Here is a 72,089-nt window from a genome sequence, read left to right on the forward strand (position 1 = left end):
ACATTATGTGTATGTATAAAAATCTCAACCTCAGGCCCAACGTAAATGGTCAACACAAATTTAAACTCAAGCACTAGTTTTTCGACTGAGAAAATAAGTAAATTAAAATTCTAATGATACAGAAAAAGATGTACATATTCTGAGGTCCAGTAATTTTACTCTTAGAGAAACAATTGGTCAAGAGCACTTAGATATATGTTAAAAATTAGTTATTGTTGCATTTATTAGAATAATGTCACATTGAAAACAATGCAGGTATCAATAAAGCAGGGGAAGAGTTTAATAATTTAATAATATTAACTCTGTATGAACATATGTTATCAAGCAGAGAACACAAATATTATAAAGATACAGGCATGAACATACATGAATCTCACAAATTATATTAGGCAAAAAGGCAAATTTGGAGAATATATATGGTGCATTTTTATTTATATGAAACTCAAAAACAAGCAAAATCCATATTATTTATGTACATACACATCTTTGGTTTAAAATCTGAAAATGTCTAATATTTAATACAAAACTCAATATTATGGTTTCCTTTAAGTTTGAGACCCCATGATATACTGTTATAAAGGGACAGCTTGAAAAGTACTGATAATATTTTATTTCCAAAGATGAGCAGTGGATGCATGGATTTTCTTTTATTATTAATTTATGTAATGCATATGAACTCCTTTTCTGTAAAAATTATAATTTTAAAATGATAGATTTGTAATAAATATATAAAACACATATAAATATAAATCAATTTACCAGAGATTATTTTTCTTCAGTAATTAATTAAACATATTTTTGAAGTGATTGTAATCTAGTGTATACCAATTATACATTAGAAATATCTGATATTAAGACTATCTAATAAATATGCCTTTATTTCTGTATTATCTTTCATCTTTGCATAACTATCCTTAATGATTTAAAAAATACTTTTATTTATTTGAATGCAAAGTGAAATTTGAATAAATTATTCCTGCAATATCACTTGACCAGAATTTTCAAATGTTCCTAAAGAAGTTTTTATGTGAGAGTCTCATTATCTCACATACTATCCCTTTTATTAATGTCAGAGGTAGAAAATAAAGTTGAAGTATAGTCAGCTTGTATTTCCCTGATCATGTAATACTTTTTATATACATTTTGAACCTTTGTTACCTGCAGTTATCTATTTTTATTCTTTATTATTAAATAATTTCAACTTTTATTATAGATTAAAGGATACACATGTAGTTTTGTTACATTTCTTTATTATCTTTCATCTTTTCATAACTATCCTTAATGATTTAAGAAATGCTTCTGCTTATTTGAATGCTAAGGGAAATTTGAACAAATTATTTATGCAATATCACCTGACCAGAATTTCTAAATGTTCCTAAAATTATCATGTAAAAGTGTCTTTATCTGACATAATATCCCTTTTATTAATGTCAAAGGGAGAAAATAAAGCAGAAGTATAGTCAGTTTGTATTTCCCTGATCATGTGCTACATTTTATATACATCTTTGAACCTTGTGTATTTCATATACATCTTTGAACATTTGAATTGCGTGACACTGAAGCTTGAGGTCCAAATGATTCCATCACTCAGGCAGTAAGCATAGTACCCAACAGGCAGTTTTTCAGCCCACACTCCTCTTTGTTCCTTCCCCATCTAGTGGTCCCCAGTGTCTGTTGTTCCTATCTTTACAATGATGTGTATTTAATGTTTAGGTCTCACTTATAAGTGAGAACATGCAGTATTTGGCTTCCTGTTCTTGAGTTAGCTTTCTGAGGATGATGGTCTCCAGGTTCATCCATGTTGTTATAAAGGGCATGATTTCATTTTTTTCATGTACTTGTAGTATTACAGTGTTTATATGTACCATATTTTATTTATCCCATCCGCTATTGATGGGCGCATAAGTTGATTGATTCCATGTCTTTGCTATTTTGAATAGCACTGCAATGAACATATGGGTGCATGTGTCTTTTGGATAAAATGAATTATTTTTCTTTGGGTATATATCCAGTAGTGGGATTCCTGGTTTAAATGGTAATTCTAATTTTAAGTTCTTTGAGAAATCTCCAAACTGTTTCCCACAGTGGATGAACTAGTTTGCATTCCCACCAATAGTGCAAAAGCATTGTCTGTTCTCCGCAGCCTTGCCAGCATATGTTGTTTTTAAACTATGTTGAGACTAAGAAATGCATTGTTATGCCTTGCTAGGAAAAAAGAAACAAATGTAGGATTTTCCACCTGAACCTACAGTCAAACATATGCTGTTATTGGAAAATTCAATGGTAGGAAATGATGTAATAATCAGCTTAAAGAAAACCCCAGAGGAAGAATAAACATTCAGCTTCTGAGAGGCTGAAGTAAGGTTGTCCCATGCTCAGCAGAGATTTACATGTTTTTGTAATACCCTTGGCATGTCAGGGCTTTGGCAGGGACAGCACATTTGATCATGTGACACCAAGTGGCCATGCACCAAGAACTACTCATTATGATCTGGGTTCCATTGGTCCCACCAAGTCATAATGACACATGTGCCTAGCAACAGGACATCACAAGATGGAACTGGTACATTCAGGATTGAGTCTGAGCAGGATATGCTACAGAGAAATGTTTTGTGAAAGGAAGAATCAATTGATGTGGCAAATTTTGTTTTATTTTAAGAAATTGCCACAGCCTATGCAATCTTCAGCCACCACCACCTTAATCAGTCAGCAGCTATCAACATTGAAGCAAAAACCTCCACCAGGTAAAAGATTATGACTCACTGAAGGCTCTAATGATTGTTAGCTTTTTGTAGCAATAAAGTATTTTTAAACTAACTTATGTAAATGTTTAGGTATAATGCTATTGTACACTTACTAGATGACAGTATAGTATAAATATAACTTTTAAATGCACTGGGAAACAAACATAAAATCTTGAGACTTGTTTTATGACAGTATTGGATTTATTACAGTGGTTTGGAACTGAACCTGCAATTCCATACATATATATATATATATATATATATACACATATACATATACACACACACACACACAGAAACACACACACACATATACGTGAATTATACATGTGTGTATATATAACTTATATATATGAATGTGTATATATAAATATGCATGTGTGTATATACACACACACACACACACACACACACACACATTAGTCAGCAGCTATCAACAATGAAGAAAGTCACTCCAGCAGCTAAAAGATTATGACTCCCTGAAGGCTCAAATGATTGTTAGAATTTTTTTAGCAATAAAGTGTGCATTATATATATATACATACACATAAGAAATATATATACAAATCCAAATATATGTGGTTCTATATATTGTATATGAATGCACAAGTGTACAATATATAAATTTTATATATATGGATGTGTGTGTATATATATACACACATCTATATACATAGATGATATGTATAAAATGTGTATATATACACAGTGTACATATATATGTGTATATATATAAAGTATATATATACACTATCTAATCAGTTGCCAACATGTCTAGGATAAAAGCAGGCAGAGGAACATAGAAGGACTAGACTAGCTAGAGTCTTTCAGCCTTCATCTTTCTTCTGTGCTGGATGCTTCCTGTCCCTGAACATCAGACTAAATTCTTAAGCTTTTGAACTCTTGGACTTACACCAGTGGTTTGCCAGGGGCTCTCAGACCTTCGATCACAGACTGAAGGCTGCGCTGTTGGCTTCCCTACTTTTGGAGTTTTGGGACTCGGATTAGCTTCCTTGCTCCTCAGCTTGCAGATGGCCTATTGTGGGATTTCACCTTGTGATTGCCTGATTAAATACTCCTTAGTAATCTCCCCTCTAACTATACATCTAGCCTATTAGTTCTGCCCCTCTAGAGAACCCTAATTAATACAGTATGCTAAAGGTAAAACAAAGCATAGTATCAAAAGACAAAGCAAGCATCAGAATTATACTAAATTTTGGTACAGATTTTGGAATTACCAGACAGGCGATTCAAAATTACTATGACTAATATGTAAATGCCTCTTATGGAAAAGCTAACAACATGGAAGAACAAAGGAGTTATATAAACAGAAAGGTTGAAATGCTAAGAAAGTATCAAAAGGAAATGCTAGAAATAATAATAAAAAAAGCAACAGAAATGAAAAGTGTCATTAATGCAATCACTGATAGACTAGGCATGGCCAAGGAAACAACCAGTGAGCTGCAAGATCCCTCAATAGAAACTTTCCTAACTAAAACAAAATGATAAACAAAAATGGAAAGTATCACAATATTGAAGAACTGAGAGACAATTTCCAAAGGTGTAAAATATGTGTGATCAAAAAATAAGAGGGAAAAAGAGGAAATGGAGTATATTCTATATTTCATGTCAAAATGTTTCAAAAACAAGAATGTTTTTGGAGAATGTTCCAAAATTAATGAGAAGCACCAAACCACAGACTAGGGAGTTCAGAGAACATCAAGCAGGATAAATATCAACTGGAAAATAATCCTCATTTAGGCTTATCTTATTCAAACTGCAGAAAACCAAATTTAAAAAAAAGAAATATTGAAAGAAACCAAAGGAAAGGAAGATCTTATCTATAAAAGAACAAGGATAAGAATTACACTGGTCTTCTTGTTAGAAGCCATGAAAGCTACAGGAAAGTGACATGAGATATTAATAGTTATGAAATAAAACAGACAAAAAACTTAGAACTTTCTATCCAAAAAAAAATATCTTTCAAAATTACCCACCAGGCAAACAAAGACTGAGAAATTCATTCATTTCCAGGAGATGTAGAAAATGTCAAAATATGTTATTTGGGAAAAATAACTTTTTCTCTTTTTTTTTCTATTTGTGTTACTTGAAGAGTTTATATAATTCCATTTTTTCTCCTATCTTAGCATTTCAATTATGCTTCTTTTTTTAAACTGGAGTTTCTAGAATTTACAAAGTTCAGGATGACCATTGAAAAAATGAAAAGTATGAATGAAGAAAATGTGCAAAGAAGAAAACAATTAAAAACATGGTAGATATTAATGCAACTATATCAATAATTACTTTAATTGGCAACACTCTAAACAGACCAATTAAAGACAGAGATTGTCAGCATAGTTTAAAAAAATTTTCCACTACCTCACTATAGGTTGTGGGGAGTTTACAACCTCACTTTAAATATAAAGACAAAGATGGGTTAAAAACAAAGGGATAAAGACATATCATGCTAACTTTTTTTTTAAAGGCTCTCAATATAGTAAAACAAAAAATTTGCAGGGAAAAATTAAGCAAAACTCAAGCAGTATAAAATAACCACATCTGAACCTTTTCTCACATTACAACTTTCTTACAAGGCCTGTATTAGGGTGTTCTTGTGTTTCTATAAAAGAAATACCTGAGGCTGGAAAATTATACAGAAAGGTGGTTTTATTCATTCATGCTTCTGCATGTTTTACAAGAAGCATGGCGCTGGCATCTGCTCAGCTTCTTGGTAAGCCTTAAAAAGCTTACAGTAGTGATGGAAGATGAAATGGGAGTGAGTGTATCACATGGCAAGAGCAAGAAAGGTGGGGAGGTGTCACACACTTTGAAGCAACCAGATCGTGTGAAAACACATTCACTATCGCAGGGACAGCACGAAGTCACGAGAGATTCACCCCCATGACTCAGTCACTCCCCATCAGGCCCCACATCCAATATTGGGGATTACATTTCAACATGAGATTTGGGAGGGACAACTATCCAAACTATATCAAGGCCTTAATAAATTGTTTATTTTAAATAAGTGGAATACAAAATAATATACAGTTGATCTTTGCACAGCACAGGTTTAAAATGCATGGGTCTATTTATATGCAGATTTTTGCTTAATAAAAACATTGAAATTTTTTTTGAAAATTTGCAACAAATTAAACAAACTCTCATATAAACCATGTTAACCTAGAAATAATTTTTTTTATACTCTCAGTTATTTTTAATGTACAATTAAATTATTATTTTTTATACTGATTTTTTATTTTTATTTATTTTTTTCTTATTATTATTATTATTATTATCATTATACTTTAGGCTCTATGGTACATGTGCGCAACGTGCAGGTAAGTTACATATGTATACATGTGCCATGCTGGTGCGCTGCACCCACCAACTCGTCATCTAGCATTAGGTATATCTCCCAATGCTATCCCTCCCCCCTCCCCCCACCCCACAACAGTCCCCGAAGTGTGATGTTCCCCTTCCTGTGTCCATGTGTTCTCATTGTTCAATTCCCACCTATGAGTGAGAATATGCGGTGTTTGGTTTTTTGTTCTTGTGATAGTTTACTGAGAATGATGATTTCCAATTTCATCCATGTCCCTACAAAGGACGTGAACTCATCATTTTTTATGGCTGCATAGTATTCCATGGTGTATATGTGCCACATTTTCTTAATCCAGTCTATCATTGTTGGACATTTGGGTTGGTTCCAAGTCTTTGCTATTGTGAATAATGCCGCAATAAACATACGTGTGCGTGTGTCTTTATAGCAGCATGATTTATAGTCCTTTGGGTATATACCCAGTAATGGGATGGCTGGGTCAAATGGAATTTCTAGTTCTAGATCCCTGAGGAATCGCCACACTGACTTCCACAAGGGTTGAACTACTTTACAGTCCCACCAACAGTGTAAAAGTGTTCCTATTTCTCCACATCCTCTCCAGCACCTGTTGTTTCCTGACTTTTTAATGATTGCCATTCTAACTGGTGTGAGATGGTATCTCATTGTGGTTTTGATTTGCATTTCTCTGATGGCCAGTGATGGTGAGCATTTTTTCATGTGTTTTTTGGCTGCATAAATGTCTTCTTTTGAGAAGTGTCTGTTCATGTCCTTCACCCACTTTTTGATGGGGTTGTTTGTTTTTTTCTTGTAAATTTGTTTGAGTTCATTGTAGATTCTGGATATTAGCCCTTTGTCAGATGAGTAGGTTGCGAAAATTTTCTCCCATTTTGTAGGTTGCCTGTTCACTCTGATGGTAGTTTCCTTTGCTGTGCAGAAGCTCTTTAGTTTAATGAGATCCCATTTGTCAATTTTGGCTTTTGTTGCCATTGCTTTTGGTGTTTTAGACATGAAGTCCTTGCCCATGCCTATGTCCTGAATGGTATTGCCTAGGTTTTCTTCTAGGGTTTTTATGGTTTTAGGTCTAACATTTAAGTCTTTAATCCATCTTGAATTGATTTTTGTATAAGGTGTAAGGAAGGGATCCAGTTTCAGCTTTCTACATATGGCTAGCCAGTTTTCCCAGCACCATTTATTAAATAGGGAATCCTTTCCCCATTTCTTGTTTTTGTCAGGTTTGTCAAAGATCAGATAGTTGTAGATATGTGGCATTATTTCTGAGGGCTCTGTTCTGTTCCATTGATCTATATCTCTGTTTTGGTACCAGTACCATGCTGTTTTGGTTACTGTAGCCTTGTAGTATAGTTTGAAGTCAGGTAGCGTGATGCCTCCAGCTTTGTTCTTTTGGCTTAGGATTGACTTGGCGATACGGGCTCTTTTTTGGTTCCATATGAACTTTAAAGTAGTTTTTTCCAATTCTGTGAAGAAAGTCATTGGTAACTTGATGGGGATGGCATTGAATCTGTGAAATAATTTTTAAATTAAGAAAAATTTAAGTATGTTATGAATACATAAAACACATGGAAATATTAGTCTCTTTTTATTTCCTACCATAAAAAATATACAAATAAATTATGACAAGCTAAAATTTTTCAAAATTTATACATGCACTTATAAAACATACCACGCCATTCTCAGGCACCTTTCACATTTGAGAAAAATGTAAATAAATGTAACGATGTAGTATTAAGTCATAATTACATAAAACTAATTGTAGCACATATTGTACTGCTGTAATAGTATTATAGCCACCTCTTACTGCTATTGTGGTTCACTCAAGTGTTGCAAGAATCAGCTTAAAATGCCATTATTTTCTCTGTGTGAGCAACCTGTCTAGTAAACTGCATATTTCAATAAAAATGATCTCTTAAAGTTCTTGTTTTTTTTTAATCATGTTTAGTACAATACTGTAAACCTTGAGTAACACTCTGGGACCCATGCAAAGTGCCACAGTGATGCTTGAAGTGACACCAAGAAGCAGAGAAAAGTCATGATATTACAAGAAAAAGTCGAATTGCTTGGTATATACTGTAGATTGAGATCTGCAGCTGTGGTTGCCCACCATTTCAAGATGAATGAATGTAGCACAGGGACCATTGTAAAAAAAATAATTCCTGAAACTGTTGTTTCATCTGTGCCTGCAGGAGTGGAAACTTTGTACTTTTTGCAAAATATATTTGTATCTTACATTGAACATGTGGCTTATATGTGAGTGCAGGATTGCTATAATAAAGACATACCTATAGACTTTAATATAATTTGAGAAAAAGTGAAGTCATTATATGATAACTTAAAGCAAAAGGAAGGTGAGGGATCCAAACCCAGGGGAAATTATTGCCAGCAAAGGATGGCTTGATAACTTTAGAAAGAGATTTGGGAGTTTGGTTCAAGGCCACAGTGACTTATAACTCTGCCACTGTACGCTAGCCTGAATGGCAGAGCAAGATCCCATCTTTAAAACAAATTGGCTTAAAACGTGTCCAAATAATAAGAGAAGCAGCTTCTGCCAACCAGGGGCAGCAGCAGAATTTCCAGACATCATTAAGAAAATCACTGAGGAGACAGAGTATCTGCCTGAGCAAATTTTAATGCCAATGAAAGTGCCCTATTCTGTTACAAAAATGCCACAAAAGACATTTATTTGTTAGAAAATAAGCAAGCACCAGAATTTAAAGCAGAAAAAGATATGCTGCCTCTACTGCTCTATGCAAATGCATTTGGGTTTATACTCAGGACTAGCCTTCTCTATAAACCTGATAACCTGTTGGCCTTAAAGAGAAAAGGTTCCAGGCACGGTGGCTCATACCTGTAATTCCAGCACATTGGGAGGCTAAAGTGGGCGAATCACTTGAGTCCAGGAGTTTGAGACCAGCCTGGGCAACATGACAAAACCCCATCTCTACTAAAAATACAAAAATGAGCCCGACATGGTGGCACACACTTGTAGTCCTAGTTACTCAGGAGACTGATGTGGAAGGATCACCTGAGTCTTGAGAGGTGAAGGAGGCTCCAGTGAGCCACGATTGCCGCACTGCCCTCCAGCCTGGGCAACAGGCAACAGAGTGAGAGCCTGTCTCAAAGAAAGAGACAGAGAAAAAATAAACACCAGCTGCCCAGCTGCCAGTTTTTTTGGTTGCATAACAAGAAGATTTGGACAATAAGAACCTTTTACTGGATTAGTTCCATCAGTGCTTTGTTCCCAAAGTCAGAAAGGACTTGGCCAGTAAAGCACAGTCTTTAAAAGTTATTTTGATATTAGACAACACACTTGGCCACCCAGAATCCTGCAAGTTCAACACTGAAGGTGTCAAAATGGTCTACTTCCTCCCAAGCAAATGTCTCTAAGCCACTATATCAGGGGGTCATGAAGACGAGTAAGGCTCATTATGCACAGTACTCTATGGAAGGAACTGTCAATGCTATGGAAGAGAACTCTAATAGAGAAAAACATCATGAAAATCTGAATGGATTACACAATTGAAGATGCCATCATTTAAAAGGCAATGAAAGCTATCAAGCCTGAAACAGTAAATTTCTGATGGAGAAAACTGGGTTCAGATCAGGATGTATGACAGAGACAATCAAGGGAATCAGAAAGAAATTGCGTATATGGCCACAACGGTGGGGGAAGAAGGGTTTCAAGTTATGAATCTTGGAGAAATTCAGGAGTTAATAGACACCACATCTGAGGAATTAACCAACTGTGACTTGATGGAGATGTTTCCAAGCCAGTGCCAGAAAATGACGAAGAAGACCTAGAAGAAGCAGTGCCAGAAAACAAATTGACATTCGACAATCTGACAGAATTGTTCCAATATTCAAGACTGCTTTTGACTTATTTTACAAGATCGACTCCTCTATAATTTGGTCACTGAAACTAAAGCAAATGGTAGAAGGATTAGTACCATATATGCATATATTCAGAAAAATGAAAAATCAAAAATGTCAGACAGAAATTATGATGTAATTTATGTGAAATTATACCAAATGTGCCTGCCTCTCTTGCTTTTCCTTCCAACTCCTCCACTTCTGCCTTTGCCACCCTTGAGACTAAAAGACCAACCCCTCCTCCTCCTTCTTCTCAGCCTACTCAAAATGAAGACAATGATGATAAAGACATTTATGATGATCCACTTCCATTTAATAAATAGTAAATATATTTTATCTTCCTTACAATTTTCTTTTTTTTTTGAGATGGAGTCTCGCTCTGTCACCCAGGCTGGAGTGCAGTGGCGCAATCTCAGCTCACTGCAAGCTCCGCCTCCCAGGTTCACGCCATTCTCCTGCCTCAGCCTCCTGAGTAGCTGGGACCACAGGCGCCCGCCACCACACCCGGCTAATTTTTTTGTATTTTTAGTAGAGATGGGGTTTCACCGTGTTAGCCAGGGTGGTCTCGATCTCCTGACCTCATGATCCACCCGCCTCGGCCTCCCAAAGTGCTGGGATTACAGGCGTGAGCCACCACGCCCGGCCACAATTTTCTTAATACCATTTTCTTTCTCTAGCTTATTTTATTGTAAGAAAACAGTATATAATATACATATTATACATATAACTTACAAAATATGTTAACCAACATTTTATGTTATTGGTAAGGGTTCTAGTCAATAATAGGATATTAGTAGTTATGTTTTTGGGGAGTCAAAAGTTACACAAGAATTTTCAAATGCATGGGAGGTTGGTGCTTCTAACTCCCAAGTTGCTCAGGGTCAGCTATATTTAAAAACTGCTATGTGACTATGTCCTGTATTTGCTTACCTCATAATTATTTGGCTGTAATGGGTTACTAATTTGTTATAAATTTTTAGAAAGTGTGAATATTTAAAGGTTATAAAGTAAGCATTCAAATTTATAAACTGTGACACAAATTAATGCTTTCCTAATCACCAATATTTAAAATGTATTCAAATGAATGATGTGATGGCAAATTGTGTCACAGCTTAATAATAATATGAAGCATGGTTTATAAAATAATTTATCTTATGTATGTATATAACAGCCAGTAAGACAGTCTACTTATTCCTGTTTTCAGGCACATGGGCTCCTGATTATTACCCTAAAGTCACCAAAAATAATTTTCTATTTTATAATTTGTAATTCATTTATAAAATGCTAATATAGTCTATTGGGTTTGCCACTGTTGCCAAGTTTATTCAGAAGAGTTATCAAATTATAATTAAGTGAATAGAAATCTTCTTGGCCTTTGTAACTATTATATTTGGTTCATAAATACGTAATGCTATTAATTCATGCGGTGTCCTTGGCAATTTTGAAATAAGTATTGCTGTCTCTGATGACCATCTTATACATAAAATATTTAATCTCCCAAGAATGAAGTTTGAAAAGAAACTCGAAGTTTATTTAAATAGAGCTTTCTGTACATGTAAATACTAGAAAAGTACTAGAAATTATGAGGTATCACGTGGATGAAAATTGCCATTTGTTTGATGAGTTACTCATGATAGCGTTTTCTTGTTTACCACCATATTTGGTGAGAAGTGTTTGCCACAGCTGCTGCTTCTATGAAATGACTACAATCCTTTCCCATTAGAAATACCCATATAATAAGGCAAGTTGTACCCAATTCTCTATCAGAGCCATGTCTTTTCATTAATTTATAAAACTTCTCTTCGCAAAGAGAGTTGATTTGTTATAATTTAGCAACACAGAATACACATTTTTCGTCTTTGAAGTAAAAGACTACATAAAATAAGGACTCATATATATCTTCTCTTATCTTGATTTTTATTAAAATTAGGCTAAAATATTACAATTTTTTTGTCTTTTACTTTCTATATTTTACAAAAGGATTTTTTTTAAATTACCAAATTAACTTCAGGAAAAATTTTTAAATAAAGTGTTCTATTTTTTGTTTATTGTCTCTGTTCAGATCATAAAAGCTAGCTACATATTTTCTCCCACAGTGGATCACTGAGGATTTCATTATAAAATTTAATCACTTTAAATATGGTTAAAGCCACTTTCCTTTCAGTAAACCTGATCATTCATTCTTCTTCATCTATTTTTACCCAACCTTCCAATTAACACAACAAAGTAATCCAATGCTTTCAAATATGAAATGTATCCTTCTTAAAATTTGGCTATGACTATAAAGTGAAGAAGGGGTGAACAAATGAATATGTTAAATGAACTCATATAATAGAGGTAAAAGTTATTTGTTAGAGATTAAAAATTAATTTTTCTGTAGGAAACATATTTTGGCATTTCAGATTAAGCAAATCTATCCAGGAATCTTCTGGCATTCAGTACTGTACCTATAAATTATTCATTCGCTTGCAGATTTTATTTATGTCAAATCTTGTTAGAACAGTTAATTTTACATGAAAGTTATTCTCAGAGGAAGCTTTTAACAATTGGACATTAGCATTTTTGAGTAAGTCAGCATTTTTACGGTAACAAGAATTCTGTCTTATTCTGAGTAATAGCATTTGCATAATTTAATCATTGCACACTTTAGCATAGATCTAAAAATGTCATTTCCTTAGATTATATATTAAAATTATGTGCATAGTAGGATAGTCACTTGAGTAAAGAACAGGATATTATCAAACACATATAATCTCTCTCTTATATTAAGGAATTAACAAAAATAAGATGTATCCTTAATTAAGCTACTGCTTTGTAATAAAAAATGTTAGCTTAACCTTAGAAAGTAAAAATTCTGTCTTCTAAACATACAGGTAAATACCATGAATTGTTAAAAAATATAGTCATTTGACTATATTGACATTTTAATAGATAATTATATCTGGATTAGTAAAAGCATTTATCATGTAAGATTACTTTGACATTACATTTAGATATGTGTCCACTGGAAAAATAAATATCTCTTATTTCAACAATAGTTTATATCTAGCACTTAATACATTCAAGTATCTAACAATTTCCTTTGGTTTCTTATAAAAAAGATGATGAGATTGCTGGCTGAGTGAATACTCAGTATTGTTAGCAAATGGCACTCTGAGTCTGGCTTCTATCTTCTCCATTCCTAACTACAAGTATCTGCCTCTCCTTAAATGCTTATTCAATATGAGATAAGAATTTAGTCTTGACCAAGGTGGCCTCTACATTTCCCTCAGCTTGACTAAACTTTAGGCAGGCTTCTTCCGTCCTCTAGACACCTGATATCTCTAACCAAGGCTCTTACGGAATCAAGAAAATCTAACTACAGAGGTTGCTTCCCTCCCTTTCTGTAGAGCATTTACTTTAATTGAACATTCTTTCTCTGTCACCTTAAGATGTAAACCTATCTAAAAGTTTCATATCAGTTTTAGAATCCAGTGCTGCTTTCACAAGCGCCTAGGAGCCACCCTTTTGAAGTGTAATCATCTACAAAGAGAGAAGAAGCATGTCTATCTTCCAGTCTTTATGGAAGGGTAGGAGGCTAACTTAGATGGGCACCTTACTCTAAGTTGTAAAATGACCTTCTGTTATGAAGACATAAGGAAGTTTAATTTTCCTCTGGGTAAATCCAATTAGCAAAAAGATGACCTACCATGGCCCACCCTAGCACTTAAATACTCTGCCGTTTGTTTCAGTGAAATTCAGTTCAAACTGTGTTCTTGTCTCACTCCTTTATTGCAAAAGTCTTAAAGTATTGTTTACATTTTTAACTTTGTCTGGTGCAATTTCTGCTTTGACAGTCACAGATAACTGTCTTTGATCCCCTTGGAAGCACACATAATGGAAATAGCTGATTGGGTATGCTGAATCTTTCTTGTCACTGAATGTTGGAGAATACAGTGACTAGAGAAAATGAAGTTTACTACAAAGGCTTCAGCAAGAGACTGGAGGACTTCCCACTCTAGACAGGTGGCTCACAGTAGGGAAGACTAATTTATTTTCTCTGCTTGCAGGACTGCAGACATCAATGAAGATTCAGCATAAGGACCTGAGCCCTGATGTATAAGTGAATACATGAATAATTAAACAAACAAAAGCTTTCTCACAGTGCCCTGAAAAACAATAGAGAAAGATAATACAAGAAAATGTTGTACAAAATCTATAAAGTAGAGCTGCTATAAGAAGGCAGCTGACTACATGATTTCTCAAGAAAAAAATAGAATAAATAAATTGATGTTACATTTAAGGATCTAGCATTCAATGCTTTATTGGAGTTAATGATCTGAAATAGTGGAGTAGAATACTAACTGAAAGAATTTTGCTGAAATACAAAGAAAATAGAGAAAAAGAAGAAAAACATGAAGGAAATCTTAGGAATCTAATAGGAAAATATGGGAAACCTAACAAGTGTATGAGTGATATAAATAAAAATAATATATGAAAAACGAATTAATAGAAAAAATATTTTTGGCCAGGCATGGTGGCTCACGCCTGTCATCTCAGCACTTTGGGAGGCTGAGGCGGGTGGATCATGAGGTTAAGAGATAGAGACCATCCTGGCCAACATGGTGAAACCCCATCTCCAGTAAAAATACAAAAATTAGTTGGGCGTGGGGGTGCGTGCCTGCAGCCCCGGCTACTCAGGAGTCTGAGGCAGGAGAATCGCTTGACCTTGGGAGGCGGAGGTTGCAGTGAGCCAAAATCACACCACTGCAATTTGGCCGGGTGACAGAGCGAGACTCTGCCTCAAAAAAAAAAAAAATATATATATATATATATATATAAAATATATATATGTATATATACACATATATTTATATATTTATCTAAAGAAGGATTAATATATATAATATGTATATATACATATAAAGAAGAATTAATATACACACATACATATAAAGAAGGATTTATATATATATATGTGTGTGTGTGTATATATTTATCTAAAGAAGGATTCACTCCTAAGTTTGAAAGCTTCATGTAGTTTTTGAAAATAAAAATAATTCCAAGGATAAAGAGAAAATATCACATTGTCTAAATAAAAGAATAAATTAAAAAGAAGGAAAAAGATATTAGATATCACTGCCTAATGTATTGAAACCCTTGAAGCTTGAAGACTTCGGAATATTATCTACACACTGTTGTGACAGAAATTTGAGGAGAGGAACATAATAATACTATACCTGGTAAAGACATATTTTCATGGTTAGTGTGGAAAGTAGATATATGTGATTAGGCAAGGCTGTGGAGAGTATACCCTAGGTTTACCAAAAGGAAATGTTCATGAAACAGTTACTGTCAACAAGAAGATATAGGAAATGAACCAAAAATACTTCAAAGTGAAAAAGATAAAAAGGGAGAAAAATAGTGTTAAATTGTAAAACTTTTTATATTTTTATATTACTGAAAGAAATGTAAAATGTCACATCCTTTTGATATGTCAATATGGTACTCAATAATTAAGTCTGAGTTTTTTCCTTTTAATATCAAGAACAAGGCAAGGATATCTTTTGTCACCACTGGATGACTACTGTTTTTGTTTGAACCAGGGCTTGATTCATTCACAAAGAAGACATTGGTGTTCCAGGAATGCATACAACCAAGGAACACTATAGCAAGCTTTCTTACTCATGTTACTGACTTAGGTAATCAGAAACAAACAGAAAGAGAAGGGAACCTATAATTTCTTTTCTTATAATTCCTGCCTTACTCAACAATAAACCAAAGCCGGAGAGAACTAGTAGAATACATACATATCAGGAAGCAAAAAGAGTTGAGTTAGTTGGGTCAGTATTTCTGCTGTTCTGGTATGAAATGTACACAGATGCATGTATGAGTTATGCAATATAAATTTATTCTAGAATAATTTTAATAATTTGACATATGGGATATATGATCTTATGTTTGCATTTGAAATTAGTGTTGCACAAAATAGAGGTAAAGAGTAATACTCATGTTAACAATTTAGCATTTTAATTGTTCTTTACTTAGAATAACATTATAGAGCAAACATAAATGACATTGGCAAATTGAAAGAGAAAATACAGTGGAAGGAATAAAGCTTTATATTTCGGTACAGTTAAATACACTTGGTTTCTGCTTTTATATATATATATATATAATTATACTTTAAGTTCTAGGGTACATGTGCACAACGTGCAGGTTTGTTACCTATGTATACATGTGCCATGTTGGTGTGCTGCACCCATTAACTTGTCATTTACGTTAGGCATATCTCCTAATGCTATCTCTCTCCCCTCCCCCAACCCCACAACAGGTCCCGGTGTGTGATGTTCCCCACCCTGGGTCCAAGTGTTCTCATTGTTCAATTCCCACCTATGAGTGAGAACATGCGGTGTTTGGTTTTTTGTCCTTGTGATAGTTTGCTGAGAATGATGGTTTCCAGCTTCATCCATGTCCCTACAAAGGACATGAACTCATCATTTTTTTACGGCTGCATAGTATTCCATGGTGTATATGTGCCACATTTTCTTAATCCAGTCTATCATTGTTGGACATTTAGGTTGGTTCCAAGTCTTTGCTATTGTGAGTAGTGCCGCAATAAACATACATGTGCATGTATCTTTATAGCAGCATGATTTATATTCCTTTGGGTATATACGCAGTAATGGGATGGCTAGGTGGTTTCTGCTTTTTGAACATAGATCACCTAAGAGATTATGTAGCTGGCCCTGACCACATACAGACTCCAGGGAAACCAAATCTGCATCTGAAATACAGATTGTAACTCCATTATGTTTAACAGAATGCTGTATATGTAGTCTATATGTTTGTGCTTAATTTCCTGTCCTATGGAAAATGTTCCCACCTGACTTTAACTTTCCTAAAGTGAACTAAAATGTGAAGGTTTCTTCTCACATTTCAACCTCCCAGTGAATTAGATTGTTTTGAACAATATATATTTAGAATTACCAATGACAGTAAGTAAAATTCCTATAATGGATCACACAAAAAATCCCCCTGTAATAGCTGGTATGTTATCATTCCCATTATTACCTTATATTACATAGCACAGTGAATGTAAATATTGGGAGATTATGTAGATATATTTAATTTAATCACCAGCACGCCAGACTAATTTTTGTACTTTTTTGTAGAGATGGAATTTTGCCGTGTTGCCCAGGCTGTTCTCCAACTCCTGGGCTCAAGTGATCTGCTCACATCACCCTCCCAATGTGTTGGGATTATAGGCTGAGCCACTGCTCCCAGCCATGGATACCATTAATAACACAGTTTTCTCTAGCTGGTAACAGTAGAAGCAATCACAAAATTCAGAGAGAAAAAGTATATGCACTCATCCTAATTTAAAAGAAGGAAAAGAGCAGGGGAGAAAAAATTGAGAGGCCCCTAGAAGCTGAGAGCAGCCCTTTGCTGATGACGGCCATGAAATGAGGATTTTCAATCCATAAAAGCAGAGAATTGGATTCTTCCAGCAAAATGAATGAGCTTAGAATCAGATTTTTTTAAAGCCTCCAGGTGAGAATTTAGCCCAACTAAAACCTCGAATTTGGCATTGAGAGACCCTACACAGAAAAGCCAAATGTCTGATCTATGGAAAAATAATAACTAATGCATGCATATAGAAAATAATAATCAGATGTGTTTTTAGTTCAATAAGTTTCTGGCAATTTGTTATGCAGCAAAGAAAACTAACACATTGATAATCATTTTTACTTACAGAAAAAGCAATGTCACATGGCTTAATCAAGTAGATTTGTGTGTTATTCCTAAAATATGAAAATTGAGCAAGATAATAAAGTATTTTGGGTATTCTCTCAAGATATTGTTTATGCTTTGACTGCATTGGACTACTGTGTTGCTCTTTTGACAGCCTATATGCATAGCCTGACTCTTACCTACTAATTAGAATTATTTCTAGATTTTCATGTGTCTTAGTCCAATTTGTTTTGCTGTAATAGAATAGCATAGGCTGGACTATTTATAGTGAGCATAAATTTATTTGGCTCACAGTTCTGAGGGCTAGGAAGCCCAAGACTGGGGCTGCATCTGTCCAGGGATTTCTTGATGAGTCATCCCCTGGCAGAAGGTGGAATTGGGAAGGGCAAGACAGGGAAACAGAGAGAGAGAAACCAAACAGGGGCCAAGTTTGATCTTTTATAAGGAAGCTACTTGAGTAATAATGCCCCCACTTTTGTGGTAATGACATTAACCCATTCATGAGGGTGGAGCCCTCATGGCCCAACCACCTCTTAAAGGTTTCATCTCTTATTACTGTTGCAATGGCAATTACATTTCGACATGAGTTTGAGAAGGGAAAACAATTCAAACCAGAGCATCATGTGCTAGACTTTTAACAATTTTAAAAAATATTAGATGGCAGGCTGGGCGCGGTGGCTCACGCCTGTAATCCCAGCACTTTGGGAGGCCGAGGCAGGCAGATCACGAGGCCAGGAGATCACGACCATCCTGGCTAACACGGTGAAACCCTGTCTCTACTAAAAACACACAAAAAAAATAGCCAGGCGTGGTGGTGGGTGCCTGTAGTCCCAGCTACTTAGGAGGCTGAGGTAGGAGAATGGCGTGAACCCGGGAGGCAGAGCTTGCAGTGAGCCGAGACCTCGCCAGCCTGGGTAACAGAGCAAGACTCCATCTCAAAAAGAAAAAAATTAGATGGCTATAGTATTGCAGAATTTTTTTGATAATTTAAGAAAAATTTCTATAAGCTGTCAGGTAGGTACATTGTCGGTAATGTTATTGCACAGCCTACTAATGCAACATGAGTCTTGTCTAGAAAAATAGAATAAAGCTGCTCATTTAAAGTGAGATAAGAATGATGAAAGATATATAAAAAGGTAAAGCTTCTTTTCTTTATTCAGTTTATTTATTACTTTCATCAGGATAGTCACTAAAACTATCTTTTGAGACTTACTAAAGGTAAAACTGAACATATGCTTTATAATGGTAGTTGGTTTTAACTTGGTGAAAGACAAAGGAAAACCTGTTCTATTATTGAAAGGACTGAGTCCCATAGAAATATTTATTTAGTAGCTCTTCCAAGTTTATGCTTCATTGATTAGATACTCATTGTAAAAATATGTTTTTTATGTATTAATATGTGCTCTGATAACTGCTATTTATATGTTTAATAGTGTTTATTATCCTGTTGTTTCCATAAGTGTAAACAAAATGAGTGGACAGAAATGTACAATGAAACAGGTGGTGAAAATAGTGTTGATACAATGAAAGACTTTATATCCACAAGAACTAGACTTTTGAGGACAGAAAAATAAAAATACTACTTCTTATAGAAAATATTTGATTTAAAAATAAACAATAAAAATAAGGCACTTACACCAACTTTTTAACTTTGTTATTCTTTCTCAGCAATATGGCTGAATTATCAATATCAAATGTCATTCTGTTTTTCAGAAGATATAGATGGAGACAACCCCTTTGAAATAAATAAGTTTCTTTTGTTTCTGTGGTAGCATGCGTTGATTATGTATTCTATCTGTCTTTCACTGCTGTGGGGGAATGTTTGATTGTCCAATAAGTACAACATATTTTGTGTCCAAAATGTAATTTTTGAATAAAGCTCACAAAAATTGTGCTTCTCCACAGCTGACAAGAAAGGAGACAGACTATTAAGTGTAGACTCTTTTCCCAAGTGGATTTCAATAAAATTTAATTTAATCATCCCCTGTAGGTTTGCTCATTTATCTTGATGATCAGTATATTTGACACTTCTATTCTGGAATATCTTTTATGGTTCACTATATCTTAAAGCTTCACTCCAGTTGGTAGGTAATCTATTTTGCCAAGGCAATGGATTATAAATAAAACAAATTGTGCTATATATACTTTGAAATAGCCTGAGTCTGGTTTCAGGACAAAGCAAAATGATTACATTCCTAAAACCATAAAATATATATTTTAGATACTCCCAATCACTATTTGTTAATATGGTTTTTAGGTATCTAGCCATAGACATTTAATAAAATTCTAGGGGCCAACATTAATAAGAAGAATCAAAAAAATAAATAAATAAAACAAGAGGAAATTGACTTTTTGGAGAGCATGGACACATTTGTTGTCCATAGGGAACTAACAGACAGCTTCCAGTGATATCAATTCAAGAAAAAAAAATAGGAGCAGGGAGTGAGAATGTCATCTGTCAACCCTGAAAATGATTTTGGTTAAAATAATGACAACAACAACAAAACTAAGTATCAAATAGCATCAAAAATGATATCACATATTCCATTTCATCATCAGAAATTAAAAGAAAATATTCTTCTTACCTGAGCAATTTATTGATGAGAGGGCAGAGTAAGTTAAAAAAATTGTTGCTATACATTTTTCATCGTTTTTAGATAAGACATAAATGCACAAACAATTGTTGAATATCTAGCATCAAAAGAACAGAGAACAGAAGTATAACATTTTATTTTCTTAATTTCCTATTTTAAAAGATTTCAGTTACCTTTATAGTATTAAAAATGAGAATATATTAAATGCCATTGAATGGTGCATTTTTAAATGGTTAATGTAATGGTTAATATCAGGTGTCAATTTGATTGGATTGGAGGATGCCTAGATAGCTGTTAAAGTATTGTTTCTGGGTGTGTCTGTGAGGGTGTTTCCAGAAGAGATTGACATTTGAGTCAGTGGACTGGGAGAGGAAGTCCCACCCTCAATGTGAGTAGGCACCATCTGATCTGCTGCCAACAGGGCTAGAACAAGGCAGGCAGAAGGAGGTGAGATAAGCTGACTTGCTGAACCTTCTGGTTTTCTTCTTTCTCCAGTGCTGGATGCTTCCTTTCACTCCTCCCCTTGAACCTAAGACTCCAGGTTTTTCAGCCACTGGGCCCTTAGACTTACACCAGTGGTCTGCCAGGGGCTTTTGGGCATTCAGCCACAGACTGAACTTCCCTGCTTTTGAGGCTTTTGGACTCTGATTGAGCCACTACCAGCTTCTTTCTCCCCCAACTTGCAGACTACCCATCCTGGGACTTCACCTTGTGATCCTGTGAGCCAATTCTCTCTAATAAACTCCCTTTCACATATATATATATACTATTAGTTCTTTCCCTCTGGAGAACCCTGAACTAATACAGTTAAAATGGTGAATTTTATGTCATTTGTATTTTGACACAATACCAGAAAGTTAATTCACATACTTTGGATGAAAACATATTTTTTCCCTAAGTTCAATAAGAAGTAACTTGTACAATTATAATTACAGGGCTATTTCAGGACCCAGGGCTGCACTAAGACATTTCTACCACTAGCAATATGTGGATATTAATCACTTAATATGTGGCTACTGCCACTAAGCAACTGAATTTTAAATTTTATTTTAATAAATTTGATTTCAATTAAATTTAAATTTACAACATAAAGTAATTTTTATGGCACATAATTTTTATTAAACCATATACTACTGTTCTGGTAAGATCTCATTTTACTTTAACTGTTGCATTATGTGATATTGCTATACTGTGGTGTACCTGTTAGATGCATACTTTATTTACAGTAATAAACAGAAAAAGGATATTTAACTATTTTTTGCCTATTGATTGATTTAATTTGTATAATATTTTCTATATGCTGATGTAAAATTGGCATGTGATGATTTTAATATTTTATTCAGATGGCATGAATTACACTGATACCTATGAAAATTATCTATGATAATTAAATTGAAATAATTATAATTAATTACATTGTAACAATTACTTTTACACTTAATTAAAATTTATGTGTGAACATATTCATAAATTAAAACAAAGACATACTGCCAATGTTTAACTGAGCATAAATACAGAAGCTAGTATAAAGACTGGAACTTGCAAGTAAAATAAAAACTGAAAAAAGATACATCAAAAACTTTATAAAAAGGCTATAGCAATGTGCTGTGACAGTACCCAACACAAAGGCTGTTATGTAAAATGTTTTGAGATAATTATGTGTAGAACATTAGGACATATTTAATGCATTTCATAAGAAATTTCCTCCCAAAATTCAAACAAGAATTGATAAAATTAGTGAGCAAAAATTGGAAATAAATGGTTAATTAAAATGTTTGAATAATTTTAAAGGAATCTAAAATTGTAAATTAGATTAGCTATAATCTAATCATGGATTGTAATAATGGATTCCTGAATATATTAATGGATTCCTGAAGAGAAAAAGAAAAACAGTTTTAGGTGAAGGTACAGTAAGATAGATTAATTATGAAAACTTTGTTTAAAAAATTATGAGTAAGAGTAATAAAAATATTTTACAAAATGTAAACAATTTTAATTTGAGCATGAAACATTTGTCTGTAGAACAGAAACCTTTCTAAAAATATTCAGTATAAACTAAGCCAAAATCCAAAAATTACTATTTTCTGTAGCTTTAGATGAGTTTTATATGATGTTCTCCAATAATACTTCGTGTATCTTTGTTTGTATTACTTTAATCAACCATGTAAATAATCAAATTCATGTCATGAATATTCTGGAATTATATCTATCAATGAGGAATTTTAGTGACATATGAGGAAATTAGCTTTTATTTATTTATTTTTTTCCAACTTTAGGTTCAGGGGTACATGTGCAGCTTTGTTACACAGATAAACTTGTTTTATGAGGGTTTGTTGTACAGATTATTTCATGACCCAGGTGTTAAGCTTAGTATTCACTAGTTATTTTTCTTGATCCTCTCCCTCGTCCCACTCTCCACTTTCCAATAGGCCCTAGTGTGTGTTGTTCCCCTCTATGCATCTATGTGTTCACATAATTTAGCTGCCACTTATAAGTGAGAATGTGTGGTATTTGATTTTCTGTTCCTGTGTTAGTTTGCTAAGTATAATGGCTTCTAGCTCTATCCATGTCCCTGAAAAAGACATGACCTCATTATTTTTTACGGTTGGATGGTATTCCATGGTATATATGTACTACATTTTCTTTGCCCAGTCTATTATTTATGGACATTTAGGTTGATTCCATGTCTTTGCTACTGTGAACAGTGTTGCAATTAGCATAGGCATACATGTGTCTTCATAATGATTTACATTCCTTTGGGTAAATACCCAGTAATGGGATTGCTGGGTCAAATGGTATTTCTGTGTTTAGGTCTTTGAAGTATCACCACACACTCTTCCATATAATTATGGATAGTTGCATATAATGATAGTTAGTGACATTAGGTCAAATATCAGGGCTATTTGTAGTTTTGAAGTGAGAGAAAAATAATTTATTGATGTGTTCTACTGTATAATGCATAATACAATATTTGTGATGCTATAAAAATTATGCAGTTTAAAATGTGTCTCAAATTTATAAACAAATGCTATAAATTATTACCAATTTATGTCACTATTGATAGCAAAAGAAGACAATGACCATCCTTTTTTGGCTTCTTTGTCAAAGCTCATTGGTTGAATTTTGTAAGAGTTTTATAAAGATTAACTATATTGTTACAGCTAATTTTAAATTTTCTTTTAATAAATTTTAGGAGATAGATATGAGGTGCACAACTTTATGAATGTAAGTAACGCCAGGGAATTGAATGGTTAAATGCTAAATTTTATGTTACATATATTTTACCATGGTAAAAAATTTTGAATACTCAAAATTGTCAAATAGTCAATAATCAAAGGTTGATTTTTATCATAAAATTAGTAGTTTTTGATAAATTATCAATACCAACAAAATATGGCACTGTGATTTATGTTTCTCACTGAGCTATTGCTGTATAGGAATAAAATAGATTTAAAATTCTAAGCAAAGGAAAATTTATTTGTATCCTATCCAGACAGGTACAAAAATGCATGTTGAAACCAAAACCTTTATAATAAAATTTGATAATAAGAAATAAATATGCTGAGATTTTGAAAGAAAATTTGTAGACACTTGAAAGATATTAACATTAATAATTACAAAGAAGGTTGCAGTTATTTCTGTCAGATGACAGTATGCTATTGATACAATGATTTTATGGAGGGTTGAAATTTGAAGGGATGCCCTCTTTGTCTTTACTCCAAGGATTTATATATCACTATTATTATAAGACCCTATCTTTCTCATAATATCATGAATTGTCTTTGTGTTTGATACTTTCTGCATGTTGATAAATTTTGTTTTGGCCTCTTCTAAATACCAATATAAAAACATTTTTATTTATGGAAATTCTGGATATATAGTATAATTCCAAATTATTTTGTTTTTTTCTAAGTACTTTTCATTATTTATTTATTTTTTATTTAGATTCAGAGGGTACATGTGCAGGTTTGTTACATTACGTGATGCTGAGGTTTGGGCTTCAGTTGAACCTATCATCCAAATAATGAACATAATGATGGCAGTGGCTGCAGCAAGGAGGTATGACTGGGGCTGCGCACTACATGGAGCTGGTGGGAGCCCCACCTTCCTTGGGGGTCTATAGCCACCCAAACTGTGGTTGTGAGTCCGAGTCTCCTTGTGCTTTTAGGGGATCCAGGAACAGGCAGGATCTGCCCTCTGGGTGCAGCTGCAGTGAGACCTGGGCCTCCCACTCCACAAAGCAGGAAGGAGCTGGGGACAAGAGGGAGCCCTGCTTCTTCTGAGTTGGTGGGATGGGAGCTCGTAGGTGCAGCTGTGGGTGCCCTCCCAGGTGCAGGACCTGGGCATCTCTGCAGCCTTCATGCTTGGATGCCCCAATGAAGGACCCCATCATCCGTGTAGGCCGAGGGGTGTCTGCTCCAACTGCCTGCTCTACTCCTGGCACCCACTCCTATCTCAGAGTGGGGCTGGGGCCAAGCCCTGGGCCCATGAATGTCAGCAGGAGGTGAACAGAGTCCTAGGCAGAAGGGGGCAGGGTTCCCAATAAGCCCCCACCCTCAGGCCAGAGATGGCCTGAAGGCTGGGGGCTGGGCTGCAAGACCCATGGACTGGAGTGAGAACTCATGGTGCCTCTTCCACGACCGCCCATGGCCGCCCATGGACCAATGGGTACACACTTTCCCCCATCTGAGGTCCATAAAAGCCCTGGGCTCAGCAAGAGCAGGGCAGAGGATGGCCACAGGACAAAGAGGAGCTACCCTCTGCTGAGAGCTTCAGAGACCTGCAGAGATGTCCAAATGTCTTGCCTGCAGAGAGGAGTCACCCTCTCCAAGGCCTCTTCTCTACTGAGAATTGAACACTCCATAGGAGGACCTGCCTACAGAGAGTAGCTACCCGCTGTGGGTCTCTGAGCTGTTCTAACACTAAAAACTCTTCATATTTTTCACTCTTCATTTGTCTGTCTTTGTACCTCATTTTTCCTGGATGCAGGATGAGAACTCAGCACAGGCGCTGCAGCCACAGAGGTTTCCAGACAGAAAAACTGACACCCCCGAGATCCTGTAACATTTTGGAGGCTCATCTGGGATCTGCGGAAGGGTGAGTAAAAGCAGCTCTGCTTTCTGTCTTTTCTTTAGGAGTCTCTGAGCTCCACAATAGTCAAGATGAAGGAAAAATACTGGGCCTCTGTCAGCCAGTAAAAGCGACTACTATGGCTGGACTTAAGACACAGGACAGGCTTGCTGGGGAGAACGCTGTCAATCCTCCATCACCCTCAGGTGTTGGAAATATTGGCTTTGTTCTAATCCAGTTTCCTTTCACAAAGGGAAGCTGTCACTTGGGACCAGAAGGAGGTCTTGGGGCATCCAAAGGTATCTGGCTGAGGTCACACCTTGTTATGCAAAGGCCCCTGGACTAACTTCAGTCCCCAACTGCCTGTTAGGGTGTTGGCACTAGGATCTTTAGTCTTTCCTGTCATTGTTTCCTTCACAACTGTCATGGTTCCTATCTCTTTTATATACAATGTTAAATGTTAAGGGTGTCGTTGCAAACCAGAGATATTATGGTGTAGAATGAGCATTTGGCTTAGTCATCGAAAATATGAAATGGAAGGTCAAGAGTAGCACAGATGAAGCAAAGTGTGCTTTGGTATCTGCAGTAAATTTGTAAGAAAATGTTTTTGTCATTTCCAGTTTAGTGCCAAGCATCTTGAGGCACAAAAAAGCATTACCTCAGGAAGGAAGCTTTTCTGTAAACACGAGGGAAAATGGTCCAAGGTCCCTATGAGCAGGCCTTCTTTGCCTTGCAGGGTAACCCAGACCTTCGCCAACATTGTCTGATTGATTCAGCGTCCTAGTACCCATCTCAGGAGAGTCTGCAAGGGGCAATCCCAGGGAACTGAGGAAGAAAACCCCAAAGTTACATCCAGCAGGGAATCAACTCACTCTGGTCCTTCCTATCTAGGTTGTTTCTCAAGCTTACCCCAGCCTAGGAATCCTGGTTTTAGGCAGGTTCCACTCTCAACTGCCCCTGTAACAGGTGCCTGGTGAACATGGCCCCATTAAGGTCCAGGTCCCCTTTTCTCTTCAGGACTTAAGTCAAATTAAGGAGTATTTTGACTGGTTTTCAGATGGCCCTGATAAATATAAAAAGACTTTCCAGAGCTCAGCCCAAGTGTTTGAACTCTTTGTATCAAACCCTGACCAACAGTGAAAAACAGGCCACTCCTGGCAAGTGGCAGAGCTTTACATCTTGTATAGGGTCAGGGAAGGGGAGGAGCCTTATCCAATTGGAAAAACAGCAGTACTATTGGAGGACTCTAAATGGGACCCCAATAATGAAAAAGGACAATGGAAGAAGAAACTTTCAGGTGTGCATATTGGAGGGCTTGTGAAGGACTGGGACTGGACCTTTCAATTGCACTGGGCTATCCATGGTGGATCATGGACTAGATGGGAGTCCCACTGCCTTCCTGAAAAAGCTAAGAGGAGTCTTGGTAAAATGCACCCCTCCATCTCCTGATTCAATAGAGTGACAGCTGGTCCTAGGAGATGAGTTTATTACTCAGGCAGTCCCTGATATTAGAAGGAAGCTGAAGTGGCAGAAACAGGTCATAGGACCAGATAGTGCTTTGAAGGACCTCCTGACAGTGGCCACCATAGTCTTTTACAATAAGGATCAGAAAGCCCAAGAGAGGGAAAGGAGCTGTAAGTGATTGGCTTAAAGAAAAAAGGCTCTAATAGTCACCTTACAGGCTCACAAACCCCAGAGTTCCTAAGATGCACCTGTTGACTGCTGCAAACGTGGGCCATTAGAGGGCAGACTGTTCCCAAGACACAAGTTGGTGGGTCTAGGGCTGGTCTCCCTAATGGTGCAGCAGGACTGATGGGTCCTGTGGTTCCTTTCCCTGGCTTTGGTGATTCAGACTGCCATCACCATCTAGGAGCCCCAGGGATCAAGGGAAGGAGGATGGACCTCCTCCTGAAATTGAGTAGACCTGGATGTCTGTCTGTTTCTCTGTGTAGATATATATGTGTCATGTGTGTCATGTTTCTATAAAAGAGCTCTGATTGGCTTAAAGAAAATAAGTGCTTAGATCAAATGTGAAAGGAAAAATAAAGCTGTAATGCCTTTTAATTCATGGCTATCACTCTAGTGGAACAGGAAGCATGGGGTAGCATGGACTTATAAAGCTCATAGTAGGCCATTGTCTCTGGAAGGGAAACATGAAGTGGCACTGGTGTCCACCTAAGGTCAGAGATGTCTGACACTCCAAGATTGAATCCCAAAGGGGGATGTGCGGGGGGATCCTATGGACCTCAACCTCTCTCAAGAGGATTCTGTGGCAAAGGTTCTGAGGTCTAGTACTAAACCCTTCTTAGAACTTTCTCTCACAGTTGCAATACTGTATGGCCCCAATATTGTATGGAATCTGAAGTTTACTGTTGAATGGCAAAGTGGAATGGCATTGAATGTGTCCAGGCTTTTGTGCTGCTGTTCTAAACAGGGAGCCTGGTTAACATGTGATGTTCTCTTTAGTACTGTTTGGCCCTACTGTTCTTTGGAATCTGGGAAGATGGGGCCTTTAAATCAAATTGCCATGATTTAAAGCAATTTGTGAACCCAAAATTTTGGTTCACAATCTTCATTGGATTATCTATTGGGGCAAACAAAGTAATACCAGTGAGCTTGTATTGCTATCTCATGACTTAGGATTCCAAGCTATTGAATCTTAGTTTGTGTGTGTGTGTACATGTCCAGATGTGTTTATTTGTACACTTATTGTTATATGTTGTGTCTATCAAATTGGCTTATAAGTGAAGGGACACTCATAAATTAAGAAGTAATTGTCAGCATATGTTTTTGACTGAATTTATATGTGTCTACCATTATAACATGTAATAGAGACTACTGAAAATAGACTTACATGCAAGATGTGTAAGGAAAGTAAAATGTGTCTTTAGTAAAATAATATAAGAATACCTGAGAATGTAAATTTTTGCCTAGTTCGCAGGGTTTAATGATTGTTTTAAATCAGATAAGATAAACCTAAAGGCTAAAACAAGTTATGGAAGGTTTATAAAAAATTAATTTTGTAAAAGGAACCCTCTGTGTGAACATATTGACTAAATTTTTAAAAAATCATATTTGGTTTTTCACAAACTGAACATTGGAATAAAAGCACAACAGGCATTTCTTGAGGATTTCTGTGTAAGGTTTTACTTAAAAAAATGGGGGTGGCATTAATAGACTAGTGCAAGGGTGAAATTTGGCTCCCTCTTGAATAAAATTTTTGTGCAGTGAAAGATTTTTGTGTGCAAACTACCAAAAAATGAAGGGGAGGACAAGAGACAGGTTATTTGGAAAACTAGGTCTTCCCTCTTAATGAGTAAAGGTTTTTGCTTTTTAAAATAAATTTGAGCCATCATTGGCTAAATGAATATCTTATGATAACAGGAAATTCTGTTAAGTGTTTTGAGCCTTTTCAGCTTCAAAATTGTCTTTCCTAACCCCTAAATTTGGGTGCTACACAGGGTCCCTTGAGTGTTCAAAGGAGAAGTAAACAGGATTATTTGACATGTTTAGTTACACAGGATTGTTGAAATAAGGTAGTGTTTCATCTTCAGGTTATGTTTTAGAGAAAAATGTCAATGTGTGTTCCAAAATTGACTGGGATTTCTAGAGTTTTGTTGTCTGAGTTTGTGTTATCAATCATAATTAAGCTTATTGTGTTAGGTTTTTGCATGTCACAGAGGTGACCAAATTTCTTTGTCAATTGTGTTTTTGACTGTGTCTACCCTAGGACATTTTGACATCCACAGACAAATGTTGTCTTGTTTTGACCCCCTTCAAAGGATAGATTATAACCCTAAAGTGCAAGTTTCTGATAATTTTGAAGATTGTGAATAGGAGTTGACTGTGTGAACTCAACTATTGAAAGACTAATCTTTTTTGACTTTTTGCTTTTTGCGTGGAGCAATGCTGATCTTTATGTTCTGTTTTTTAGAATTGATAACATTTCTCTTTTGAGCTATTTTTAGCTTTCGACAAATCTAGGGTGAACCAACCAGTGATCTCTGACTGCAGCTCAGAAGAAACAGGGATGGGCCATCAAACTCCAAATAGTCATTCAAATTGTGCTTCACACGATGGCTCCCTTGTACTGGGGATCCTTAGACAGGCCTCTGAGAGAGAGACCTAACTGTCATTTTCCTGAAACAACACCCTTTGTTAGCAAGAAGCTGTTAAGAGCAGTCATCGTCCCTATCCTAACAGCAGTTAGGTGTGCAGATCTTGGAGAGGAGTTGGAGCCAAGCCCCAAGGCAATGAATGGCAGTGGGAGGTGAACAGAGTCCTGTGCCCATGACCACCCATGGACCAGTCAGCACAGACTTCCTCCTCTCTGAGGTCCATAAAAGCCCTAGGCTCAGCCAGAGAAGGGCAGAGGATGGCCAGAGGACAAAGAGGGCAGAGTGACGATGGGATGGGACAACCAGCTGTAGAGACGAGTACCCTCTCTGCTGATAGCTGGAGACATGAGCAACCAGCAGAGAGGATCTACCTTCTTTGCTTAGAGCTTCAGAGACCTGCAGAGATGTCTGAATGACTTGCCTGTGGAGAGGAGCCTTCCACTCTACGGCTTCCTCTCTGCTGACAGCTGAACACTCCATGGGATGACCTGCCAACAGAGTGGAGCTACCCACTGTGGGTATCCTCTGAGCTGTTCTAACACTGAATAAAACTCTTCATATTCTTCACCCTTCATTTGACTTTGTACTTCATTCTTCCTGGATGCAAGACAAGAACTCAGGCAAATGCACCATGGCCACAGAGGTTTCCAGCCAGAAAAATCCACACCCCTGATATCCTGTAAAAATACTATTCAATGGTAGTTTTTCAACCCTTGGCCTCCTCTCTGCCTACCCCTTTTGAAGTCCCCATGGTCTATTGTTCCCACTTTTTATCTGAGTGTATCCAACATTTTCTTCTCGCTTGTAAATGGGAATATATATTTGGTTTTCTGTTTCAGCATTAATTTACTTAGGATAACTACCTCCAGCTGCATCCATGTTGCTGCAAAGAATATTCTTTCTTTTTTATGACTGTGTAATAATGCGTGGTTTAAATGTAAAACATTTTCTTCATCTAATCCACCATTAATAGGGATCTACATTGATTTCATGCCTTTGCTATTGTGAGTAGTGCTGTCATAAACATGTGAGTACAGATGTCTTTTTTGTAGAACAATTTATTTTCCTTTGGGTATATATACGGTCATGGGATTTCTGGGTCAAATGATAACTGTATTTTTAGTTCTTTGAGAAATCTTCTTACAGCTTTTCAGAGAGCCTGAACTAATTTACAATGCCATCAACAAAGGGCAGGCATTCCTTTTTCTTAACAACCTTGACATCATCTGTTATTTTTTGACTTTTCTTTATTTTTTGAGACAGGGTCTCATTCTGTCACCCAGACTGTCATGCAGTCGTGTGATCTTAGCTCACTGCAACCTCTGCCTCCCAGGCTCAAGTGATTCTCCTGCCTCAGCCTCCTGAATAGCTGAGATTACAGTTGCATGCCACTACTCTCTGGCTAACTTTTTGTATTTTTAGGAGAGATGGGGTTTCACCATGTTGGCCAGGCTGGTCTTGTACTCCTGACCTCACAATATCCACCTGCCTTAGCCTCCCAAAGTGCTGGGATTACAGGTGTAAGAGACTGTGCCTGGCCTTTTTGGCTTTTTAATAACAGTCATTCTGACTGGTATGAGATGGTATCTCATTGTGGTTTTGATTTGTATTTCTCTAATGATTAGCAATGCTGAGTGTTTTTTCATGTTTGTTTGAGAAGTGTCAATTCATGTCCTTTCCCCACTTTAAAATGGGGTTATTTTAATCTTTCTTGTTGATTTGTTAAAGTTCCTCATAGTTTCTGGATATTAGGCCTTTGTCAGATGCATGGTTTGTTAATACTTTCTCTCATTCTGTAGGTTTCTCTCATTCTCTCATTCTGTTAAGCTTGCTGATAGTTTCTTTTGCTGTTCAGAAGCTCTTAAGTTTAATTAGGTCCCAACTGTCAGTTTTTGTTTTTGTTATGTTTCCTTTTAAGGACGTAGTCAAAAATTCCTTGCCTAGGCCAACGTCCAGAAGAGTATTTCCTACATTTTCTTCTGGAATATTTATAGTTTGATGCATCTTGAGTTACTATTTACATGGTGATAGGTAGAAGTCCAATTCTTCTGCACATGGTTAGTCAGTCTCTCAGCACCATTTACTGAATAGGATGTCCTTTCCCCATGGTTTATTTTTGTCAACTTGGTCAAAAATCAGTGGGTTGCAGGTATGTGGCTTTACTTCTGGCTTCTCTATTATGTTGAATTTTTTTATATGTTTATTTTTGTATTAGTATCATGCTATTTTGGGTAACATTGCCTTATAGTGTAGTTTAAAGTCATGTAATGCAATGCCTCTAGCTTTGGTTATTTTGCTTAAGATTGCTTTGGCTATTTTGACTATTTTTTTATTTCATATAAATTTTAGAACAGATTTTCTCTAATTCTGTGAAGAATAACTTTGATAATTTGAGAGGAATTGCATGGAATCTTTGGATTGCTTTTGAGGCATTATGAACATTGATTCTTCTAATCCATAAGTAGGGAATGTTTTTTTCATTTGTGTCATCTATGATTTTTTTCAGCAATATTTTGTAGTATTCCTTGTAGAGATATTTTACTTCCATGGTTAGACATATTCCTAGGTATTTTATTATTTTTGTGTTTTTTTGTAAATGAGATTGTATTTTTGATTTGGTTCTTAGCTTGAACATTATTTATGTATAGAAATGCTATTGAGTTTTGTACATTGGTTTGGTATCCTGAAACTTTACTCAAATCGTTTATCAGGTCTAGGAGACTTTTGGCAGAACCTTAAGGTTTCCTAGGTAAATAATTATGTTTTCAGTGAAGAGAGATAATTTGACTTCCTCTTTTCATATTTGAGTGCATTTTACTTGTTTCTTTTGCCTGATTGCTTTTGGCTAGGATTTCCATTTCTATATTGAATAGAAATGATGAGAGTGCCATCCTTGTCTTGTTTCAGTTCTTGGGAAGAATGATCCCAATTTTTGTCCATTTGGTATGATATTGGCTGAGGGTTTGTCATAAATGGCTCTTATGATTTTGAAGTACGTTCCTTCAATGCTTAGTTTTTGTGGATTTTTATCATGAATGGATGTTGGATTTTATCAAATTCTTTTCCTGCATTTATTGAGATAATTATATGGTTTTTGTTTTTAATTCTGTTAATGTGGGAAAATGCATTCCTTTGTGTGTGTGTGTGTGTGTAAGTTAAACCATCCTTGCATCCAAGGAATAAAGCCCACTGGATTGTGGTCAGTTTTTTTTTTTGATGTGCTGCTGAATTTGGTTTGCCAGTATATTGTTGATAATTTCAGAATCTATGTTCAGCAGAGATATAGGTCTTTGGTTTCATTGTTGTTGTGTTTACAAGAATTTGGTATGAGGATAATAGTTATTTCATAGAATGAGCACACCTGTAATCCCAGCACTTTGGGAGGCCGAGCGGAGCAGATCACAAGGTCAGGAGATTGAGACCATCCTGGATAACACAGTGAAACCCCATCTTTACTAAAAAATACAAAAAATTAGCCGGGCGTGGTGGTGGGCACCTGTAGTCCCAGCTACTCAGCAGGCTGAGGCAGGAGAATGGCATGAATCCAGGAAGCAGAGCTTGCAGTGAGCAGAGATCACGCCACTGCACTCCAGCCTGGGAGACAGAGCGAGACTCCGTCTCAAAAAAAAAAAAAAAAGAATGAGTTAGGGAGAAATTGCTCCTCCTTGATATTTGGGAATAGTTTCAGTAAGATTGGTATTAGGTCCATTTTTTGTGTCTGGTAGAATTTGGCTCTGAGTCTATCTGGTCCAGGGCTTATTTTGGTTAGTATAATTTTTATTGCTGATTTAATGTTGTAATTCATTATTAATGTATTCAGAGTTTTTATTTCTTCCTTGTCCAATCTTCGGAGGTTGTGTGTTTTTCAGAATTTATCCATTTTCTTTAGATTTTCTACTTTGTGCACATAGAGATGTCCCTTGTAGTCTCTAATGATTTTTTATATTTCTGTAGAGTCAATTGTAATGTCACCTTTGTCATTTCTAATTGTGCTTATTTGGAACTTGTCTCTTTTTTTCTTTGTATTTATTTAGTTATGGGTCTCTGGATTTTGTGTGTCTTTTTGAAAAGTAACTTTTGGTTTTGATCACCTATCTGTTGTTTCTTGGTCTCAATTGTGTTTAGTTCTGCTCTAATTTTAAATATTGATTTTCTTCTGCTAGGTTTTGGTTTCATTTGTTTTCATTTTGCTAGTTATTTTAGGTGCAATGTTAGGTTGCTATCAGAGAGCTTTCTACTTGATGTAAGCACTTAGTGCTATAAACTTTTCTCTTAACACTGCTTTTGCTGCATCCCAGAGGTTTTGGTACATTGTGTCATCATTTTCATTTATCTCAAAGAACTTTTTTTATTTCTGCCTTAATTTTCTTCAGGAGCAAGCTGCTTTGTTCTCATGTATTTGTGTGATTTTGAGCTTCTCTTGGTATTGGGTTCTATTTTTATTCCATTGTGGTCTGAGAAAATACTTGGTATGATTTCATTTTTTTTTTAATTTCTTGAGACTTGCTTTATGACTGAGCATCTTCTGTGTGGATAGGAGAAGAATACATACTCTGTAGTTGTTGGGTAAAGTATTCTGTATATGTCTGGTAGATCCAACTGTCCATGAGTAGAGTTTACATTTAGCATTTCTTTGTTAGTTTTTTTGCCTCAGTGATCTGGCTAATGCTGTTAGAGAGGTGTTGAAGTCTTCCACTGTTATTGTGTGCCTTTCTAAGTCTTTCTTAGGTATAGGAGTAATTATTTACAAATCTAGGTGCTTCACTGTTTGGTGCTATTTATTAAGTATACTTAAATTGACTTGTTGAATTGAATCCTTTTTCATTAAGTAATTCATTTCCTTGTACTTTTCTATTGTTGTTAATTTAAAGTCTCTTTTATCTGATACAAGAATAGCATTCCCCATTCTGTATGATAGAACTTTCTCTATCCCTTATCTTTGGGCCTATTGATGTAATTACATGTGAGATGGCTCTCTTGAAGACAGATGGTTGTGTCTTTTTGTATAAATCCAATATGCCACTCTGTGTCTTTTAAGTGAAGCGTTTAGACCATTTACATTCTAGGTTAATGTTGATATGTGATGTTTTGTTGATTTCATGGTGTTTAGATTGTTTCTTTCTAGTTTTGATTGTGTAATTTTCTTTATGTGGTTTGTAGGCTGTGTACTCACTTGTGTTTTTATGATAGTGAGGACTAAACTCTGATTTTTATCTATCTCAAATTCTTATCTAAGGGGTCTGGGGAGTCATGCCATACAGATCATAGATTCTCATTAGGTGGGTTTTATTTAACCCTATATATTGTGATTTACTTTCCAACCTGACTCTGGCATAACATTATGAGACAAGGAAGAAAATAAAAATATTTTACCCCAAAACATGTTTCTTTGCTATATTTTGAAATGTTCCCCCAAAGATATTCTTTGTGGGTGAAAATTTGCATCTGTAAATAACCTCTATTAATATAGCTAGATATTTGCTTCCAGACCTTCCCAATCCTAAAGAGATTATCTAAGATCTGAAAGGGAAACACTTGTTATCTATTGTTTCTAAGGGCAGCCACTATAAGACTTCAAAAGAACTTTGGTCTCCACAATCTTTATCTTAACCTGAACCTTCCCTTTCTATCAATCCCAGGTCTTCAGACAAACTCAACCAATTGTCAACCAGAAAATGTTTAAATTCACCTATATCCTGGAAGCCCCCCACTTTGAGTTGTCCTGCCTTTCTAGACCAAACCAATGTATTTTTTAAATGTATTTCATTGATGTCTCATCCCTCTCTAAAATGTATAAAGCCAAGCTGCATCTCAATCACCTTGGGCATATATTCTCAGGACCTCCTGAGGACTGTGTCATGAGCCATGGTCTCTCATATTTGACGCAGAATAAATCTCTTCAAATATTTTACAGAGCTTGACTCTTTTCATTGGCAATAAATGGCACCCAACATGGGGCCTCAGAGAAGACTCAGGAGCCCCAAGCAGTTGTCTGAAATCAGAGCTAAGGTACCAGCCAGGGCCAATTGAAGACTCACGAAGTTCAAGCTTCTCCTTTGGTGGAACTGGTAAGTCCTCCTGAGCCCTGTACCTCCCATTTTGGTTAATGGTCCTCGATTTATTCTGAGCTGGTTTTTCTCCTAGGAATTTGTTGTTTAAGGATCATAATTGGAGTTTGTATATGCATTTCTAAAAGGTCTTCCCTATTGCTTTTTCTCTCAGACATAATCTCAAAATTTGGATTATCTGTGTGAGGAACTGAACTTTGATTATTTACCTAGGCCACAGCTCAGTTCCTCCTTTAAAAAAAATAGGGTGGGGAAGAAATAATCTAAGAATAAGAAAAAAACAAGGAAAAAGAGCCCCCCTTTGGGCACTTCATAGGTTTTATGGCACCTCTACTTCTTGCCAGAGTTTATGTAAAATGGTAATAATATGGTCTTTGTGCACATTTTACATTAAGGAAAAAGAGACCTAAGGTTGACCTGCAAACTACAGAATTTTTAAGTTTTCTTTCTCTATTTTCTTTTCTGCCTGCTTTAAATCTGCTGTGACTTTTCTACTAGGGGAAACAAAACAAAACAAAAACAAAAAAACACAATAACACTGTTTGGATCTAACAGGTTTTGTTTTGTTTTTTCAACTTGGCAAATTTATATTCATCTCATGGCCATAGTACTAAAGTAAAGTTATAGGATCTTTTGGTGTGTATGTGTATGTATGTATATATGTATGTGTATATTTAAAGGCCTTTTTAAAATGCATAATTTTACATTTAATTGGCAGCTAAATTTGTTTTAATTTCCCTCTAGCACACCAAACTTTTTCTCCCCATACCTTATGATGTAAATTTTGTTACTTGATCTTAATCTGAGTCGTTTCATTTAATATGCAAATTTAGGGCTATTTAGCTGACTACTTCCTAGGGTGATGTAACATGTTATCAAGAATTTGAAATTTCATCAATGTAATGGACTAGTGTGATAGCCTGTGGAAGGAAAAGCAATGAAAGTCTCTCTGAACTATATTATGACACAAAGCTGAAGAGTTGATATACCCCAGATGTAGGACAGTAAAGGTATATTGCTGGCTTTGCCAGCTGAAGGCAAATTGCTTCTGGTGAGCCTTATGGACAGGAATGTAGAAGAAGGCATTTGCCAGATCAGTGGCTGTATATCAGGTATCAGGAGATGTGTTAATTTGTTCAATCAATGAAACCACATCTGGTAAAGCAGCTGCAATTGGAGTCACCACATGGTTAAGTTTATGATAATCCACTGTCATTCTCCAAGATTCATCTCTCTTCTACACAGATCAAAGAGGAGAGTTGAACAGGGATGCTGGGAATCATCACCCCTGCATCTTTCAAGCCTTTGATGGTGGCACTAATCTCTGTGATCCATCCAGGGATGCAATATTGTTTATGATTTACTATTTTTCTAGGTAGAGGCAGCTCTAATGGCTTCCATTTGGTCTTTCCCATCATAATAGCCCTCACCCTACCAGTTAGGGAACCAATGTGGGGATTCTGCCAGCTGTTAAGTATGTCTATACCAACTATGCATTCTGTGGCAAATGACCACAGGATGAGTCTGGGGACACACTGGAGCCAATGTAAGTCAGACCTGAGATCAAATTCCATTAATTGCCTAACCTCCATAAGCTGCTACTTTAACTGCAGGACCATAATGATGTTTTGGGTTCCCTAGAGTCAATGTGAGCTCAGAGCCAGTGTCTAGTGGTTTCCAAAAGGTCTTATCATTCCCCTAACCTCAGTAAACATTTACCCTGCCAAAAGGCCATATGCTGCTATGAATAAATACCTGAGGCTAAGTAATTTATATATATATGCATATATAATATATATTCTCTCTCTATTATATATATGTGTATATATATATATATATATATATATATATATATATATAAGTTTAATTGACTCACAGTTCTTCATGGATGGGGAAGCCTCAGGAAACTTAGACAATCATGGCAGAAGGGGAAGCAAACACATCCTTCTTCACATGAAGGTGGGAAGGAGAATTGCCAAGCAAAGTGGGGAAAAGCCCCTTTTCATCAGATATCATGAGAACTCAGTCACTATCATGAGAACAGCATGAGGGAATCACACCTATGATCTAATAACCTCCCCTGAGGTCCCTTTCCCAATACGTGAGGATTACATTTCAGATTACAATTCAAGATGAGATTTGGGTGGGGACACAGAGCTGGATCATATCATTGTGAACTAATGATTTAAATTTAAGACCTCAAACTATAAGAGTCCTGAAAGACAACTTAGGAAATACTCTTACCGACACTGGCCTTGGCAAAAAAATTTTGGCCAAGTCCCTAAAAGCAATGACAACACAAATAGGAAAGTGGGACTTAATTAAACTAAACAGCTCCTGCAAAGCAACAGTAATTATCAACAGAGCAAACAGACTATCTACAGAATAGGAGAAGATGTTCACAAACAGTGCATCTGACACAGATCTAACATCCAGAATCTTTAGGGAACTTAAATCAACAAGTAAAAAACAAGCCTATTAAAACTGGGCAAAGGACATGAACAAACACTTCTCGAAAGCAGATGTAGAAAGTAGTGACTATCTCTTTTAGGATTTTTTTTTTTTTAATTTGAAAACAAAAGTATATTCAGCCAAATTGTTGGTTTAAGGCTACCTTTTGGCTGAACTATTCAAATGAAGCAATTGAATTCTAGTCTACTATATAAAAAGTATACGCTTCTTAAAGAAAGATTGTGTGCCAATAAGAAATGTGAAAAATTATATTGATACAAAGGCAATCCCTGTCACATGTAAAGTCTATTTTTATGTCACAAACACAATTTTTTCTGAGCATAGCTTGTCATTTCTATGTTTTCCTCAGTATTATTTAAAAAAAAAAGCAAGTTGTGAATGTAAGCAATGATTTGAAAGCAAGGTTAACGTAATAGTCTTCAACATTCCTGTCATCTTCCAATTAAAACTAATAGGATAATGTATGATGACAGTACAAGTCAATATTAATAATGCAATTAACTTTCTACATTGAAAATATAAAATTTGTGACAAGGTGAAGCATTTTTGCTTGGTTTATTTTTCTTTTGCCTTTTACTGTTTTCATTTAAGCAACTAAATATTTATGGATAGCAGCCAAAACAAGTTTATCTTCTATTAAATTTCATTTTTGAGAATTTCTAGGGTCATAAGTGGTTTCCAGTGTGCAGAGAAGTGATTATAAAGTTACAGAAATGTTTTAATCTATTTAGCTAAGGGTTCTTTGAAATTACAAATCATGTAAAGCAGATTATATTAGCCATCATTTGCAAAGGGTTTACTTTGTATAATGTTATTTTTTACATATGTGGCAAACTTATTCAATGATGCTTCAATTGATTAAAGTATTTTTGGGAATATAGCTTCTGAAACTTTCTCCAAAGATATGATTAAACCCTTTCTGGACAAAATTATTATTATTCCTAACATTAGTTTTATGGTTTCTAAAAAATTAAATATATCTCTATATAATAGCAAATCCTTTCCTAAATATAATGTAGCTATTAGAATTGAAACTATTGATTCATATTTTACCCATTGGTAGAAAAAATCCTCAAAAATAATTTCAAATAATAATTGTATTATATGTTTCTTCCAGTTGATTTTGTAAGTTGTCATATGCTAAGAAGTATTTAAAAATTGAAATATTTAAGTCTTTTGTTTTTTTGTATTTAATTCAACTTCTTAAAGTAATTCTGAAAATAACTGAATAAAGTAATTCTGAAAATAACTGAAAATAACTTCTGAAAATAACTGCTTCTACACTTTAAGTAATTTTGTCACCTTTTTTCAGAATAACATATCAAATAATAGATAACAATAGTCCGACATGTAAAAATAATTTTACAAATGGTGTCACTGATATTATAAAATTGCTTAGAAAATATATAGTATTAAATAATTCTCTTTTAATAAAAAAATCACTAAGTATGTTTTTCTTCTCTCAATTTTTTATCTTTTCATCTAATTAGTTGAATAAAATACACTTGACTGAACAATAAGAGTTTGAATGGCAAGGGTCCATTTACCTGCAGATTTTTTTCAGTAAATTTCTCCTGCCTTCCCTTTTACTTTTTTAATTTAATTTGCCTTTGCAACCTCTGAGACAATAGGACAGTAGGACCCTTCCTCTTCATCCTCAGCCTACTCAACATGAAGATGATGAGAATGAAATCTTACAGGTGATAAAAATGATAATCTATTTTCACTAGTGAATAGTGAGTTTATTTTATCTTCCTTATGATTTTGTTCATAACATTTTATTTTCTCTAGCTCACTTATTTGTAAGAATACAGTATATAATACATATAACATACAAAATATGTATTAATTGACTGTATGTTATCAACAAGGCTTCTGGTTAACAGTTAGCTTTTAGTAGTTAAAATTTGGGGGAATCATATATTATATGTGGAGTTTTGACTACCCGGTGAGGGGAGTTGGTGCTTTTCACCCCTGCATTATTCAAGGGTCTATGTACTATACCGCCCTAATTCAATAACACTTTCTGGCAGAACCTTGTCCTAAAAATAACTCTGGCTTATTTAAGTATCCATTATGCATGATAAACATTTAAAATCATGCCAAAGACATGTTCTGACTTCCAAACAATTTAAGTTCTGGAGTCAGACTACCTGCGTTTCAGTCCAATTCTAATTTTTGTTACCTTGGGAACATTTTAGCAGTCTCCTTTAGTAAACATCTGGGCCATGGTGATAGTAATAATAATACATATCTTATGATGTTGGTCTGGGAATTAAATTAAACATTTCATCTAACTACTTAGCACTTTATCTGTCATTTAGACATTTTATAGCTTTTCTTCATGATTTTCTGCCCAGGACCATATGTTCAGGTGATGCAAATTATTTTAAACTTGGTCTTACCAAAAATAATTATTAACAAAAGTAAATGTTAAATTTCTGCAACTAAATAAGCATTTGCAAAAAGCAAATAAAAGACTTTAAGTTGTCTTTTTCTTAATCTTTGTTCTGTAGCTTTTGTGTATTAACTTTGAAAGATGCGAAGCGTCACTTTATCTCTTTGTTTCTGCCTCATGAACACTGACTTCCTGAATACAGAAAAATAATTTGTTGCTGATTGCAGATTTTCTAGCCATTTATTTTTCTGATGCATCATGCTTGTTTGATAATAAGCACATCTTTATTTTCTATTTGCAAATTTTATAATGTAATTTTAGATGTAGCCTACATCAGGCATCTCAAAATTTTGAATGGCTTTTAAGCTAGTACATCGAAGCCATTTCACTTTTTTTTTCTTATATTTATTCATTTACTAAACCACTAGAGGGAAATAAAGCACATCATCCTTTTCCATAGTGAGTGCCAATGATTGGGTTACTAGACCTTATCAAGGCTCTGACTTTCATATTTATTCTAGCAGCTATGCTTTTCTTCTCTCAGAGTCAAAGTAAAGGCAAGATAATATTCCTTCAATTACATGGTTTTCAGTATGCTAATAACCTTTCATCTCAGCTACATTGTTGAGAGCTAAAACAAGAATAAAGAAACTCTGGGCATAGACTTATCTCCAAATGTCTGTATTGGCAAATGAAGAAGACATCTCATATAATGTGCCTTGAAATTGTTTCAAATATTTTAAGTAAAAAATAATGTATATGTCTACTAATTTACATAAATTACTCTAAAACATAAATATGAAATGTGAAATATAATAATAGCAAAATAATAATTTATATAAATGAAAGGCCAAACTAGTATTAGGTTTTACTTCCCCTTACTTATCTGTTCCTTTAAAAGAAAGATTGAAAGAGAGATGATTCAGTGCTTGTCAGATAAGGCAGGTCTTGAGAAATTACTTTTCACACTAAAATAAGATGAAAATATGTCATGATAATGGGAATCATTAAATTTCTTTTTCAGTTTTGCATGTGTAACTTTTGAGTAGGGTACAATTAAAGAAATGAAAATGGTTAATAAATAAATATACCACATTGGAGCGTATTTTATAAAATTTCTTTTCTTTTTATAATATATGTTTTTTATAGAAACTTTGAATAAAAATATCACATTTTAAAAATTCCTAAGTAGCCATTGGAGTTACTTAAGCATGTTAAAATGCTAATGGGAATTGTGTATTTGCCCTTATTTAGTACACATATGCTTAAGTTAGAAACATATTAATTTAGCTTGCTGCTCCCCTTAGCTAATCCCCCAACCCCCTATGTTCAACTCAATTATATATGTCCCATATGTTTTATCATTTGTATTTGGAGATATATGTTGTTGTCAGTTTTGAATTATAAATGACATTTTTTTGTTGTCAATTCTACCATACATATTACAAGTGTTACTTAAGACAGTTAGCAAAGAGTTAGTTTTAATTTTTTTGTCCATTCATATCACTATTATCTTCCTGCAAAATTACTGTAATACAGTTAACAGTGTGAGGATAGTATTTCCAAAAGATTCTGGTATTCTGATCATAACTGTGATTTTGTAGTATTAACTAAGATAGTATTTTTTTCGTGGATTTTAAAAATATTTAAATTTTTAATTCGAACACATTTCAAACCTAAAATAACAAAATAATTTTACATATAATCATATGTTATTTTTTGTAATTAAACCTCCATTATATTACCTTTAGCTCATTTTATTTTTCCTTTTAGAAATAAAATCTTGCAGGCACAGGCAAAAGTCCACATACTGATTTTTTTCTCTTTCTCATTCCCCAGAGATAATCAAATTTCTGAAATTGGCATCATTTCTGTATTTCCTACTTTTTTGTGTATATTTTAATATGTAATATTCACACCACATATAGCATTGCTTTTCTCTGCTCCTTGAAATGTTACATAATAATGGACTCAAGAAGCTGTTTATGATTTTATATGTAAATGTAGACGAACGAATTTGGCCAGAATTATTCCAGCTAAGTATTGTCCTTTTTGATTTTAGTATGAAATAAAATGACACTAAAAATATGTACTTGGGGTTCAAGTTCTGGATAAGCTATACAGTCATATGCTACCCTTGTGTCCTAAATTAAGCATTAAGCTGAGGACTCTAATAAGTAAATAGAGTAGGTAGAATAAAGACACCAGAATTCAAAACACCATTAAAGTTTCAGTGAATTTATCATTTTTCTCCTTCCATAGTCTCCCTGGCTTGAAATCATTGCACCAGAAGAGGCACTGGGACACAGAGGTAATTTCAAGAAAGCTCCTCTACTTCCTGATAAAGGAATGTAAAGGGAAACTTCTGACACTTAGAGACTGTGTATTCTTATATTTTTGTTTTATTTTCTTTTCTCCATTCTTCTTTGTGCCAGTCCTCAAACAAGTATAGAGAGATGACCCTGAGTTTGTTAAGAAGCATATACTGAAACACTACAGCTAGCATCCTACTTAAAAATTAGTGTCTTTTTTCCTGAGAGTGGGAACATGTCATGGTTATCTACTGTTAGTACTCTTATTCAGCATAGTACTACGAGTTCTAGACATTAAAATAAAGCAAAAATGAATGAATGAAACAAAAGGTATTCATATTAAAAAGGAAGAAATCAAACTGTTTTTGTTTACAGGTGAAATGATTTTTTTATTAAGAAAATACCAAGGAATCTAAAAAAAAAAAATAGAACAACAACAACTGGTAGAGTTAAAACGGAAGTTCATAATCGTCATAGAATACAAAATGAACACACAAAAATGTATTGTGTTTCTACATACTAGCAACCAATATATGGACACCAAAACTTAAATGATGCAGTATCACTTACAATTGTCCTAGATGTAATTCTAACAAAACATGTAATAGATTTGTATCTTAAGACTAAAAAATTCTAATGAAAAAAATAAAAGATATAAACAAATCATACCATGTTTAAATAAAACATACAGTATTCATAGATTGGAAGACAGAAAAGAAAGATTTAAATTCTAACCAAATTAAACAGATTTAATTCAATTTTTATAAGAATTCTTGAAAGATTATGTATACAGAGATACATGATTATTCTAAAATTTATGTGGAACAGCAAAGGAAATAGAAAACCAAATTATTCTTAAAAATATAATAAAATAGGGGCTGGGCGTGGTGGCTCATGCCTTTAATCCCAGCACTTTGGGAGGCCAAGGTGAGCAGATAATGAGGTCAACAGATCAAGTCTACCCTGGCCAACACGGTGAAACCCCGTCTCTACTAAAAATACAAAAGTTAGCTGAGTTGGGTGGTGCACGCCTGTAGTCCCAGCTACTTGGGAGGCTGAGGCAGGAGAATTACTTGAACTGGGAGGTGGAGCTTGCAGTGAGCTGAGATTGCACCACTGCACTCCAGCCTGGCAACAGAGTGAGACTGCATCTCAAAAAAAAAATAATAATAATAATAATAAAATAGGATCATGGTACCTGAAATTAAAGTTTATCACATAATCATAGTTATCATTTGGAATTCATGGAAGAGTAAACACGAATAGAATAGAGGACTCAGAGATGAACTCTCAACTGAATTTGACAAAGGAACAAAATTAATGAAATCTTAAATTAAATGAAATTTGGCATAAAGCTACCTCCATACTTTGAAGCTCTACCTAGAAAACTGCAACCTCACTTATTATGTAAGCTGAAATGTTACTTAGAAGTATATTCTTGTAACAAATAGTTGAGTCTCAGTCAATCATAGTAACTGAGCTTCAGCCAATCACAGGCTGCCAACTGATAAGAATGTCCATATAAGGCAAATGAGTAATCATACCATGTACAAATAAGTCAGTATATTTGATCAAGCTGTTTCTGTACAATACTTCCTTTTTCTCTATAAACACTTCCTGTCCACATTGTTGAGTGGAGCTTTCTGAACCTCTCATTATTTTGAGGGCTGCCCAATTCATGAATTATTTTTGCTCAAACACATTTTGCTAAATTTAATTTATCTAAGGTTTTACTTTTAACAGAAGGAAGGATACACTTTTACTAGAGTAATAGGACTCCCGTAGGCAAAACAAAGGTAAAAAATAAAAAAATAAAACTAAGCTAAACATTATATCCTATACAAAAATTGGCTCACAATACATTACTATACATATAATGTTACAGATAATATATTACAAATATACAAAACAATAGTGATATGGCTTGGATCTTTGTCCCTACCCAAATCTCATCTTGAATTGTAATCTCTATGTGTCAAGGGAAAAAAACTGGTGAGAGGTGATTGGATTATAGCTGCAGTTTCCCCTATGCTGTTCTCATGATAGTGAATGAATTTTCATGAGGTCTGATGGCATTATAAGTGTCTGACATTTCCCCTGCTTGCTCTTCTCTCTCTGGCCACCACGTGAAGACAGTCCTTGCTTCACATTCACCTTGTGCCATGATTATTAGTTTCCAGAAGCCTCTCTAGCCATGTGGAACTGTGAGTCAATTAAATATCTTTCCTTTATAAATTACCTGGCCTTGTGTAGTATCTTTATAGCAAGTGTGAGAATGGACTAATATAAATACTATAAACACTTTACAGAAAAAAAGTTGAGAAAATTGTCAGAACCTAGGGTAAGCTAAGAGTTCTTAGACTTAACACTGAACTGTGATCCCTAAAATAAATACAATCTATAATTTGGACACAATAAAAATTAAAAATATATTCAGTTAAGTAGATGAAAAGACAAGTTATGGGCTTGGAAAAAAATATTTGCAAATCACTTATCTGACAAAATATTCGTGCCCAAATTACATAATAACTCTCAATAAAACTGTTCATGTATAGACAAAATACATAAACAGATATTTTACTGAGTAGAGTGTTAAGAGGTAGAAAATGAGCACATAGAATGCTGTTTATTATCTTAGTCTATTAGGAAAATGTAAATTAAACCATGAAGAATTATAAGTACATATCTAAATATACATTATAATGCCTAAAATTAAAAGCAGTGGCAGCACCAAATGTTGGCAGAAATGTGGAGAAGTTGGATTACTAAAACATCTCTGAAGGGAATGTAAAATGCTTCAGTCATTTTATACTTTGTGAAACAAATTGGCAGTTTGTTAAAAATCTAAAAGCAATTACTAAACACTGAGCAAGTGTAATAATACTGCTTTCAGAGAAATGAAAACTTATGTTCACCCTCAAATTTGGTAATGGATATTTGTTCATAGCAGCTTTATATGTAATAGCCCAAAGCAGGAAGCAACCAGTATGTTATTTACAGGTAAATCGTTAAACAAACTGTGTTATATACATATCATGGACTACTACTCAGCAATAAAAATAAATAACTATTGATTCAAGCAACAACTTCGATGGATCTCCAGAGAATTATACTGAGTAAAAAATAAAAACAGCGCAATCCCCAAAGATTAATGCTTTATGATACCTTTTACGTAATACTATCACAATGGTAGAATTATAGAGATGGAAAAAAGTTAGTGCTTGTCAGGTGTTAAGAACAGCGGCACAGATTGGTCAGGAAATGGGTAGTTATAAAAGGGCAACACAAGAAATTCTTGTGGTGATAGACTTGTCCTGTATCTTGTCTGAATTAATGCCAATATCCTGGTTGTGATATTAGTCCTGTATCTTGTCTGAATTAATGCCAATATCCTGGTTGTGATATTGTACTACATTTCTGCAAGGTATTACCAGTGGGGTATTGGGTAAAACCTAAAAGGGATGTTTCTGTATTACTTCATACAATTTCATGTGAATCTTCAATTAAATAAAAAGTGTAATTAAAAATAATTTTGATCACCTTATTCAATGAGATAAAAGTCTAAGATTTAGAATTTTAGTAGAGAGGTGGAAAATAAAAGTAACAGATATGGAAAAATAGAACCCATGAAACAGAAAAATATAATATATAATATTAACAAGTAAGGTGACCTATTTAAGAACATATTAGAGAGAGATGAAGAGAGAATTAAGAAAATGTTGGATAAAATAGTCAAAGTGAAACATAGAGAAATGACAGGATAGAAAATTCAGAAGAGCAAATAGGAGGGAAAGAAGGTAAAGTGAGAAATCCTCATATATTTAAATGGAATTTTAGAAGAACATGTAAGGAATAATGGAAATTTCCATGAATGAGTAATTTCCAAATCTGATAAAACATATCAAGTTATAGAATAAAAGCTCTGTGAATTAAAAGATGGAACAATGAAAATCATCTACATTATAGGTGATTACAGTGCAAGAAAAGACAGAGAAAATTTTGAAAAAACAACCAAAGGAAAAAGAAAGCTTATATTCAAATTAGCAACAATTAGACCACTAAATATGTTGCTCTTCAACAACAATACAATTAATATAGCCATGAAGACACAAAAACTATCAAAATTTGGCAAATGTATTCATATTAATAATAACATTTAAAAAGTTATTTTCAGACCTAAAAACTGAGGGAATTATTACTAGAACATATGCACTAAAGAAATTCTAATGACTATTTGCCAGGCAGAATAAAAATAATACAAGCTGGAGGATCAGAGATACAAGAAGTGTCCAAAAGCAAGAACAATTTTAAGTATGTGAGTAAATTCTAAATTAACTTAAATGTGTAACATAATTTTATATAGTAATATAGTAATATTTATTATTATATAATTATTATTTTTGTATACACACACATATATGAGGTTGAATTGTGTCCCCCCAAAATTCATACATTGAAATACTAATCTCCAGTACCCCAGAAGGCTCAGAATGTGACCTTATGTGAAAATAAGGTCATTACAGGTGAAATTGGTGTAGATTAGGTCATACTGGAATAGGGGGACCCCCCAATCCAATGTGACAGGTGCCCTTATAAATAGAATACTGTGTGAGATCGAAACAGAAATCTGGGTAATATAGTTGCAACCAAGTGGCATCAAAGAGTGCCAGGAAACCATCAGAAGCTAAGAGAGAGCACAGAGCATATTCTTCCTCACAGCCCTCAGAGGATATCAACCTTCCCAATAGCTTGATCTCAGACTTTTAACCTCTAGAACATTAGGGCAATAAACTCCTATTCTTTAATGAAGCCAGTTTCTGGTATTTTGTTACTACAGGTTTGTTATACCATATATACATACACCATATATACACACACACACCCCATATATATATATATATATATATATATGCACACCATATATATACCTTGTGTGTATATATACCATATATATGACATATATATACATATGGTATATATATGACATATATATAGATACACACATATATGCATATAGATTTGAAAACACTAGAGTGAGTTAACATGTATTAAGGGCCTTTTACTGTCCAAAAAGTAAACAGTAATAAGAAACAATTTCGTATGGTAGTAATCAAAGTTTCATGTTGTAGTCTGCATGTTAATCAATAAAAATGTAGTAAAATAATGTTTAACAACCACAGAAATCATGAGAAAAAACTATTAAAACAATTAATTAAATAAGTCACAAATAGAGAATGGAACAAAGAGTAGGAAAATTATAAAATGAGGGATTGAAACATAAATATATCAGATTTCCTCAAATATAAACTTGCTGAAGTTGACACTTAACAGAAAAATTTCCTCAAATATAGACTTACTAAAGTTGACATTTAATAGAAAAATTTCCTCAAATATAATTTTGCTAAAGTTGACATTTAATAGAAAAATATAGTTAAGTTATATTTATGAGGAGAAAACAAACAACCTCTATGTTGTTCATTGAAGCAAAAAGTACGCAAAATGTTTGAAAGAAAAAGATGGACAAAGATGTCATGCCAACCTTAACTAAATAAAAGCTGGTGCTACTGTATTAATATCAGACAGGTTGTCTCTAAGACTGAAACCATGACCAGCAGTATGCTGAATTACCTTATAGGGATAAAGGGCACTTCAACCACCAAAGATGATGAAAATTCTTAATGTGAATATGTGTAGCGAAATAATGAAATATAATCCACAAAAATACATATTTACAGGAAGAAGTAGGCAAGTATAAAATTTACTACAATTTTGTGACAACTTGTAGAAAATGATGAAAAATTCTGGAAAGCTTAAGTAAATAAATAAAAACAAATTGAAAGAAAATCAGAAAGTTTGACCAAATGGATATTGTATCCCTAACTGCAGGTTGCATGCTTGACCAAAAGGAAACCTCAACACATTTCAAAAGATTGAAATCATAGAAATTACATTATCTGAATAGATTGAAATTAATATGTACATGAATAACCAAAAGATAGCTGAAAAAGTCATACCTTGAAATTAATAAATGTACTTCTATAAATTGTAGTTGAAGAAATCACAATGTACATAAAGACAGTGACTATACAGCAAAACATAGAGAATGTAGCTAACAGTATCTGTCTATAAGGGACAAGGTATAAGAATGAATGCGTATATCATAAAAGATCAAGTAATGACCATTATCTTCAGAAGACAGAAAAAGAACAATAAATGTAAAGAAGTAGCAATTCAAAAGCAATATGTACATGAGTAAATTAGCAAAGTCAACACTTGTTCTTTGGGAAAAAAACATTAATAAACAAACTGTTCATGCGACTAATATAAAACAAAAAGTACAAATACAATGAGTAATTTTAATACATATGATATTAGGTATTAAAATAGTGACATCACTGTAGAGTTTTCAGATATTAAAAATATAGTACGAAGACATTTTGAACAACTTTACCACAATTAATTTGAAGTTTTACACAAAATGAACAAAATTAGAAGAAATGTAAAAATATTTTTGTAACTTTGGCTGATGAACTTTGACATTGTTTTTAATCCAGATTCCAATTTTTCTGTTCACCTCCTTGCCCAGGTGTGCTGTGATGTCAGTCCAGTAGAAAGGCTTACTGTTTGTGCACTTCATACTTGCATTTGATGCATCTGTTGCTACCACTCATCCTCTTGAACTCACTTCTGATTTTAGCCTTGGCTATGGTAGGAAATCCCGTGTGGAATTAGACTGAGTTTCAGTTGACAACATCTCACTTCAACTGCTCTTTGTTTTCCCCCTGGGACTTCTCTGTCAGCACATATATCAGAGTTACTCAGGCTGCACACAAGTGAAATTCAAAAGTGTGCAGATTTAATACCATGAGGAAACCTCTCAAGCTTTTGGAGGTTAGGGGACTAAACAAATGGATTAAATGTTCCTGGCTCCCAACACCATCCTTTAGGTAGAGAATAATGGCAGGAATTTGTGTGTTTCTCAGGAGTTCCGAGCAGAATCGACTACCTTTGCCCAGAGCAGAATCTTAGTAATGCACACACAAGTTGCCTTTTTCTCCTCTCCTGCATCGTTAAATAAACTATAAATATATGAGTAGAAATTGAAGATAATACTAGAACCTGGAGATCGTTTCTTTCTTGAAGAAATACATCAAATTATACAGCAGATGCTCAGATGTAGGAAGTTCTAGTTCAACATAGAGCCTCTGTGGACACAAGTGGAAAATACCTGACACTGAGCTTTTATGTAACAACATTCTTCTTTGAAATTGAACTACATATAAAGTTATCTCACTTTCTGTAGGGAACATTATTCTGACTAAATAACAAACCTGCGTGTAATTAAATATGTGTACAAAAAGTAATATTGTGGTTGCATGTATATGGACAACACAATATGATTTATAAATCATTAAAATTAGAATGTCAAGATTATTAGTAAAGTGTCTAACTAACCCTGATAATGCAAAAAGTAAAAAGGCTGTGTTTAATTTGACATCAATAAGCTACTGCACAGAATATTGTACAGACACTCTTTTTCTCCTAACCTTCACTGCAACACTTCCATGTAGATGTTATCATTTTATAGATGAAATAGCTTCAAAAGCATTAAGTAGTTTTCTTAGAAAGTGGCAAATCAATTCATTTGTCACTATTCTGTCTCAGAATCCATAATCTTTCAGCTATGCATGGCCTTAATAAATAAACATCTATTTCTGTATTTCAGCTTTTGCTTCCATTTCTAATAGTCTAAGCCTTTTCCAGAATTAAAAAATTCTGCAAGCCCCAAGAATTTCCCTTCATTTATTTAATTTAGGTGCTATTCTTTCTTCTATAAGCAATAACTCTATTTGTGAACATCCAGTCTTCTCCAAGATTCTCCATAGCTGTGTGCTGGTAAGTAGGTTTGAAACCTCAGTGTTAACAAATTAAATACCATGCCTCTTGCATCTAGGGAAAACCTTCAGGATTCTGCTCCTTAAAGCTGTTTAGTGCATGCACTGCCCACTTCTTCTAAACATGAGATGTTCCTTGTAATGGGCTGATTCTCTACTTCTCACCAGCTCAGTCTCTTAGGAGCACAATATAATGAAGATACAATTATGAGAACATGTGTAAAATAATTTTGTTAAAAAATTGAAAAGAGAAACATAAATGAACCTTAAGAAAGAAAATGATCTGCCAGATTATTAACAAATTGATAGTAAAAAAAAGAACCAAAAATGAAGTTTTTTAGCTTTTAGTTTCTTGTTGTTATTGTTGTTGTTGTTGTTGTTTTTTAAACAAAACCTTTTAAGTAAGAACTTCAAGAGGAATAAAATCAGATTTTCTGGAAACTCTAAGAAATGTGAGGTCACTCTAATCCTAATGAGAAGTGACTTCATGATTAATTAGGTGCAATTTTATAAATTGTATCTAAGCACAGCTTCTGCATTTAAAATGTTAAGTGGTAACAAACTGTGGTCATTTAAGTGACTAACACATTTATAAAACAACATTTGCTTGACATTTAAATATAAGTTAAATATAAGTTTTGACTAGGAGTCCAATACTTATTAAGGAAAAAATTATTGTGAAAATTGTTAATGATGACAAGAAATACTTTGTTCAAGAAGGAATTACTACTGCAGTGGGGATTTGTAGTAGGAAGGAGAGATTAGGCTCAACTTTGAGAAAAAGGAAAAATAGGGATTTATAGTCCAGGAAGTGGGGAAAATTTCTAAGAGGAAACATGAGGGGCAAGGGGTATTTAGTATTCTTGCTGAAGTCAGGCCAGGGTGAAATTAGATGTCACCTGTGGGATGGTAAGGAATTAGGTATTTGATCAAATATCAAATATAATTACATACCAAAGGAAAGGGTTCTGATTAAAATAACTTAGCCAAGTTCTTGGGTAATGCAAAGACTGACAAGAAAGTCCAAAGGCCAAGGCCTTGTCTAGATCATGGCTTGGTGGAGCCTGAGTAATGTTTGGTCAAGAATCCTTTGTTATATTTTATAGTGTACTTCCTCTTTTATTTTATAGTGTTTACCTCTGTTAGCTACAATATTAGCCTTAGAGTTTTGATTTGTAATAATAGATAGATCATATTTTCTACATGTCCTTGTTTAGAAGTACAAAATGTTAGAATAGGAAGGGAACTTAGGGTATCACTAAACACAATATGTTCATTATATGTCACAAAAATTGTGGTGCAGGAATATGATAGATGCAATATTAGAACACATATTTCAGAGAACCAGATTTCTTCATTTTAGTTTTATACTTTTTGTTATATAATACTGAGATATGAAGCCACATTTTTAAATGTTCACAAAGTTTATCCCTTTTAGCAAAAGAATATTCAGTGTTCTTAAATGAAGTTATTCAATAACTGCATCCAATGGAATAAAATTGGCTTCATTTAAAATTCACAAGTTCCTTAAACACTAACTTTGGGGTCCTACTTACAATGTTATATAATTAGTTTTAATTTCATAAGATTTTTTATTTGATTCTAGCTCGGTAAACCATTTTCTTTTCATGAGGTTTTTAGGTACATGTGATTAATGTCAGCCAATATTTGATAACGTTATACTCTTATTTTTAGGAAAAGATTTCAGCTACATTAAATGTGTCAACTTGGAAGTTTGGATGGCATCAACTACATGATCAGCGGTAATTTTGAAGTAAAATTGTGGAAAATTCTTTTTGAATAACAACTACTGACTTACATCTTCTATGGTAAATAAATTATAATAATAAAATAGTGACTTTATCCTTAGATTATGCAAGTTTCTTTGAATATAAAATAGTACATATCAAGACTATTCAATTTCATATTACACACTATATTAGGATCTGATCCAGGATTTAATTAATTTTAAACAACATGTGTATAAAAATTCCCTTAACTTTTATGAAATCTAGTTATATTGTCATTGATTTACATAAGATATGTAGCAAGCACTCCATGCTTTATGAAATGTCTATTTCCCAGGTTCCACTGATAATTCTGGCAGAAGCTCTCAACCATTATTTCAAAGCCAGTATTTATATTGAAAGCCGAGTAATTTAGCATCACTTCTACATAAAGTGTCATCCTATAACATATTCTACCTTTGAAATTACAAAGACATTTACAAATTGCAGTATAAGTTGCAATTTCCTCAATTTGGATTCCATTAGAATTACCAAAGGGGAATCAAAGGCAGTGAGAAAATTGCCTTGAAATATAATTGGTTTCAACACACTCTCAAGGCCCGGAATGATTATATTAACTTCTTGCAACTATTTTTTAATAGTCTACAACTTAAACTTTTTAGTATCTCAACAGAAAAAAATTTATATTATCACTCACTACACATTGTATACCTCAAACAGCCTAGTTTTCAGAGTACCTGCATCATTTATTTATTTAAAATTTATATTTTAGATTTATAGTTCTTGTTGCTGGCTACATAAGGGTTAACTATTATCATTATTATTGCTATTAGCAGAACTTGTGAGAGCCATTAAAAATTAATTATTCTAATTAGGACCCAATGTAGCTACAGAAACTCACAAGAGATAATAGTACTGAAAAACATTTGTTAAGCCCTTACTTAAGGAAAGTACACAGTGATTTACAAATATAATTTAATTTATAATTTCATTTATTCTTCATTTAACCATCTGAGATGACTCTTCCATTTTTGAAGATGAAGCCATCTAATTAGGTCAAGGCCACACAGACATCATCTGAGTTCAGGTTATCTGACATTTTACTATTGTCTGTACCTGTACCCAAATTTTGAAATCAATCATCCTTTTTTTTTTTTCTTGAGAGGAAGCCTTGCTCTGTCGCTCAGGCTGGAGTGCAGTGGCGTGATCTTGGCTTACTGCAACCTCCACCTCCCGGGTTCCAGCGATTCTCCTGCCTCAGCCTCCTGAGTAGCTGGGATTACAGGCATGCACCACCATGTCAGGCTAAATTTTGTATTTTTAGTAGAGACAGATTTTCACCATGTTGGCCAGGCTGGTCTCGAACTCCTGACCTCAAGTGATCCACCCACCTCGGCCTCCCAAAGTGCTGGGATTACAGGCATGAGCCACCGCACCCGGCCAGAAATCTACCATACCTTCATGAACGTGCACAGACATGCAGAAACTGTATCAGCATTGTCTTACTATGTTGTTGTCTAACAGTTGGCAAAATTTTAATAACAAAGGTAAATTTTAAATATGTTTGGGAGCAATTGAGACTTGAGAAGGCATTAAATGAGAGGAAAGTGGAAATGTTCACATTTAGTCAATGTCATTTCAACAGCTATAAGTTACAAATGAAAGATTATGAAATGATATTTAGGTTTTGATGATACTGATAATAGCTATTATCTTACAATGAAGGCCCAGCATGTGTAAAGCACATGACATGCATCATTTTTCCAGCTTTCACTAAACTCTTAAGACATTTATTATCCCTGTTGATGATGATCAATCTGAAATGCAAAGTTAGTTTATCAAAAATAACCCAAGTAGTTAATGACAGAGCCATAATTAAACCCATAGAGGGAAGATATTCACTGTAATAAGAGACGAGGAGAAACTGCCACACAAACTTTTGGCTATTATTTTGAAAGCTGCTGTAAAAATAAAGGCTAGATGACAACGGCTAAAATTGCAGTAAGAACTAGGAAAAGAATTGGATGAAAATCAATTTGTTTCAACATCCTTCTGGTCTTCCTGACCACATGGAAACCTATGTTTTTCCAGATCTTAGTCTTTACATTATAATTCACAACTGACCTAAACATTCACACCACTTATTTTGATCATTTTATGACCTACTTAAGGGCTGAAAGTGTCTTACTTCTGGCTGTGTATGGCAAGTTTATATGTGAAACAGTTAAAAATGTTTCAAAATAAGATTGCTAGAACATGACTTTATCAAGCCCTTAAAACATTGTGTTCAAAGATGATAGTTTGATTTGTATTTAATTCATAATAATGAAACCAATATCTTTATTAAGATAGCTCATTTATTGAAATATCTTTAGGCAGCAGTTACTATTAGTGAATTTTACAGACAAGTATATTGAGATTTAGATAGAGGCATTAGTGTTTTAGTTAGACAAAAATAAGCAGTAACTTTGGATTCAGGAAAGCTGAAGGCAGAGCTTATGTTACTAACTATTTTCATAATTGCACATCTTTTCCTTATGTGAAGACAAAAGACTGTAGGTATTGGCACCATTAACATTTGAATGCAGAGTCCATGTACCATATTCACTGGTTACTGTTGTACCAACAAGGGTAATTTCACTGCTAATTATCAAAAAGTCATTCAATATATACAGTTAAATTGTTGGATATATTAATGAATGAATAATTGAATTAATACTAATTTATATCTCTTTTACTTAATTTAGGGTATGTTGGTGTTTTTTTCCTTCTGATACATAAAATAGCCAATAGGATGAAGATTTGTTTGTTTTCTTGTTTTTATTTTCTTTTTAAATTTATCTTTAATGTTTGCTTTATTGGGGTAATTTGCAATGTTGAAGTAATATTTGCTTTGGTTTTGAGAAGGTGTTGAAAGTATTTACTTTCTTCCTATTTAGTTTGCTCATTAAGGTTATTGTTTATTAACTAACATTTTAGAAACAAAAACAAGCGCTAAGTTTGGCAAGTAATAATTCCAGGCAATATATATAGTATACTTTTGAGAGGAGATGAGGAAAATAAGGCAAACTGGTTTTCCTACTAACAGTTTGATAAAATTTACTATTCCAAGAGTGATATCTAATGCTTATATATGCCTTTCTGTAAATATCAATCAATAAATATTGCTAGTACCCATAAATTATTTCTAATGAACAATTTCAAATGGCTGTCTCTTAGTTTTAGAGAGGTGCTGAGAGAAATGAATGCTCTACATGGTAAGATTTCCTATAAGTTATTTCAAATATATTACCTCTTCTTATTTCAACTTAGAAATTGTCCATAGGAAGATTTTTAAATAAATACTTTTTAACACTTTCTTATATGCAAAAATAAAAACAAACTATATTAATTGTAGTTTGTGATCTCAACATATTTTCAATAACTTTGTTGCAATCCTGTCTCTATTCCTTATAAATGTTCACATAAAATATATTCTTAAGACCCAGAAATCAGTCAACAAAATAACAATCTCTATTGATTACTTACTAATACATATGGAAATTGTAACAAACAGCAGATCACTAATGATAGTCTAATTTAAAAGTGGTATATATCTTTATATTTTGAAAAATATATTTATGTTATATTTTTAATTAAACCCTCTCCCTTTTTATTGCCTACCCTATATTTGAGTAAATTTGAGATAATTAGTGAACAATTTTTTAGTTTACTAGCTGAGATTGAAGAACACATGAAAATTATCAAGAATGTACTGCGGAGTATTGAAATTGCAAGTTATCATCAAAGGAAGCTGTAAGCATCAAGACTCAGTGATGTACTTTCTCTGTATTTACCATTTTAAACCAAATTTAGTGTTCTCTTTGAAGGACAATCTAAATAAAGTAGTTGTAAATTAATTTATGATAATGAATAAATATTCAAACAATTATTTTGATAGGTTTTATCCAGCAGAAACTGAGCAAATTTAATCTTACATGACATTGGGATGCTAAATTATTTGACATGCAAACAAATGTTTTAAACCACACTTTTAAATGATTTATACTGCACTACCTTTTAAAAAAGAAATAGAAGTTTCGAATAGGAAATATTCCTTTTGTCTATGAAATAAATTAAAATGCTTTTTAAATAATGTTTTATTGTAATATTTTTCAAACTCTTCCATGGAATAGAAATTTGCCAAACAGAAATTTGGCAAATATTTGCCAAATTATTCTATCATTCCAGCTACCAAAAAGGCATTGATACCAGAACAGACAAAAACCTAATGAAAAAAACAACTAAAAGTACATTTCATTTTGCTCATACATTTAAATGCAAACATTTTGAACAAATTATTGTTGACTCAAACACAGCAGTTGCTAAACAATGTATACACTATGACCAAAGTAGTTTGATGGAAGAATTGCTAAATATTGGAAAATATGTAAATATAAATTACTATGTCATATGCTTTAGATGATTTCTCCCCTCCAAATTTTATGTTGAAATATAACCTCCAATGTTGGAAGTGGGCCTGGTGGGCGGTGATTTCGTCATGTGGGCAGATTCCTCGTGAATGGCTTGTGGCTGTCCTCACCTTAGTGAGTGAATTCTTACTCTGAGTTCATTTGAGATCTAGTTGCTTAAAAGTTTGGGACTTTCCCCCTTGCTCTCTCTCTCTTGCTCCTTCTCTCATCATGTGATGTGCGGCTCCCACTTCACATGCCATCATGATTCAAAACTCCCTGAGGAAGCCAAGCAGTTGCTGGCCCTATGTTTCCTGTACAGCCTGCAGAACTCTGAGACAATTAGACCTCTTTACTTTATAAATTATCCAGTCTCAGGTATATCTGTATTAGTGATATTTCTCATATTACTTCTTTAGTCTCTATTCATAATATTAGATAATGTTCACTTTAGGTATTATCAACAGTGTTATTAGAATAGTTTGTTCATTTCACAGGACTTCGTGTTGTGTGAATCAAGCATTGTTTTCATTTTATTATATGTGAATACAATGAAATCTAATGGTTGAGGTAGAATGCCAATGTACTATAAGGCCTGCGACACTAATTAATTTGCTTTATGGAGATAATGTAAGATTCTTCTTGCTTTTCAGTCTCTGTTCTACTACAATTAAACTTTGTTCCAAGTGTTGTCTCTGTAAGTCTTTTAGGAATAATTGGGGGTGGTCATTGCATAGAAAGAGGAACTGGAGTTGGATGTGTGACAGAGAATATTATGTTTTCATTACCTTGACTGGTGCCTTAATTTGAGATTTAATTTGGAGAAGTAAAGAGAAATATAAAAGTAATACTACTACTAGTAATATACATTTATAGAATATGTTTTAGATAATATAACTCTTCAAAATAAGTTATGTGGTAGGCATTATTATTACCTTTATCTTATAAATGTGTCACTAAGGCATTCACAGGAATATCATGTGCCTCCAATTCACACAGATAGTATATGATGGAGCTGCAACACTTCAATTTATTACACATGAGATCAGCACTAAAGCATTTTTAAGCCTCTTTTCCTTTCTATTACTTATTTGCTTATATACCTTGAAAGTAGTAATATACAATACTCATATCAGTATCCTCAGAATCTGATAGTGTCTGGCACATAAACACTCAATACATATATCAATTTATGTATCGAGCAAATATGTAGTTTCTTGTCACAAAGACTCACATCCCAGGTAGCTAATGCTTAAAAAGATAAATAGCCAATAAAAACCATAAAAAGTCTAACATATCATCGATACTGAGGTGGCATAAGCCCTGAGAGAGAAGAACAAACAGTATAAGACTCAGTGGAGGGAGGTAGGAATGGTGGGAACAGTGATGTTGAGATAGAATAGAGACCCAGAGTCTATGTCCTGGGAAACCACTTTTTTTTAGTCTCTGAAGGAATTTGAGTAAAAATGATATGATCTGACATATTTTTAGGAAGACCTCTCCGACTGCTAAGTGGATGATTCACTATAAAAGATAAGAGTAAGTTTATATGGCAATGTTCATTGAGTTACATATATAGTCAAAACTAGTATGTAGTGACAAATAAAAACTTTCTTAGAAGTGGAAGGTGCCTCGTAACACTTTTAAGAAATAGCTAGCAAATGTAAACAAAATATCCGTAGTTTAGATTTCCTCGGATTCATACAAGGAAAAAAAATTTGTTCTGACTTTTAAAAGTATACATCAGCAATTAAGACTATTAACACAAATAGATAAAACAAAAGATATTGATCAAGTTATATGTTGGTATCAATGGGATAAAAATATGGAATAATTATATTCAGTAAATATATTGAGATCTTAATAATATTAATATAAAATGATTACTTAATAGTCTGATGATTAAATTTTGCCTTATGATTATTTTAACTTTAAATCAATATTTAACTTTTCTATCACTGCTTACTAAAACAAAATGATAACTGTGGGGTATCTGTAGTGTCAGTTTTACAATATTTATAAAAACATGGAAATGTTTAAATATGACATTTGTATTTCAGAAAATTTTTTCACACTAATTTGAATATAAATGAGATGAATAAATTTACATTATTGACTTACATTTATATGTCTAGGAAATAAGCATAACATTATTCTTTCCTTCAGGCAAAAAGTTGATATGCCTCATGGCGGTGTTCCCTAGGCTTGCAAATGTTCTTATGCATACCAGAAGTCATTTTTGTACTGTAATTTTGCAGAGTTTAATTAAACTATAGGTATACAAATGTAGGCATGAATTCCATTTTTTTGTCTTTTCATGACATCTGATGCATATATATGTATATGTATATATATAAAACAATGGAATTAAAATACATTGTTTTATATTATTTTTAATATGTTTTATATGATAACCTTAAATACTTCATGGTGACCAGAAAATGTGAGAATTGAACTTATTTTTTCAATGATGAGTTTCTGAGAAATACTTTGGTACAATTGGATCTTATTTAGATAAATTCCGCAAGTAATTTTTTAAAATATAGACTACCCTAAATATTTAAAATATTTAGAGCAACTAAAACGTTCTACAAACATTCTTTTAGAGTACAGTTGTATTATGTAATAGATAGGCTATGCATTTTGAAATCAGACAGTTGGCTTTGTAACTGTGCTTTTTCACTTACTAATTGTGTGGAGTTCAGCAAGTAATTTAATTTCTCATTCACAGCACTCTTGTTTGTGGAGAACAAACATAAAAGAAAGGAAGGAAGGAAGGAACCAAGGAAGGAAGCAAGCAAATATTTTTGCCAAAGCAAACACTCCCCAGAGTAAATTGATGTTGGTTGTATACTGCAGAGGGGAATGAAACAATATGGTCATGTTGGGATATTCCTATGGAAGAATATGTTTTTGTTTTTCTCTTCCTGAAGTTGATCTTATGGGAACTCAAGGGGACATAACTATTAAATTGTCTACTATTTCTTCTAAAGGCAGTTTTTACCTGTAAGATAAAGCTTTATTTTCTTTATGTTACTTCAAAAATTCAAACAGTCATACTAATTAGTGGAGATTAGAGCCAAGTATAGTGACTGGGTCCCACCATCTGAAAGTATAGCAGGGCTAGTGATTTTATCATGAAATGTATGTGCTCTATTGTGCCTGGCAAAAAAAAGGTATGTGTATATGGAACCAGCGTTCAGTGTACGATATATTCTTTTAATCATCTGACATGAAATTTGAGGATTTAGCTATTTTCTACCAATGAAAAAAATAGCTCCAATAATGTAGCATTTAATATAATATATGTTTATGGGTAATGTGGAAAAACATTATTTATCACATTACCTGTGTTTATGTGATGCAAACATGAACAAGTCTTATGGACATTGATTTGTGAAATCAAAAGGATTTTGCATTTCAAAATATCACATCATATCCTAAAATATCCGAGGCATCATTTCCTGATAAAGCCTGAAAATTACAGAAAAATCTCTGTCACTTGTTTTTATATATTCAGCTAACCATGATCATTACCTAACTCTCATAAACTTTGTACATATAAGAAAATGTACTTATATAATACAACTCCCATGGGGGATCCACTTTATGTCAGTTTTAATTGTTTAGACGCTGAAATAAATTAACCTGAGTTACACGGTTTTACCATCAACATGAAAGCTACTTCTCTGAGCTATAGGCCAGAGATTGGGTTTCTGGGGGAAAAAAAACAGTATGAGTTGTGTATTAGTCCATTTTCATGCTGCTGATAAAGACATACCTGAGACTGGGCAATTGAGAAAAGAAAGAGGTTTAACGGAGCACTCACAGTTCCATGTTGCTGGGGAAGTCTCACAATCATGATGGAAGCCAAGGAGGTACAACTCTCATTTTTAAAACCATCAGATCTCATGAGATTCATTCACTATCATGAGAAGAGTGCAGGAAAGACCTGCCCCCATAATTCAATCACCTCCCACTGGGTTTCTCCCACAATACCTGGGAATTGTGGAGTTACAATTCAAGACGAGATTTGTGTGGAGATACAGCCAAATCATATTATTCCACCTCGGCTCCTGCTAAATTTCATGTCCTTACATTTCAAAACCAATACGCCTTCCCAACAGTTCCCCCAAAGTCTTAACTCATTTCAGCATTAACTCAAAAGTCCACAGTCCAACATCTCATCTGAGACAAGGCAAATTCCTTCCACATATAAGCCTGTAAAATCCAAAGCAAGTTAGTTACTTCCTAGATACAATGGGGATACAGGCATTAGGTAAATACAGCTGTTCCAAATGGGAGAAATTGGTCAGAACAAAGGGGCCACAGGCCTCATGAAAAGCCAAAATCCATCAGAGCAGTCAAATCTTAAAACATCAAAATGATCTCCTTTGACTCCATGTCTCACATCAGGTCACACTGATGCAAGAGGTGTGCTTCCATAGCCTTGGGCAGCTCTGTCCCTGTGGCTTTGCAGGGTATAGCCCCCCTCCTGGCTGCTTTCACTGGCTGCTGTCAAGAGTCGGTGGGTTTTACAGGCACACATTACAAGCTGTTGGTGGATTCTATCGTTCTGGTGTCTGGATGATGGTGACCCTCCTCTCACAGCTCCACTAGGCGATGCCCTAGTAGGGACACTGTGTGGGGGATCCAACCACACATTTCCCTTGTGCACTGTCCTAGCACAGGTTTTCCATGAGGGCCCTGTTCCTAAAGCAAACTTCTGCCTGGGCATCCAGGTGTTTCCACACGTCCTCTGAAATCTAGGCAGAGGTTTCCAAACAGCAATTCTTTTTTTTTTTTTTTTTGAGACGGAGTCTCGCTCTGTCACCAGGCTGGAATGAAGTGGTGTGATCTCTGCTCACTGCAACCTTCGCCTCCCAGGTTCAAGCAATTCTCCTGCCTCAGACTCCCAAGTAGCTGGGACTACAGGCCCTCACCACCACGCCCAAATAATTTTTGTATTTTTAGTAGAGACAGGTTTTCGCCATGTCGGCCAGGATGGTCTTGACCTTGTGATCTACTTGCCTTTGCCTCTCAAAGTGCTGGGATTACAGGCATGAGCCACGGTGCTGACCTCAATTCTTGATCTCTCTGAATCCACAGGGTGAACACCACATGAAAGCTGAAGCTTGTGGCTTCCCTCCTCAGAAGCAACAGCCCAAGCTGTTACCTTGGCCCCTTTTAGTCACAGCTGGAGCAGCTGAGACACAGGGAACCATGTCCCTAGACTGCACACAGCAGAGGGACCCTGGGCCCAGCCCATGAAACCATTTATTCCTCTGCCACTGGGCCTTTGATGAGAGGGGCTGCCACAAATATCTCTTACATACTCTGAAGACATTTTTCTCATTGTCTTGGTGGTTAACTTTTGGCTCCTTGTTACTTATGAAAATTTCTGCAGCTGGCTTGAGTTTCTCCTCAGAAAATGAGATTTTCTTTTCTACCACATTGTCAGGCTGCAAATTTTCCAAACTGTTATGCGCTGTTTCCCTTTTAAAACTGAATGGTTTTAACCGCACCCAAGTCAGCCCTTTAATGTTTTGCTGCTTAAAAGTTTCTTCCTCCAGATACTCTAAATTATCTCTCTTGAGTTCAAAGTTCCTTAAACCTCTACAACAGGGGCAAAATGCTACCAGTCTCTTTGCTAAAACATAACATGAGTCACCTTTGCTTTAATTCCCAATAAATTCCTCATCTCCATCTGAGACCACCTCAGCCTGGACCTTATTGTTCGTATCACTGTCTGCATTTTTGTCAAAGCAATTCAACAAGTCTCTAGGAAGCTCCAAACTTTCCCACATTTTCCTGTTTTACTGATCCCTTCAAACTGTTTCAACCTCTGCCTATTACCCAGTTCCAAACAAAGTCACTTCCACATTTTTGTTATCTTTTCAGCAACACCCCACTGCTGGGTATTACTGGGTATTTACTGTATTTGTCCATTTTCATGCTGCTAATAAAAACATACCCAAGACTGGGCAATTTACAAAAGAAAGAGGTTTAATAGAGAACTCACAGTTCCATGTTGCTGGCCAAGCCTAACAATCATAGTGGAAGCCAAGGAGGTACAAGTCTCATCTTACATGGATGGCAGCAGGCAAAGAGATTGCTGGTGCAGGGAAACTCCCATTTGTAAAACCATCAGATCTAATGAGACTCATTCTCTATCACGAGAACAGTGCAGGAAAGATCCACCCTCATAATTCACTCACCTTCCTCCAAGTTCCTCCCACAACAGGTGGGAATTGTGAGAGTTACAATTCAAGATGAGATTTGGGTGGGGACACAGCCAAACCATATCAAGGTACATTCAACTATTGATACTGCAGAGGATGACTTTAGGGAAAATGCTTCTGCAGTTGGTTGATGCCATGATGACACACAGACAACTGAAAGCTACAGAATGTCTAAAAATATTTTAGTTAGGAACCTATGCCTTTAAGAGTAATTACATGGGATTGAGTGAAACTTGCAATGGAAATTGATTTATTTATCTGAGTGAGACTACTGTTGTCATTACTTTCAATGGTCTATTTTCTAGTGGTAAAAAGTCCACCTTCCTTTTTTCCATAATTTATATTATCTTTCAACATCGTTTTTCAAGGTACACTTATGCAATCTAGAAGTAACACTGTCTTGAAAATCCAAGCCTAAAAGACGGTAACTTCAGCTACTGGCTTTTAAAAATTTCCTTTTGATTGGTTTATTGTTGTAGCAGGTACCTCAGAATCCATTAAAAAATAAAATCCAGGTTTCAGGTGATTTACATTTAAGAATAAAATTAGGAATAAAAAGAAATTTAGGAACCAAATTTCTCAGAATAATTTTCACATTGTTGCAGCAGCCCATCTGAATCAAGAAAATACATAGATTTTCCTGGGTGGAATATAAGAAAGGAAATTATTAAGTAATAAGCTTAAAGTGAAAAATCACTAACACAAGCAAATGTGTCTCAAGATAAATGAAGTATGATGCTTGTAATAATTGGAATTCAGAGGAGTGTTTTACAGTAGACCAAGCTTAGAAAAATCATAACCATTTTTATAAAAAGACATTGTGACAAATTTTACTCTTTTAAACCACATCACCTTTGAAAAATATTAAGCATATTTCTAGGTAATTGCTCTGTCTGAGTCTAAAATAATTGTGTAAAAATATAGGTTTATAACAAAAATAAATGCTACAAATATTATTTGAAGTACTTTGTGATTCATTTTATGCTGCATGGAAATAAAGTTATGTTTTTAATTTTGTAGGATTCAATCCTCCTTTATCCCTGATATAATTAAATTAACCAAGTTTGTGGGAAAAGTTACTTCTAGGTATACTTTATTTTATTATATATGAGAAAAGCCACTACTACAGAGCAAGATTTACCCTTCATATGTGGATATATATATATTTATATATATATATATATATATATATATATATATATATATATATATGCCTAAGATCTTCTCCCAGAATACTGGTCTAATACTTGCTCTATTCTTTAGTTAGATTTCAGTTCATGTGATGATAACTCACACTAACAAACATGGAAAATCCCTGAGGAAGAAGCACTGTATTCTTAATTTCTGTCTTCTAAACATGATGGTTGATAAGGAAGTAAAATATTATTATTATAGCTGGGAAAATAGGAGTAATAAAAATATAGCACTGTATTATTTTATTGAAGGAACTTTCTTGGCAGAATTTAATTCTCTTGCCTGTACTTGTATGCATCACTTAGAACCAAGCTAGGAGGATTATGTGTGTTAAATATTGCGCACGCGTGCACACACACACACACACACACACACTTTGTGTGTATGCAGAAAGGGAAAAAAAATAAATTTAAGCATACAAAATATAAAATTCTTGGTGTAAAGACTACATGAAATATATACCATGGAAGCTGAGTCACAAGGAGATTTTGTTTAGAAATTCTCCCTGAATGTGGTAAATTTATGTAATAGAATCATATCAATGTGTATACAGCTATTACTGTTAGTCATAACAGCATGCTTATTGTACAAATTAGACTTTGGCTGATTTTCAACATGTATATGAAATTTAAAAGACAATCAAATAAACAACAAATTCAATTAATAATTTTCTCCCACCCACACACACACAAAAACACAATTAAATGGATCTTTTCTCATTGGGATTAGAGAAAGAAAATTGTCCCAAACCTCAGTGGTACAGAACATTTTTGCATGATGTAATTCAACCCTTTGTGGATATAATTGCTATTCCAAATTAAATACTTGAGTGATATTCTTACAGACTTTAATGAGATTAAAAACTCCTTCTGGGAAGTTAAGGTTGCGTACTCAACTGATTGACTAGTTTAATGATCTTTAGGCAGATAGTCCTGCATTGTATTATTTCTTTTAATACTATCTCCTTTCCATACTGCTCATCCTTCAAGGCCTATTTAATTCTCTCTTACTGCAAGCTTCGAATATAATTCTGATACATGGTTAGAATATTCTTTCTGATAAATTTATTCACCATCACATACATTCCAATAAAGCAGAAAGCTTATATTCATCAATGTAAACAGTGCTATGCATTAGGGGTTTCAAAATAAAGAGCCACTACAGATGTCTTAGCTAAAATCTGTGCAGCTTATGCTATATGAAAAACCCTATTCTAACATTTTATGTATTGTATTAACTCATTCATCCTCAAAACAACCCTGCACGTGAAAGTGTTACTATTCTCACTTAACAAGTGAAAGTCTAAAGTTCAGTAAGATTAGGAAGTGTGCACAAGTCCTCACAATAATGAGAAACACCTGATATATGTTAAAATTTTGATTTATTGCAAGCAAGAACAAAAATACGTTCCCAGTGGGACTAATCAGAGCCATCATGCTGTACAACTCCAAAAATGACAATTTATCCAATCATTGAAGATAAATCATATGAATTTATATTTTGCATAGTCTTTGAAAAAGAAGTTTCAGTGTGGTAAAATATGTATAAGCACTTTAGATAAAATATATATTTTCAGTGGGTTAATGCAGAGAAATATATTCATGACTTCAGAATATTACACATCAGTTAAAATGTTTCATGGATCTGGTATAAATAAACTGTGAACTGTGCTTCAGTATTATAAAATTAATGATTTATTTATTACATATGAAGATATATATATATATATGTATAGTTGGGTTTCCATATAAGCGTCTTTATTAATATTTTACCCTTTTCCCCCAAAGCAGCATGAAATATTGGATAGTTAGTATCCACTGAAAAGCTTATATACATACACACATATATTTAAATATTGGTGGACCTTATGTTACATAAAAGGCAATAAGCATGATTGGTAAAAATGTTCTATTTCTCTAGTAAACCTCTTTAAATATATATTAAAATTTAGTTTTGATACATAATAATTGCACATATTTATGGGGTACATGTGATATTATGATACATGCATAGAATGCGTCATGATCAAATCAGTTTGCTTAGGATGCTAATCCCCTACATTATTATTATCTCTATGTATTGGGATCATTTGAAATCTTCTTTTAGCTGTTAAAAATATACAGGCTGGGCACGGTGGCTCATACCTGTAATCACAGCACTTTGGAAGGCCGAGGAGGGTAGATCACTTGAGGTCAGATGAAACGCTCTTTCTACCAAAAATACAAAAATTAGCCAGGCGTGGTGGCGTGTGTCTAGTTACTTGGGAGGCTGAGGCTTGAACCTGGGAGGTAGAGGTTGCAGTGAGCCAACATCACGTCACTGAACTCCATCCTGGGTGACAGAGTGAGACTCCATCTAAAATATATGTATACACACACACACACACACACACACACACACATATATATATACACACAATATATTGTTACCTATAATCACCCTATGATGCTGTTAAGTGCTAGAACTTATTCCTTATAACTCTATGTTTGTACCCATTAACTAACTTTTCTTCATTTCCAAACCCCACTCTTTCCAGCCTCAGGTAACTGTCATTCCACTCTCTACCTCCATGATATCAACCTGTTTTTTAGCACTCACATGAATGAGAACATGTAATATTTGTCTTTTTTTCCCTGGTTTATTTCACTTAACATAATGACTCTTAGTTCCAGGCATGTTACTGCAAAGTATTCTTTTTTCTTTTTTTATGGCTGAATAGTATTCAATTGTGTATGTATTTTCTTTATCCATTGAGCCTTTGATAAACACTTAGGTTGATTCCATATCTTAGCTATTGTGAATAGTGCTGCAATTAACCTGGGTATCCAGGTTTTCAGGTATTTAGAATACCCTGGGTGTCCCGGTATTTAAGTATCCTTTTGATACACTCATTTCCTTTCCTTTGGATAAATACCATGTAGTAAGATTGCTGAATTGCACAGTAGCTCTATTTTTAGTTTTTAAGAAATCCCCAAAGTGTTTTAAATAATGGCTGTACTAATATACATTCCCACCAACAGTGTGTGAGTTCCCTTTTCTCCACATCCTTGCCAACATCTATTTTTTTGACTTTTTAATAATATCCATTCTAAATGGTGTAAGATAATATCTCATTTTGGTTTTAATTTGCAGTTATCTGACGATTAGCAACATTGAGTAGTTTTTCATATACCTGTAGGCCATTTGAATGTCTTCTTTTGGTGGACGTATATTCAGATTTTTTGCCCAGTTTTTCACATAATTTTATTTTTTTGCTGTTGTCTGAGTTCCATGTAGTCTATATATTAGTTTTTTAGTCGGATGAATAGTTTGCGAATATATTCTCTCATTCTGCAAATTGTCTTTTCACTCCGTTGATTTTTTCTTTGCTGTGCAAAAGCTTTTTAGTTTAATATGGTCCCATTTGTCTATTTTTGTTGTTGTGGTCGTGGGCATTTGAGGTCTTAGCCATAAAATCTTTGCCAGGACAAATGCCTTGAAAAATTTCTCCTATATTTTTTACTAATAGTTTTATAGTGTCAGATCTTACATTTAAGTTTTTAATTTATTTGGAGTTGACTTTTTATAGTGCTAGATTTAGTGGTCTAATTTCATTGTTTTGTGTATGAGTATACAGCACCTTTTCCCAGCATCTTTTATTGAAGAGGGTGTCCTTTCCCTAATGAATGTTCTTGGAGGCATTGTTGAAAACCAGTTGGCTGTAAATATGTGAATTTGTTTCTGTTCTCTACTCTTTTCCATTGGTTGAAGTGTCTATTTTTATACCAATATCATGCTGTTTGATTACTATATCTTTGTGGAGTATTTTGAAATCAGCTATGTGATGCCTCCAGCTTTATTTATTTATTTATTTTGATCATGATCATGATTGTTTTAGCTGTTTGGGTCTTTGGGGTTCTGTATGAATTTTAGGATTTTTTTTCTGTTATTGTGAACTATGCTATGGGAATTTTGACAGAGATTGTATTGACTCTGGAAATTGCTTTGCGTGGCATGGTCATTTTAACAAAACTAATTCTTTCCATTCATGAGTATGAGATGTCTTTCCATTTGTTTGTGTTCTCTTTAATTTCTTTCTTCAGTGTTTTGTAGTTTACCTTGTTGAGGTCTTTCATTTCCTTGGGTAAATTAATTTCCTGGTATTTTTTGTAGCTGTTGTTAATGGGATTGCTTTCTTGATATTTTGTTTTCAAACAGCTCATTATTGGTGCATAGAAACACTTCTTATTTTTGTATGTTGATTTTGTATTTTGCAACATTACTGAATTGATCAATTCCAAGAGTTTTTCAGTGGCTTTTCTATATATAAAATCAGGTCATTTGCAAAGAGAGACACGTTGCCTTTCTCTTTTCCAAGTTGGATGCTTTTTATTTCTTTCTCTTGCTTGATTGCTCTAGCTAGAACTTCTAGTACTCTGTTGAGTAAGTGTCGAAAGTAGGCATCCTTATCTTGTTTCAGTTCTTAGAGGAAAGGTTTTCAGCTTTTTCCCATTCAGTATTATGTTAGCTGTGGGTTTGTCATATATAGTCTTTATTGTGTTGAGGAATGTTCTTTCTATATGTAATCTATTTAGAGGATTTATAATGAAGGGATGTTAAGTTTTGTTAATATTTTTAGTATCTATTGGGATGCTTATATGGTTTTTGTCCTTTACCCTGTTAATATGATCATAGTTATTGATTTATGGATTTGTATATTGACTTGGGATTGTTGAACTATCCTTGCATCCGTTTGATAAATCTCACTTGTTCATGATATATTATCGTTCTGATGTATTGTTGGATTTGGTTTGCTAGTATTTTCTTGAGGATTTTTGCATCTGTGTTCTTTGGGGGTATCTACTTGTAGTTTTCATTCTTTGTTGTGTCCTTGTCTGATTTTGGTATCAAAGTAATGCTGACCTTGTAGAATCAGTTAGAAAGAACTTTCTCTCTTCTTCAGCTTTTTAGAGTAGTTGAGAATAATTGGTGTTCAATCTTCTTGATAAGTTTGGTAGAATTTAGCAGTAGAGCCAGCAGGTACTGGGCTCTTTGTTGAGAGGCTTTATTACTGATTCAATATGATTACTCCTTATTGATCTGTTCAGGTTTTCTATTTCTTTCTTATTCAATGTTTGTAGGTTGTATATGTCCAGGAATTTATTAATTTCCTCAAGGTTTTTTTTTAAAATATTTTAGTGTATAGTTGTTCATAATTATCTCTGATGATCCTTTCCTCAAAATATTTTAAGTTTTATTTTCCTGGGTAATACGCTTTTCTTCAGTTATTAAAGTGAAATATGATTGAGCTCCTAATTTTGTACTTACAGTTTCTAGGGATAGAGTAGGGGACAAATCATAAAATGTCCCCGCTTTCATGCATCTTATATTTTAATGGTAGAGGTTAAAAAATAATGAATAAATAACAAATTTATTATGTTAGATTAGGGTTTATCAACCTTAATATAATTGACATTTTGGACCATTAATTATTTTTGTTATGGGCCATTGTCTGGTTTATGTTTAACAGCATCCCTGGCTTCTTCCCACTAGATGCTGGGACACCTGACCTAATGGTCTTGGGAATCAAAAATATCTCCAAATATTTCTAAATATTCCTGAGGTTTAAGCTGGGGGATAATATTGCCCCCAGTAGAGAATGACTGGAGTAATGATACTGCAATGGAAAAATACAAATAGCTAGAATAGGACTGAACTGTGTGGTAGGTGGGTTGATTAAGATCTTAAATAATGCCTTCCTAACCCTAACCCTCATGATTTGCCACCTTATAAAGAGTGCAGGAATCCCGACATGTCTTTAGAGGCAATGACCCTTGGCTGAAGGTCTTTGCCTGGCTGTGTGTCTGCCTGTGTCAATTACCATCGTGTGTCAAATCTCATCCATCCCTTGTTGAGTTGAGAACAGACACTTCCAGGGCAAGTTAAATATCTGGTTATGGCACAACCTAATATAGGAAAATGCCTTGATGGCTTAGATTTACAGTTCTACACAAATTTGATCATGAGCATTGGTCAAGCATGAGGCTCTATGTGTCCCCCGAGCAAGTGATATTGTGCTGTATTTTTAAAATGCAGGGTCTCTCTGCCCCAAAAATGTACTTAATTGGCCAGGTGTGGTGACTCATGCCTGTAATCCCAGCACTCTGGGAGGCTAAGGAGGGTGGATCACCTGAGGTTGGGAGTTCGAGACCAGCCTGACCAACATGGAGAACTTTCATCTCTACTAAAAATACAAAATTAGCTGGGTGAGGTGGTGCATGCCTGTAAACCCAGCTACTTGGGAGGTGAGGCAGGAGAATCAGTTGAACCTGGGAGGTGGAGTTTGCGGGGAGCCGAGATTGCACCATTGCATTTCAACCTGGGCGACAAAGAAAAACTCCTCCGTCTCAGAAAAAAAAAACAACAAAAAACAACTTAATCATAAGTATTAAGTCAATGATCGATGACATCCAGAAATGATTGAGTGTTATTTTAAGCAGCCTACATGGATTATCTCAATTAAAATCCCAATAACATTATGCTCTTACTCATTATATTAGTTTTCTGTGGCTTCCATAATAAATATTTATGAATTTGATGAAGTAAAACAAGGAAAATCTATTCTTCCACAGTTGGGTTCAGAAACCTGAAATCAAGGTTTCAGGGGCTCCACACTCCCTCAGAAGGCCCTGGATGAGAATCCATTTCTTACTTCTTAGATGTTGATGTCTCCAGGCATTCCTAGTTGTTCCTTGGTTTGTGGCCACATCACTTCAATTTCTGCCTCCATCTTTGCAAGACCTGTGTGTCTCATCTCCTTTCGCATCTCTTTTCTAAGGTCACTTAGAAATGGCACTTAGGACACGCTTGGATAATCCTAGATAATTTCCTTCTCTGAGATCCTTAGTTTGACCACATCTGTTAATTTATCAGGTAATATTCACATTGACCACTCTTTTGTCTACCTAGACCCTATTGTTTTTTCAAGACCATGAATAAACTCGATCTGCTCAAAAAGTTTCCCTCTGGGTATTGCAGACAACTTCAATATCTCGTTTAAAATTTATTTGAAGTTATAACATAATAGCTCGCCGTACTCTTTCCTTATTTCAAGAATCACATCTTCCCTGTTTCAAATAACGAGCATCGTGATAATGCGGGCACTAAGGAGCAACAATTTCTCTAAAGATAAGAATAAAGATAGACTTTTAGACTATGAGATGGGCCTGAAAAAATATCTGATCACGCTGCTCAGTTTTACAGACGAAGAAGGTGAAGGCTGGGAAAACCTAAAAAACTTGTATAAGGTTCTCAGATAGACGCTATGTTATCTGCTTGAATGAAGAAAATTTGGTAACATGATTGCAGATCTTAATCTACTATACTTTTTTTAGCTTGTCAACTTGAACAAGTTTTTCAATTATTTCCTCATCTATTTTCTCTGATAAACTGAATCTTGTAAAATGAATGTTTTGAAAAGGTATATCTTAAAGGAGCATTTTCTAATTTAATATTGACATTTTATTATTTATTGAATCAAGGAAGTTATGCATATTTTGCATAAATATATGATACCTTATATATGATAATATTTTTCTCCATAGTCACATATTAATCTGTTCTGACATTTTTCTATAATAAACATCATTATCTGAGACAGAAATGACAGGAAAAATTTACCCATTTTAATGATATCTAATTAAAACTTGTGTCTAATCTTAATTGAAATATATATATATATATTTCAGTCAGTAAAAAAGGAAAGTCAGTTGATGATGCGTTAAGTGTCAGCATTATTACATAGAGATTGGAAGACATTAGGTACAAATGTGAATCTGCAAGAGT

The 72,089-nt window shown here is 34.4% G+C and overlaps 1 long non-coding RNA gene across 2 annotated transcripts; it reads left to right on the top strand.

Annotated features, from left to right (window-relative positions):
* Positions 1-2,340: 2,340 nt before the first annotated feature.
* Positions 2,341-59,776, top strand: LOC129049756 (uncharacterized). Of its 2 annotated transcripts, XR_008513063.2 has the most exons (9): positions 2,445-2,744; positions 25,287-25,394; positions 35,400-35,553; positions 39,657-39,725; positions 42,686-42,734; positions 52,326-52,459; positions 53,544-53,925; positions 56,087-56,173; positions 59,561-59,776. It is a non-coding gene; the product is annotated as an uncharacterized LOC129049756 (long non-coding RNA). The 2 variants fall into 2 exon arrangements; XR_008513064.2 differs by lacking the exon at positions 39,657-39,725 and having other exon boundaries at positions 2,341-2,744.
* The last annotated feature ends 12,313 nt before the right edge of the window (positions 59,777-72,089 follow it).

This window comes from Pongo abelii, chromosome 15 (assembly GCF_028885655.2).
Source record: "Pongo abelii isolate AG06213 chromosome 15, NHGRI_mPonAbe1-v2.0_pri, whole genome shotgun sequence".
Taxonomy (NCBI): Eukaryota; Metazoa; Chordata; class Mammalia; order Primates; family Hominidae; genus Pongo; species Pongo abelii.